We start from the raw sequence: 71,427 nt of genomic DNA on the forward strand, positions 1-71,427 counted from the left end.
TTCTCCGGGTTTCCATGAATTTCAACCGTTCTTGAGTATTGAAGACTCAACTCCAAACTACCAACTTCCCCTCCTCTTCTCTGTTTTCGGTTCTTGGAGTTGGGGATTTGGCAATTGTGTGTGTGTGTGTGATTGGGCCTACTTCCACGAAATCGTATAAGTTGGGTGTTACATGCTATGGGCCAAGTCAATCCACTTACGGTTAGGCTAGTTGGTTACTGTGTTTCAGGAGTGTGTGAGAAACACTCAGTTGGGTAATCCCCCAACTCTCTCTCTCAATTAAGTTATCAAGAACATAGGCTATCAATTGCAATGGTTACTTGTCTGTACTTGAACAAAGAATTCTTTTCTAATTATTTACAAAAAAAAAAGAAGAAAGAAAGAAAAACAACAAGGTCTTTTGGCGAAAATTGAAGTAGTAGCATTTCAAACAAAAATTTGCACCTTGTGATGCAATAAGTTGGAGACATATGTAGGAGACTAGATCCCGAAAATTTATCTTTAGCTTGTGGGTAAAAAAAGAACTTGAAGTTAAGTTGAACTTGAAAGTGAATTTTCCAAATGTAAAAAATTGTGGTGAAAGCCTCTCTCTCTCTTCCGGCAATGATAATATTTGTATAACCTAATATATTCTATTCTGCAGGAATGGGGAGTCTAAAGAGACTGTATAAGGGGCTAATAAATATACAAATTTAACTAGCTCAAATGAGTGTTCTGACACCTTTTTTGGATTTTTTTCATTGGAAGTAGTGTTCGAATCCTTGATACAATCCAAAGAAGGATTTGATCCTTTTTTTTATAGCTTTGGCTCGGTGGTTTGGTGAAAGCCTCTCATTTGCTCTGGAAGGTGACATTAGATGATATGATATCAGAAGTGTAAGGTTGCGTTTGGTGCAAATTTTCAAAGAAAAATTGCGACGTTTTCGTGGACACATTTTTTAATTACCTTTTTACCTCATATATATCAAATCGCTACGGTATTTTTCCTACAAGAAGTCCAGAAAAATGCAATCCAAACTTATCTTTTGAATTTGTGGAGCACAAGAAATGATTAAATAAGTTGGTGGATTACGTGCTGCCGGAGTAGTTTGCTTCTGTAGTCTGTACCAACTAAACTAAACTGGCCAACCTCCACTCGAGTTGGCTGAAACTCATTTAGACAACTAACTCAAACAGGAAGGATCTTTATTGGCCAAGTAGCAAGAATACGCTCAAAATCCACATCTGTTTCTAATAAACAAAAAAGTTTTATACTAAAGAAAAACTAAGCCCCAGAGAAGAAAAGGTAAAAATTCACATAAAAGGACAATTTATGAAGACCTGGTCAAAAAAACCCATTGACAGGCTTTCTTTTGGGGCACAACTTTCTTCTATGAGATGTTAGGCCCAATGGATCAATTTGCAATACCTCAATATTCATGTCCTGCATGTTAGGTTGGAGATTTATTGAAGCAAAAAGCTAGTTGAATTAGTCGAATCAAGAATTTACACGCAAGAGCAAAATGTCACTAACGCATTAAGATAAGGGTCTAATGAGTGCCCGTTGGGTTAGATTAAGATGGAGTTCCGGTGTTTATATTTTGAAAAAGTAATTTTAATTAAAGAAAGTATATAAATATAAAATAATAATTATTAATATATACATTCACATGACAGATTATACGAAATTTATAAGTATATTGATCAGCCTCCATTAAGCACTTGTTAGAGTTCGTTGGCATCTGTTAATAAAATCTTAAAATAAATAGTTAATGTACTTTTGGGTTTCGTGGGCCATTTATTACTAGTTGCAGTTTTGACTGCGTGTAGTCAAAGAAGCACCTATGGTGAACAGAAATATAATGGTCACCTATTCTCATATATTTATAATGGAATGAAAAGGCTTTTTTCTTTGTGTTTTTTTTTTTGTTTGGGGGGGGGGGGGGGGGAAAGGGTTATGTCTGGGTCTACAAAAATACAGGATCACTTTTCTTTCTCTTTAAAGGTTATTTTTAATATGTAGGTTATTTTTAATAACCTACATAAACACTAAAATGAAAGAATATCATTAACATAAACATAGACAAAAATGCTTTGAGAGGTAGGCGGTATATGTTATTTGACGACGACATTGCAGTTCACCAAACAACAAATTGTTTTTGGTAAATCTCTCTCTCTCTCTCGTCGACACAGTCAAGCTCTTTGTTGTTGTTGTTGTCTTTTTTTTTTTTTTTTTTTAATTCCCCTCTGGCTCTGGAGCAGGGATGGTGAAAATTTTCTGTTTTACTTAATTGTTCGGGTTAAAAGAACTTATATTTGTTCACATATTCCGCGCCTCTTCTTTCACCATATCTGGCACCTCAAATAATATACAAAACATCCATTATGGCCTTTTACAAATTTAAAACGTAGAGATGAACAAAATTTTTTGACATATTGGATTCGACTGTAAAACAAAAAAAATTGTAAGTAAGAGATCATGATTTCAAAATCACCAACCTTTAGGCCGGTGGTCACCACCAAGTCCTTGGGAGGTCAAGGGTTCAAGAGTTCAACCCTTGCTTCCTATCAATTGCCACAATATGTGGTTTCTCTAAAAAATTCAGATAGATATGTAGTGCACCCGTCTGGTACGATGGTGGTTTAATCCCTATCGACCTCCAGAGGTCCAGTTGGACATTTTCCCTAAGTTAGAATAGAATAACATTATATAGATAAAGTGACGATTGACCAAAAAAAAAAAAAAAGAGATCATGATTTCAAAACTTCTCATTTACCAAAAAAATTATTTAAAAAAATAAAAGTTTTTAACATGCCATATTACAAGACAATTAGACAAAATACTCCTCCCTAATGAAGGCAGAGTGCTGGGCATGCATGGGTCTGTTAAACAATTTTAAACTTTAAAAAAAGTACTACTAGGATGAGCAAAAGGGCAACGATCAAAGGACAAAGAGCAGCAGAGCTGGTAACTGGTAAGTAGCACCAAGACTAAACAAAGAACTCTTATTGGGAACAAGTAAAACTCCACTTGGAGCAATCAAATTCAATCATTCAAATTTTAAACAGGAAAGCCGGCGCCTCACTGCCGATCCGAGATGCTGACTTCAAACTTTTTTTGAATATGAACAGTCTCCCACACTCTACATTCAAGTCCAAAACCATTATTATCTATGCCTGATGATCCCAAGATTAAAACTGCATTTTCTAACTTGGAAATTCCGACATCTCAAGTCTTACCAAATGTGATTCAGACCAAACACATCCTTCTCACCACTCTTCCTTGAATTTGTCAACCCCTACATACATCCCACCTCATATCTGCCACCAAGTGTCCATTTTTCTACTATCATAAATTTCTTCTTGTTACATATGCACTCTTCACTTTATTTGAAGATAGATTAGGTGTTACTTTGGGTGCGTCATGAATTAGTTGAACACTATTGTTAATCCAATATATTATCTATCAAGAGTCTAATCCAAGCAAGAATATGTCTTCCATTCTAGGCAGCAACGGTGGGAATATGGGGTCACCCTTTTTTAATGAATTCAAGAAACAGGCGTCTTTTTTCCTCAAGGAGAAGATCAAGACTGCCAGATTGGCCCTGACTGATGTTACACCGGCTCAACTGTAAGCTTCCTACTTTTTGATGCACTTTGTTGTACGATCTGGGTCTGATATGTAACTATTGAGAGGCATATTTGCCTTTTCAACTTTCAAGTACTTTGAGAGTTTTTTTGATTCTTTTCCTCTTTAAAAGATTGGTAGAGGAAGCTACAAATGGAAATCCAGGAGCTCCAGACACTTGTACTCTTAAATTGATATCAAGGGCTGCTTTTGAAGTAGACGATTATTGGAGAATTGTGGAGATCCTGCATAAGAGGTTTCTTGGATTATTTAGCCTGTGATTCATAAAATAGTACTAGTATTTTATATCAACTATTGATGGCTTGATGTGTGCCTTACACTTGCTGTGATTCTGTTTGTTCCATATTTCTGTGGTTCAGATTAGTGAGTTTTGATAGAAGAAATTGGAGGGCTTCATACCAAGCTTTAATTGTGCTAGAACACTTGTTAACTCATGGGCCTGAGAGGGTATCGGAGGAGTTTCAGAACGACAGAGATGTTGTTGAAGAAACTGGAAGCTTTCTGTATGTTGATGAGAAAGGGTACTAAGTTCATTTTTTTCAAGTTATTTTCCAAAAAATTTTGTCTCTCTATCTTAATTTAAGGTAGATTCTCACAAATCCTGCGCTTACGAAACAGATTCAACTGGGGCCTGAATGTTAGAAAGAAATCTGAGAGGATATTGAAGCTGCTTGATGATAGATCATTTCTGAAAGAAGAGAGAAACAAGGCTCGGACAGTAACTAAAGGAATTGAAGGGTTTGGCAGCTTCTGCAATAGGCGTTCTTCGGACCAAGAAGTTCCGCAGGAATCATCTCTGAAATCATTTGAGAAATGCAATTCTCAGTTTAATGAACATGGAAATAAGGAAAATGGCATTTCGTTGTTTGATGATCAGTATTTTACCAATGGAAAGCTGGAAAATTCAAAGCAGGCCAACAGCGATAATTCAAACTTGGCATTGAATACAAAACTAGAAAATTCAACCGCCTGGAAAAATTCTGATAATCAAAGGATGCTTGAGAAGGATAGTGCACGAACAAGTTTCAAAGAAAATACGGCCCCAAAACAGAAAGTATATGCAGAGGACTTGGACGATTGGGATACAGCAGAAGAGTCAAATGCTCTTTTGAGTAATCAAGAAGCTGATTCCAGGATGAACATCTCCATGGAAGATGATCATCCCTTTAACCTCAACCAGCTCCGACATGCTGTCTCCCTGCTTCCTTCAAGAGATCAAGTCCTGCGGGCATTTTGAAGATTGAAGTAAAGTTGATGCAAGTAGCTTCTGTTAAAACCATCCCTCGTGGTTTCTAAGGTTATGTTTCTCTATCATGTATATTTTTATGGATGGGAACAAGCCAATGCTTGTTCTTAGAGGATCTGATTTCTTCTTCCAGCCTGCTCTATAGCAGTCAGTCATTGTGAGATTGTTTATTATCTATGTTGGTCGTGCTTGGTTAGGCAGAAACGAACTATGCCACCAACTAGTTCACTTTTCTGGTGTGAATCCCGGCACACTAATTGCTTGTTTTGTTTATTTGCCTCGTATTCCTTCTGATATTTGTCTTTTTTTTTTCCATCTTTTTGAGCAAGTTGAGAGAAAATCAGAGGATATCTAGCTTAACATCGCAGATATGTACGTGTTCCTGGCGAGACTGATTTTTTCAATTGACTGTATTCAGCTGTTTTATACAAGAAATGTGTAACAATGAGAGGTTGCTCCCTATCTAGTTGTCCCTGATTGGCCTAACCTGAACAGAATGTATTCTGTCACACTCCGAACTATGAAAGGGAAACAAAAAGGGAAACTGCTGCTAATTACATGATTTATGTACTCTACTCAAACATCAAGCTAGATCTAGATATACGCTTCTATACATGTACAAGAATATAAATGTCACATAAATTTCAGAACCTTAAGATTTGCAGAGCCACTCCTGAATGGCAAGCCGCAGTGCATGATTAGGAGTAAGAGTCAAGTGACTTAATTTCAAATTGGTCATGGGAGATGTCTCACGGCCATTTTCCAACCAGCCACGCAAGGCCTCTCCTTCATAGGTGAATCCATCTGCTGCCACCTGGGGGTCATGCATTATCTCCTGAAAGTTACCCAGTAAAACGTTACCTTACATGCGCTAGTAGAAACTGATGTATTAGTCATCATAAAATAAATGAAACCGGTTCATCATCACACCTGTAGAGGTTACAGAAATCATAGTCTTCCAAGAAAACAAGGCTGTCATTTTTATTGTTTTAGTCAAGAGAGGTCTAGCACATAACTAAATTTCAAGCAGAATGGCATCTTGTTTCAACTTGCGATTGCTAATGGTCGAGAATGAAGAGTAAGCTTATGTTTCAGGAAAATGATAATAGAAAACTGGACAGCTATTGCCATCTAGCTATTGAAGATTTTGACATTACTGACCTGAAGAATGGGGCACAAGAAGAAAGAGGGCACCAGTCTCTCCTCCAAGACATGTAAATGCTCCAGTTCCCTAACCAGAGTTGGCGTGATGGAAGGCCTATCCCTTCCATTCAATTCACAGCATTGCAACCCCAACTCCACCAATCTCCTTGCAACAAATGTAGACCACTCCCCTGCAGATGAATCCAAGATTGCTGTTATTTTTCCACAGCAGACCATTTTTCGTACTTCGCAGGCCAGTCCAGCTGGAGGTTTCCCAGTGAGTAACTGAAGTATGATCAGCCCGAATGAGAAAACATCAGATTTAGGTGTCAGGATTCCAGTCCTATGAAATTCTGGATCTGTGTAGGGAAAAGCACCTCTTGTCTCAGTGATGCGACGGAAACTTGGGCAGCGAAGGGTTTGTTCTGGTACTAATCTGAAAATTCCAAAGTCACCAACTTTGCAGCAGTTCTCAGAGTCTAGTAGGACATTATTAGGTTTCAAATCGCCATGAGTTATTCCTTCAGGACCAGAAGAGTGCAAAAACAGAAGGCCACTAGCAATTTCAGAAATAATCCGTACTCGGGTCTTCCAGTTTAAGGGACAAACATTACTTCCGTGGAAGAGGCGATCTTGGAGGCTGCCACCAGGTAAGTAGTCAAAAACAAGGGACCAGGCTTCAGGACATACGCCAATTAATGTCACCAGATGAGGATGGTGCACTCTTCCAAGAATTTGAGCCTGCAACAAGAAAAGCTTATGTCAGTCATCACTACAATCACAAAGCTCAAACAAAACCTGAGCATCAATAGAGACAAATCAAGCATTTGAGAATTTGAGTTATGCAAGAAAATTGGACTAAAAAGTTGTTACAAGTTGAAAACGAGTTTTACAAACAACTAAAAAAGCACATGCCCATATAGAGTAATCAACCTCTTGACAAAATTCAGGTTGCTTTTGTGTAGAATGCGGATGCAGCATCTTTATGGCGACTGTTCTGTTCAACATCTCCCCTTTGTACACTGCACCATTTCCTCCCCGTCCAATCTTAAAACTCTCTGAAAAATTGCATGTTGCGGCCTGCAAATCCAACAGTGAAAATTCTGCCAATTCCAATGATTCTCCACTAAATTGTACAAGACCATTGATATTTTCACCATTGACTTGTGAGCCACTTTTCCAGTGATCAAGCCACTGCACAGCTTCAATTTTCTGCTGCTGAATTTTCCGCCTTTCCCGCTGTAATCTTGCCAGTGAAGATTGAATAAGCTTCAGTTCTCCAGCAACATCTTCACACCGGCAGTTTGCTTCCTGTGCACGACTATCTAGAACGGCTATATTTCTCATGGCCTTTTGGAACTCACGAGTTAAAACCTCTCTTTCTTCTAAGAGCTTCTCTTGCTCCTGTATTGTAGTTCTAAGCTCTTCTTCAGCTTCTTTCCTAATTTTGACTTCCCGTTCATAAGCAGATTCAAAAGCTTTGGCCTATATAACAGCAAATTAGCCATGAATCTCACACATGGACATAAAATACATAAACAATCAGTTTCAGTTAAAAGTGTGTACAAACTATTTCAGACTATGTGAATCAAACAAGTGAATTGATATTCATTAAATGAAAGGATAGAGTTTGCACTTGCAACAATTCATAGAGACCCCATAGCAACATGGCTGTATTTATAGAGTAATGCAAATCCCGGATGGAGGATGGAAAAGTGAATACTGCAAGTCCTAACTAAGTTGGAAAAGAATTTTGCAAGATATTGACATCTATAGTATCTAGAACTTGTAGCAAGAAGAAAAATGCTAAAGCTGTACCAACACAAATTGTACGGAAGACCAGTTAAAGCTGTACTAAGATAAGTTGTTGATGACCTGAAGTAGAACACGTTAATAAGAATAGACAGGTAAATGCCTTCATGACTGAATCATTAAAATTCCATTTTGTTAACATCAGTTTTAAGTGCATTGTGAAGCATGAAAAAAATGTTCACGCACTTAACTGGCCACTCTTATGGTGCATACTCAAGCTCAAAACAGAAATAGCTTACATTGCTGATGGCTTCTACAGCTTCAGCTTCCAATTTTTGACACATCAAGAGCTCTGAATCTGCTTCATCCCTTGATTCTTCAGCTTCTTTCTTAAGTTCTTTAAGCCAACCATATAAGCCCTCTTTCTCGACTTTTGAATTAGAATCTGAAGACACTCTTGATACAGCAGATGAAGCATATCCTGAGCTAGAGCTCAAAGTTGCAGGACTGAAGAATTGAAAAGTGCTTGGATAGCATCTAGTTGGCAGAGTAAGAGAAGATGGTTCCACCTTAGCTCCTTCCTTCTGAAAACAATTTCTTGTTCCTGAACAAGCTGGATATTGAGCAGATCTAGATCGAATACATTCTGGGTGATAATTATCATTGCTCTTAGAAGAGGGTGCAGATTGAGATCTTAAGTTCGATGCTGCTGCAAGTTCTTGTTGACTGATTAATGCAAAAGAACTTGAGCTTTGAGAATCTTGTCTCGTCCAGACCAATTTCCCTTTGTTGACGAACCATATCTTGCAGAAGGGAGGAGCCATTTTGGCTGCATAACTTGCTTTACTGGAGCATTTCTTCAACTTCGAACAACTGAAGGATACAACTTTTAGAATTCTATATAGAAGAATTATACAAATGATGCCAATGATATTATCAATTGTGCAAATAACATATTCTAAACCTTAACAAATTCTCAATAAAATATTGAAGCAAAAACCAAGCTTCTTCCTACTTATGGTCATAAACATGCATGCACGGCAGCTGAAAGTATTGTCTCTACATCAACAAGTGTAAGTTTAAAAGGGGAGGGGGGGTGTTGAGGGAACAAGTGACGTACTCTGGAATAGCTCCAATGACTAGCTTCTTAATGTCATGTCTGCTTACAAGATTCACAATCTCCAATTGAACTTGGTCAGCTTCACTGGTAACAATGCTTGCCTTAACCTGAAAAAGCAATTTCTAGCAAGTATAACCAAGTAGGCCAAGCCAGGTCTGTGAGACTGAAGAAGATGAGGTAAACATTATGCCCTACAGAGATGCCAGAAGTAACATGTAATTGCCTTGTGTCAGTTATCTACGCATGGAGTTTACTGTTTGAAACATGGTCTAATAGCAGACATCTAATAATCAGAGTAAGCCGCCAATATTAATGAATTTTAAGGTGATATTCTTAAAGAAACATCCACTTATTTTGGAAAAGGAAAAGAAGTTTGAAGTTGCAACCAAAATCATATGCTCACCACAAAACCTACAATTTTGCTCCAAACAATGTCGGCATTAGAATTTTTGGGTTTCCTCTTGTTGATTTTAGTTTAACAAAAAAAGGCACAAACTGGTTTACAAATAAAGAATTTGAAAGAGATTATAGCGATTTGCATGAACAGTAAACATGCCAAAGAATGCTTAACAAGATTGATCCAATAACATCAAATGGTTAATATCCACAGGAATTCTACAAATCAGGTAATTAAAAAGAAAGAAAACCTTGGAAGTGCTGCAAATTTTGAAGTAATTCTGCAGAAGTTTTCCCGTCGTTTCCCACTCCTCATTCCTAAATGCAGTCACCACTTCAGGATTTGCTTGACTTGCTGGTAGTTTCCCCACTGCATTAAACAATAACAAATATAGCAATTAAGCTCCAATTGATTCGCGCACTAACTTTGTGACTAAGTAATCCAAGCGAACAACCCGGAGTCTAAGAAAAATCTTTCATCCTTTCCCATAACACTGCTAGTTTATCCAACTTCAGCTTTGCCAGCTTTTACTTTCGATTTAACTCTTCCTGCCATAACTATAGAGCAAATACAGAAAAATTAAAGGAAAAAAAAAAACATTTAAGCCACTACAAAGCCTGGTAGTGCAGCAGACTAATATCGATGATTGTTATGAAAAAGATTCAACAAGCAAAACATTGACAGCATTTGAGCCCAAAAACACACAATACACGTAAAAAGAAATCATAGATGTCCACATAAAATGTGTACATTTTTACTAAAATACACATATGAAAGAAGTATATCCGAGCATCGATTATGCCCAAGTGGATTAGATTCTATATTTCTTCGTCCTAGGATAATGATTTGATTATCAACGTTGCTTCCCCTATCCTCCTGTAAATTATAGAGAAAGAGAGAGACTCACGCAGAGTGGGAATCAAAGGAGAAGGTTTGTGAACATGAAGAATGCAAATTTCCGAACCGACGAACGTCCTAAAACACCACTGAAGCAAAGCAACAGCTTTAGCCACTGATTTTCCAACGGCCACGTACACTTTTTCACCACCTTCTTCCACAATTTCTGATGACTGAGTGGTGGCCATGCTTTCGCTCCTCCGTGCAAACCCAGCTCGGAATGTGCCCGGCGGGGACAACCCCGAAAAGAGATCTTCAGTCCTGGCCGGTGGGTGCGTTGGGCTGAGCACCTTCATTGGTTATAAAAACTCGCCGGAAAATAAAGAAAATGTTGAGATTCCGGTGAGCTGGTTAAAAAAATTTTTTTGGGGTGAATTATCTGAGTTTTCCTTTGACTTGCAGTTGGCAATAGAAGAAGTTTTTGAGGGAGATTTCGTGGAATGTTTTGAATTATTATTTTAAATAAATTGTAGTATCCTCCTTGTACTTTTAAATAAATATCTCCCCTAATTTTTCTACTAGTTCATCTATTTAAGCAATAATAATAATAAGCCGCTTAGGCTTTCGGAGAGTTTATTTGCCAATTGCCATATTAGCTGCTTTGACGAAAAGTCCAACATTATTTAAGTTTTCAGACGTTAAATTACTTTATTTTTAAGTTGATAAATTTCAATTAAGTGATGTTGCTGCCTTTTATCTATTGAGACAAAGCAAAAGAAAAGTATTTTAGAACTTTATCATTTGGAATAGATTAAGAAAATTTATCTATTTCTTTATTTTGCAAATGATGTGGTTTACAAAAGAAAATTCTGAATTAAAGTAGACAACGATATTCTCTAGAGTTTTAGGATACTAAAGACCAACTTACTTATTATTTTTCTTTGACAAGGATATTCTCTAGATTTTTGGAATATGAGAGACCTACTTTCACAGGATTGAGGTAGACAGCCTGACGTCTTTCTCCTTTCTTTCTTATCCATTTATGAAGAAAATTTGCTTATGGAATTTCAATTAAGTTTCTTTTCTAGGAGACAAAATAGAAAGATTGTACAGCAAATTGAGATTGCATTCTTCTTGCCACCAATTTTTTTTTTAGACAATAAAGTGTTGTATAATCTAATATATTCTACGTTAAGGGGAGGGGGCGGACCTAAGTAGGCCCGGGGATAACCTGAAAATGACTGAACCACCATCGAACCAAACGAGTGCATTATACATCCGTCTGAATTTTTTTAAACAAAGTCACTTTAAATGTGGCAATTGATGGGAGACAAGATTTGAACCCTTATCTCCTACCTACTCCTGTCAAGCTTTAATGCTTTGGTGGTTTCTTATCACCAATCAATTGGGCCAACCACATATTATTCTACTCCAACAAATTAGACCAATTACATGACTGCTACTATTTCTTTTTGGGTCCACAAAAGGGTCACTAGATGCGACATTGTTGACCTATACTATAAACGTGTATCTGTAAGGGATGTTGTGTTATTTGAGGATCTGAGTTCATATTGATAAATTGAGGTTTTTTCATTTAATAACAAATTTTAAAGATGCTAACAAGTAAAACCTACTCCATTAAACTATTGTCTATGGAAGACTTTCCTGCTGAGAAATGCCAGAGAAGGAGAAAGTGGGATATGCTGATGCTGTCCTAAGATAATTTGTTTAAGGCGATGATGTCATGGTGAGTGGTTGAGATATTAGGTATACACTTTGAATCATTAACCAAGATAATCAGCAAATTCACAATAAAGAATTAACTAAACGAGGAACCCGTTTGAATTGCTATTTTTAAAAATTTTTATAGTAAAAGAAATACACTGCAGTGATTTAATGCAGGTAAGATAAAAAGATTTAAAAAATGTGTTTACAAAAAATGTAAGAATTTTTTTTGTGGAAAATAGCCATCCAAGTTTACTCTAACTATATACTATTAGTCTTCATCACACCATTTGTAGATGTTAATAGTAATTTATTGTTCTGTACACTTTGCGCGTATAGATTCCACCAATATATGTCACTTGTAACGAGTACTTCTAATCATATCAGATAGCTTAAAGGCTAAAATTCCTAAAAGCTACTCACTTAACCTGTGTCTTTACTACCATTTTATATTAGTACCGTCAAATATGCTTTTTTTTAATATTGTAAATGAGAGAATTTGAATTCGGAATCTCTCGTTTATACTCACTCCTTCCCTACTTCTGAATCAATCAACTCATCCCTACCCTCTACTCTCAAATATATAACTACATGGAAAATTTTATACATGATTGCATGGAATACTTTAGTATGTTACGGTTATAGTGGAGAAGACAAATCCCAAAGACAACTTTATCATTAAATTCAATTGTTTTTAGCGGATGTTTAACTAACAAATTAGAAAAAAAAACGCCTTCTTACATGTTTTGAATTTAAGCATGTAAATATCACTACATTGCGAATAACAATTCCTTAAATAATACTGACACGTAGGAAAACAATTTCATTAATACAACATAAATTGTAGTTTAGTAATTGATTGTGAATCTTATCGATATGGTTGTCGCTTCCTTGCTCTTAAGATGTTCAAAAGTCGACCTATGAAAATAGGGCATGAATTTGATTTTCCAGGAATTGGCTAGTTTTCTCTGGTAAAAATCGACTTTTGAAAATTCCATGGCTTCTCATACTACTATTATTTGAAAACCCACAAAGGTTTTTGCCCAGCAAATATACATGCACGCGAAGATCGTGAGGAGTTAGGCAGCAGCCAATTTGGACCTCTTTTAGTTTTACGTTGAAATCACGAGAGCCTATCCTCAATAATTTAAGAAGAAAGCAAAACCGACAAAAAGCCTTTTCGTGCTTCCGTAATTCCTGTGCGTCCTTTGTTTTGATAAGTTTATTTATTTTTTTTATTAGATCTAAGTTATTTCAGATTTGATTATCAGATCTGAAATTCTCTTAGATCTGTTCGTCAGATCTCACCATAATATCTGGACTTGAAACAGTTAATGAAACGATTGAAATCATGCACAAATATCTGTAGAGTTACAATTATTTTATCTTATTTTCTGAATTTGCAGTTTTATAATATAATTTTTATTGTTCTTTAGATCTGGAGTATCCTTTCTTCAAATTTGTTCTTTGATATCTGTGTATGTTTGATAATGTAATTTCTGCCATTAGAACAAATTTTAATGAAATTATGATATTTTATCCAAAAAAAAAAGATTAGAGTTATACAAATAGTACTTTGGAAAATGGTGCTTGATTTAGGCTGTAAACATTATTGTTCAACACAATAATGTACGGATATATCTCATTTACAAATTGAGAGAACATAAAGGAAAAAAAATTGTCAAATTGCGTTGGAGAGAGAGAGAGGGAGAGGGGATAAAACCAGTTTGATCTTGACTCTTGAGTCCGGTCTACTTCGTCGCAGAGAGCATTCTAACGTGCTCAAGTCTTGATGAGGGCACAAGCCCGTTAGAATACTCTTCGCGGGAAGACTAGATTAATTGTTCAATCAATTTTATTTGCTTTACTTCTGGGCCACTCGTGAATGAATGATTTTAGCTCAATATTCGGATATCAAGAAACCACAAATTTCCCGGTCAGGTTTAGTTATTAAAGGATTTTGAGCAACTCAGAGAATTGTTGGCCTTCAAGCACGCACATCTTATACACAGTATGTGCTAATCTCTGCAAGTTGAAAGGCATCAAAATTTGTGGCCATTGAATTGCATTTGTTACTCTCGCCATGTGGTTTATCACTCGTTAGTCCGACTACAATAAGGTGTCGAAAGAAATGCAGATCAATTACAGGCCAGTGAATTCATAATTAACAGAAAAGATATAAGCGGTTTATATTAGCATCAAGGAAAATGTGTACACAAGCCACGCGAAAAAGCAACATTACAAGATCTTTATTTTCTGCACTTTTCTACACTAGTTTCTTACTTATTGCTCTTGAAACAAAATGACAGTGGAATTGACAAGAGCTTGCAGGCAGCAAGTTCATGTTCAAAACAACGAATGTCAGAAATCTTGCACTTTTCAATTCCAACTTATTAGAAGCATTTCCTGTGCACGATGGAAGGACCAGCTTCATCATACTCGGATTTTGCTATCCACATCTGCATTCCAAAACAGAAACAGTTCACCAGTGTTATACCCAATCTTCATTTAAAGCACGCACACATGCATGCACTTAATGGACAAAAATTTAGAAAATCATTTGACTCAACAAGGTATTGCGAATCCAGTTTGGAAGCAGCATATAAATAACGATTGTTTTCTTTTGAAACTAAAACAAAATGATGATTTGCAAAATAAATTGAAAAATCAGTTCCAAGAGAAGTGTATGAAAGTTGGTACAAGCGGTTAATTATTAAGCTCGCGCAACATGTTCAGTCCTCTACGCCGAATATGCTACCACATGAGTTTACTAATGAAACTGACAGGGTTTCATGTCTATTTTACTTTCATATATCTAAGTCAATAACCCCTGCAGTTCATAATACACAATGGATGCACTGGGCAGTAGAAGTTAACTGTATTGTTTCTTTTCTTGTTCAACTCAAATGCAGGTAGGAAAAACTTTTACTGAATGCTATGGCTAACATTTATGCCTCTCAACAGTCGAATAGAGAACAACTTACCTGCTGGAAGGTGCTTAGAGATGCCAAAATGGAGCCTCCGATCCACACACTATACTTCCTCTCAGGTGGAGCCACCACTTTAATTTTCATGCTACTTGGGGCCAGAGCAGTGATTTCCTTGCTCATTCTGTCAGCAATACCCGGGAACATTGTTGTACCACCACTGAGTACAATGTTCCCATAGAGATCCTTCCTAATATCGACATCACATTTCATGATTGAATTATATGTGGTTTCATGGATGCCTGCAGCTTCCATTCCAATCAATGAAGGCTGGAAAAGGACTTCTGGGCATCGGAAACGCTCATTCCCAATGGTGATCACCTGTCCATCTGGCAACTCATAGTTTTTCTCAATAGAAGAGCTGGTCTTTGCAGCTTCTAACTCCTGCTCAAAATCAAGAGCAATGTATGACAGTTTCTCCTTCACATCCCTAACAATTTCACGCTCAGCTGAGGTAGTGAAGGAGTAGCCACGCTCTGTCAAGATTTTGACAAGATACTCAGTGAGGTCACGACCAGCTAAGTCAAGACGTAAAATGGCATGAGGGAGAGCATATCCTTCATAGATAGGAACAGTGTGACTGACACCGTCTCCAGAATCCAAGACAATTCCTGCAGCAAACAGACAGCACTATGTTCATATCAGCATTTACTTGAAAACCACCCCAAGGCATTTTCAAATGACATATGTGAAACAAAGTGGATGTTTAAATCAATATACTACAAATCCAAAGGATGAATATCTTCTGAAATTAAGAATTTAGAAAGATGTTAAAATGCTACTCCTAAAATTTCTAAATTGAGAATAATCAACAAAAATGCAAGACCTAATAAATTTTAGCAAGAAGTAATTCACAACTCTAAATTATGGTTCTATCTCTCACTTCTAGACAATTTTCTTATTCATATAATTGGACATAAAACTAATGCATAGATGGCGGCAACTGACTCCAGATGATAAAAACTGAAACTCAAACCATGTCAATGCTAATTTATTTGGTTTATTGGTGATTATTTAAGAGAAAACAGAATCACAGGAGGAAAAAGGCAAAATGAATAATGATAAACTCCAGATGTCCTCTAACATACACTGCCATCGGCTACATATATTCCATCGATTGCCACCCTAATAATGCAATATTTGACACATGTACTTACCAGTTGTACGACCACTGGCGTAGAGAGACAGGACAGCTTGAATGGCAACATACATGGCAGGAGCATTAAATGTCTCAAACATGATTTGGGTCATCTTCTCACGGTTAGCTTTTGGGTTGAGAGGTGCTTCAGTGAGTAGAACTGGGTGCTCCTCTGGGGCAACACGAAGCTCATTATAGAAAGTGTGATGCCAAATCTTCTCCATGTCATCCCAATTGCTCACAATACCATGCTCAATTGGGTATTTCAGTGATAAGATACCACGCTTTGATTGAGCTTCATCCCCAACATATGCATCCTTCTGGCCCATGCCAACCATAACACCTGTGTGACGTGGGCGGCCAACAATACTAGGGAAAACAGCCCTGGGAGCATCATCTCCAGCAAACCCTGCCTGAAAAAAGGCATCGCACAGGAAGAAAGATCAAGGAGAGGCTCGCTTACAGCAATGAATAATACTCAGGATCAACTTAGAAATAAATCACTGTTTGAAGTTCAAACACTAATGTCGTGATTGGTACCTTAACCATTCCTGTTCCATTGTCACAGACGAGCGGTTGAATATCCTCTGGTTCTGCCATCTTTTATTCACAGCTGGGAAAGACAGACTCAAAGTTAGAAAACACTCCCAGGAAAATTACAAAAGGAGAAAACCTCAACCTAGAGTGTAAGGCTACCAGCAAGACCTAAACTCTCCATTACAAAACAAAGCAAGCCCCTCTCCTGCTCTGAGGCTTGCCCTTTTACGATATGTAAAGCTTCAGGTACCAAATGCGCAAATCATGGTAAATTATTAGAAGTTCATTCCTCAAATTATGATCTTTCTATTACCAGTAATCTATTTATAAGAATAATGATATTTCTCGCCTGCATATCCCCGTGGCCCTGCTTCATGACTGAAAAAGGGCTGATCACACATTATCACAAGTAAGTTCAGCATATTTTTTAGTTATACAAATACGTCGTATGTACCCTTCCCAGACCGTATTCCACTCTCATTGCTACTATTGGCAGTAATTGTTTCCCTCCCCTCTGACGCAAAAGAAAAACTGTTCAGACCCTCGATACAATAGAATACCAACCATCAAAACCGAAACCGAAACTGAAACTGAAACCAAAATAAATAAAATAAATAATACGCGTAAAATCGGATACACATTGCATCACTATGCCTGGCAACCAAAAAATGTTCGCTAGATTGTCTCTGAGAGTATGAGTTCATAAAAAAGGCAAAGGGAAAAGGAGAGGGGGGGCTACCTTAGAAGGAAAAAATTCCTTTTTCTGGTTGGTTTTGCTGGCCGGGAGGGCCTCAGAAATGGGAATTTCCAATCGAAATACTGTCTGTAAAACAGATAGGGAGAGATATAAGAGGAGAAAAATAGAAGGGAAATAAAACTGAAACCAACCTCCGAATCGAGATGAAATTGGGTTATAAATGCGTGCAGGCCTGCTAGTGAGCATCCGCATTTGTTGCTGTCGACAGCCTCGCCCATCCGCTCAGTCTTTTCTTTCTTTCCGCGGGTGGAAAATGTTCGGCCTCTTCGAGTCTTAACAAGTGTTGCGTTACTCTCAGCTTTCCGAGGTTGCGGCTGGTATTCTTTTGAATTTACTCCTTACTCGGGGAAGAACTAAGAAGGAAGAGCGACATCACAACAAACATGAAACATAATCTCAGACACCTCCCCTGAGATTCGTAAAATTACAGAATCCTCCTAAAAAAAAATGTATGTATCGGTAACAATTGGTAATGTAAGTAGAAAAAGTCTAGTGTATCCTATATACATACTGCCCTTATTTGAGTTGTATATAAACTATTAAACAATAAAAGAAGTTGAATATCATCATTATTAAGGTAATTCTTTACAGGAAAATTTAAGGTAGACACTTTTGATGCGCAATGAGTGTATACATGAGGGGTAGCGGATGAATGTCACATAATCTAATTTTAAATTTGAAACTCAAATTAGTATGCATGAGGGGTAGCGGATAAATTAGTAACAGTGTACAAAAATTAATTCAAAAATTTAATCCGTGTTTTGAAGGCATCCTCTTTTTGGTGTTTGATTTTTTTTTTTTTTTAATTAAGTAAATTGTGAAGATTCTCGTGGGACGTCTCTGAAAGTGTCCCAAATCCTCCATATAAACATCATAATATGGATTTATGTATAGGAATGATAAAATTATAATTAAGAAAATATGAGAATGCAAGATCACAACAATTAAACATTGAGGGTTTTATAGTGTAAACACATTCATATTTATTATTTTCCTACATATATAGTTGGGGAGATTATATTTTCTCTTGTTACCTACTCTTATTGTTATTGATATATTATGCTAATTAAAAGAGTAGATGTCGGTGTACTATAGGAAAGTTATAAAGAAAATAAGTGTCAAAGATAACGGGTAGTATTTAACTGATAACAACATTTGGGAGGGATAAAATGAGTAAATTTTTTTAAAGTTGTTATAAATAAATACATATAATTAGAACTAGGTTTCGAAAATTTTTGAAAAAATATAGTGGAGAAATCGCCCCAGATCAAATTTGGAATTTAGACAAAAGAATTGCTATAATTAGTAGAGCCTGCAGGAATCTAATCAAGGGCAGTAACATACAGAATTTGTAAAACAGTTGGAATTTGATATTTGCAGCAAGTAATTAAGGCTGGTTTCTAAAGCTTTGGCCTTTGGGGAGATGATTATTGCAGGAGGTTATGGGACATTGGGAAGCAAAATGATTGAAGCTTTTAAGCATGAGAGTGGGTGCAATTATATGTGTAGCATGAGAGTGTGCGTCAATTTTTGCTTCTAACCATCATTCATTTTTCATAGTATTTCATAGCCCCACCTTCTCATTATTCCTTGCATTACGCATTGTACTGCTGTTTCTCAAAAGCCCAAGTTTCATTTATAAAAACAAACATCAGTACTATGAAAAGAGTGCTATGAACACTGCTTCCTGAATATAAAAGAGGAATGTGTTACAACTTTCTTCCTCTCTCGTTTGGTTTGGTCCTGATTTTTTTTTTTTTGTTAAAAAAAAATAGTGGCAGAGTATAATTAACGGTACCGTATTACATTTTTTATACTCATCTTTATCTAGTTTTTCCTTTTGATTTTTGAGTGCTATTATGATCATTGTATGGGGTCAATTATTTAATAGTGGTGTCAGTGCTTTTTTTTTTTTTTTCCCTTTTGTCTAAATGATATTAAATTGGAAAAGTGCGTACCACACAAAACATAAATATGAATATTTGAAGACTTTAAATGACAAGTGCCTGTTGAAAATTCATTAGAAAAATTCTTAATGCAATAATAACTTCACACCATTTTATTATCTGAAATAATTACTGTAGTACTTTTCCTGATGTGATGTATGTGAGATAAAACAATAGTTTAGAATATAAAAAGATAAATTGACAAATGTATTTATGGTGCAGGCGATATATTATTTGAAAAAAATGTAGTTATCCAAACACGCTAACTATTATTTCCATAAAAGTCCTGAAATGAAAACATCAAAAGTTAGATGGATCTCAGTCCTGTGAGAACATAACAAAAACCGTACGTGATATTGGTGATGAACTCCGGAAATTTTTTTTTTTTTTTCCCTTGACCAAATTGAAAATTTGTTAACGAAGATGGTCCCCGTTACGCCACTCTCCCGGTACTGACTTTATACAACATGAGAACACGAGATAAAAAGTCCTTCAACATCTGGGCCGGAAGGAAAAGTGTATTTAGAAAGCGAGGGATTAACACGTGAATCTCTGAAAGAAGTATTCGCAAAATGGAGGAGAAAAGGAAAAGAGAAGAAGAAAAAGGTTTTCTACTTTTTGTAGTCAGTGTACATGGATATTAAATGCGATTATCACAGTTTTAACCGCGAGTTTGCTGTTAACACATGATCATCAGCAAAAGCAAGGGCCAAATGGAGACATCTTGAATCTGAGCAGTAGTTATGGCCTCATAGACTCATAGGAACATCCTGAGAGGACATTTTATATACACCTTGTTATTTATTGGTCCGGAGGAATTTATGTATTTTGCTTTCATTTGTTAGATTAGAAGCAATTAATTCAAGAAGAATGAGTACTACAACATCACTCACTCGTGCCATATATGACAAAATTGTCGAGGAGTTTTATGTTAATTCGAAACAACTGTTAAGATACACGTTGAATGAAATCAAGTGAGATGTTTATATATTTACGTGTAACTTTTTCATTGATGTTATATTGACGTGGAACTCTTTTATAGTGCTCCATTGATTAGGAAACGAAAACAATTACTAGACATATCTATCTAGCTAGTAGCTGCTTCGACATAAAATTTTCCCAAAATTATAAATCTATGTAGCCGGGTACTATTTGCCAATTATTCCGCGGAACCATGGAATGAAGGGATTACGCATTTAAAAAAAAAAAAGAGTAAGCCACAGTTCTCTCATGAGTCATCATGTGGATGATGGTGAAATCCAAGCAATCCCTTTGGGTCCCGCCAACCTTACATTCTTCACATACAATTCATCAAATCTTTATTTCCTCGAGAGATGATGGAGGAAATCATGAGACTCTGCAACACTTCCCAGCGGCCAGCAGCATACTCTCAATGGTCCACCATCCAGTGGGGGAGAAAATGGAAAAAAAAAAAAGGGGTTTAATAATGAAGACAAATGTGGGGGCATTATGTTCACAAATGGTGTGAACAGTATATATGCAGCAGATGCAGATAGTTTAGTATTAGTAATTAACAATGTTTTAAAACCCGGACCGTCAATTGAACCGGTGAGGTGAAAGGGTCGAGGTTCAACCGGTCGAACCGGTTCAACCTCGGTTCAATGAATTTTTTTTAAAATAATTTATATAAATATATATATATGCACAAAATAAGACATGCAATGGACTAATTTAAAACTTTATATGATGAAAAGTTAACTATTTTTGAATAATTTGGATTTTCAAAAATAAATTTTTTAAATTATAAGTTAAAACAAATAAATTTCATCTTAATTTCAATTATATCTACCAAAAAAATCTTAAATCCAACCAAAAAATATCACAATATTTTGAAATTATACAAAATTCACGTCTATGAGAATTTGACATTGTGAACTTAAATTTTAATTTACGTCTTTGAGATTTAAAGATTGTAATTTAAAAAAGGAAGTTTGGAGTTCGAAAGAAGTCAAGAGAATCGAAAATAGAAATGCAAACTTGATAAGAAACAAAAAATGAGATAAAAGTGAGTGGTTGTGGCATTAAATAGTTTGGGTTAAAGAAAAATAATTCTTTTTTAACTTTTTCAATTTAATGGATAAAAACAAAATTAAAAGATAGAAGAAAACATCAATATATTAAAACTAAAGAGGTTTGATTAAAAAGGAAGTGACAAAAGAAAAGATGAGAGAGAAAGAGAGAGTTGAAGATTAAAAAGAAAGAGTCATGAGAGGATGGAATTTTGTAAGAAAAATGGAAAAATGAAATATAGATGTTTGTTTTATATAAATAAGTTATCAAATGAAGCAAATAAGATGTGATGGTGCAATGGTTACTACATTGGTCTTCTATTGCAAAAGTCTTGAGTTCGAATTTTGATAGAAGCATTTTGCAAAAAGTAAAAAAAGAAAAAAAAAAAAAAAGGAAAACTCGAAAACCGGTTCAAACCGGTTCGATACGGTTCAACGGTTCACACGGTTTTTACCGGGTTTGACCGGGTTTCTGGCAAAGTCAACACAAGCATAGAACCGGCCGGTGCAATGGCCGGTTCGCGGTTCAACCGGTCGAACCGGCCGGTCCGGTCTGGTTTTCAAAACACTGGTAATTAAAGATACTACTACTAATTAAACAAGTTAGTACTATACACATTAAAATTGTAAACAATTATAATAAGTAATGTTTAATCTATCTGAATCTACTAAATTTCCAACATTTTTCCAAGCTTCTTAATATTCGTCCCACCTAAGGGTGCAAACTAGTCGAATCAAGTCGAGTTGAGTTTCGATCTAATCGAGTCGAGACTCAACATGATTTTACAAAACTCGAACTCAAGCTTAAGCTTGACGAACTCAAAATGAGCTCGACTCAAATTCAAATTCAAGCTCGATTCAAATTCGAGTCGAGCTCGACCTTTAAAAATATTAAAAAATAATTATTTTATTTTTAAAAATAAATAAAATAATAATTTTTCTTAATGAATAATAAAAATATTAGGAAAATATATATAATTTTACTATTAAAATAAAAATAAAAAAAATATATATAATCGAGTTCGAGTCGACTCGCGAACAACAAATTTAGTATTTTTGAACTCAAATTCGAGCTCGACTTCGACTTGGTCAGTTCGACTTCGACTCAAACTCGACTCGAACTCGCGAACAGTTCAATTTGTTTGCACCTCTAGTCCCACCCACGAAATGCAGATAAGAAAATCTTAGTTCTTTATTCTCTTCTACGATTTGCTATTGTGAATTCTTGATTTTTTTTTTCGTAAATTCTTGATAAATTAATGTCGATGGTAAACAAAGTCCAAGTCCCAATTCCCAACTTTCCCCGCCACATTTGAAGGAGGGAATCCAAAGCAGAATGAAGTACAAATGACAGTGGGGAATAATGCATGTTGGCCACTCTGCAAAACGTAAACATGATCATCTTCCTCTCTCACCGGGTAGATTAGTGGGGCCATGTGGCGGCATATGATCCAAGGCTATGCTCAGTGGATATCCCATGCTCTACAGTCTAGATGCTTGTTTGTTTTCCTTTCTTTCTTTAAACTATTAGGATAGATTATGGATCTGGTGGTGGTGGTGGGGAGATCTGAGTGAGGTTTCGGTTGTCAATGGATTGGGTGTCAACTAATCTATAATTATTATCACTCCACCTAAAGTTCTTTGAAGAACATTTCCTAACTCATGTGAATCAAAAATTTGTCCAACCTCACCCAATTCTATTTAATAATAATGCAACTGATCTGTGCTTTCCTGATGGGTTCATGTGATTATTGCCTAACTAGGTGGTAACAAATTCAAGGATGTACTACTATATTAAGATGATGATGAATGAGAAGGGAAAAATATTTAGACAAACCTAATATGTACGGTTTGTCATTTTTACATGCTGCACTAGTACTAGTAATTCATTATTAATTGATGATGATGGATAGTCATACCTTATCTAATAGTAGTATTTACGTCAATCACCTTCATGTATATGGGGCATGCAATACCTTTTCGACTGAGAGTTAGCTAGGGTTGGTTAAATACATGAAAGCCACTTCTTCTTGTAGTTGATATGCCAAATTTTGTCCTCTTTTCTTTTGTTGCCAATGTAGTCTTTATTAGATGAAAATACGGATGAACCAAGTTTGGGCAACCTATACTTACTTTAGGCTGCCTTTAGATTGAAAGATTTGAAGTCTACTCGAATTCCTCTAATTGTTTAGATTACTTGGGAGGTATTTGAATTTGTAAATCATCACTAATTGTTCTAGTGTTTAAAATACATTTTTGACAATTGGCGAATGACAAATCCAAATAACTCTTAAGTAGTCCAAACTATTAAAGCGATTTGGGTGTATTTCAAATCATTCATCAAATTCCTGAACGCAAACGAAGCTCTATATAATTTAATCAAGATTGCCATGATGCATTCCATTTTCTCTAGTGTGCAAATTTTTAATGTTTCTGTGGGTAAATTTTGATGCATGTTCTGCCATCGTTTGGGTATATCAGAGCCAATTCTTTGGAAATGTTGTACATGGGACATTTCTGGTATGGGTTGTACTGCTGCCGATTTATCAAGTTTGGACATTATGTTCAACAATATGAATGATGAAACATTCGCGGGTAGAGATGGTACTAATTTTTGCATATCAGCAAAACCACAAAATGTGAACGTTGCAGCTAGCGCTTCCGAGTATATATATTCATTCATACTTTCGTAATAATGATACTAAGATTTTTCGTTCTGGCCATATTCTGACTGAACCATAATCGTATTTTTACTTCTTCACATTCAATTAGAAATACCAAACATGAATGTGGCTTGAAAAGGACACTGAAAGATTAGTTTGACATAATAAAGTCAAATAGATTAGGATGATGGAGAAGAAATGTGATCAGGACGGTTAAGCTTACCTTTCTCAATAATATAGGCAGAGTCAAAGGGTATCCTATGTTTAATCCCACTTTCCTCGTGAGGAAGTAATTGAACCTTACTCGTAAAATCCCACTTTCTAGAAGGACAAGAAATCTCTAAGGTAGCAGAGAGCAGACTAAAATCTCAACTCAGATTTGAAGAGGCATTGCACCTATTATTCTTACACGTCCTCTATCAATCCTGCATATGGTACTTGTTTGTTAGATGTGCTGCTTTAGCCGTGTTTGGCAATCAGAATAGATCTTGCTTTAAAGTTTGCAGGAATTAAGCAACCAATACTGTTCTGCATGGTTTTGCTTCAAACAGCTTTTCATAGGTCCCAGAAATTATTTGCGAAGTATAAAACAGAAATGCAAAGACAAACATGCCCACCAAATAATAGTTAATCTCAACGAAACCTCCAACAAATGCAGATTGTTTTGTCGACAGAATAGAGCATAACTTGGAAATTAAGGAAGATGAATTGCAGAAGAAGAAATGCAACTGCAGCAATATAACTAAACAACCCAGTCTATATACCAAATGATGAATTGTCTAACGTAAATAATTATGTAGCCCTTCGACAACCTAACATGTTGAATGGATAATTTTACGCAGGCAACTCAGTTGTAGACTTAAAAAAGACTAAGTTCTAGTACTGTGAACATTAAATCTTGTACAAACATATACAAGTATTTTTTAAAACATAAAAAGAAAAATACAAAACTACACTCTCTTAAGACAATTTTTCATGTTGAGTGTATCATTTTGCAGATCTTAATTTGATGCATAAAATTTTCATTTTTCATTTTATCATGAGAAGGTGGACGACTGGCTAGGTTGACCTCAGATGGTTTCCATGCATCCAAGCACGTGCCAAGATGCATCAAAGTTCATACAACTTAGCAGCATCAGAAAAAGATTATGTACGCTTGAAAATCTTTTAATTTACTAGCTAATGTCTGACTGATAACTGACCATTTTTAACTAAAAGAAAGGGGACAAAAAGGCCAAAAAAAGAAAAAAGAAAAAAAAAAAGAAACCAAGTCTACCCGGAGAGAGAAGTGATGCATTGGATCCTTCGCCGAAGAAGTATGAATACCTCCACCTTCTCTATCTCTCCTCCGAAACATAGGAAAAGCTAAAATCCAAACAAGTCCACTAAACAAATGAAAAGGTGGATGCTTTTATGATTATAATCTTGAATACAATTTCTATATCAACCATCTTTTCCTCTCTTAGCATCCCAAGCTCTTGCCTTTTTCGAGTACTTCTTGTTCTTAGTTTCTGTTTCTTCCAGGGTTCTCTTTATTCCAATATTTACTCGGTACTCAGCCTCTAAGCATCATTTTGATTTCTTCTCCACTTCTTTTCCATAACTATTCATGTTCTTGAAATTCAGTTCATGCTCCTTCATGGGTTTTCCTGATTCCCTTGAGAAAGATTTACACACCATGGAGTGCAACTTCTTGCCTCGGCCGACCTTGGAAATTCAAGATGTATCTCAAGTTACTCCATCAGTTGAGGTTAATGAAGAAGTTCCTCAAAAGAATCAAAGAGTTGCTGAATTCTATCAGGACGAAAAACAAGGGAAAGAAGATAGAAGTGGAGACATAGTTTCTTCTTTGGAGGTGAGATTGCCAGAGGTAAGACAAGTACTAACGGTGGATGAAGAAGGAGAAGGAGAAGAAGGCTGCACAACTCCAACATCAGCGGATCATAAAATCCCACAAGTTTGCCCCCCGGCTCCAAGAAAGCCCAAGTCTCTTCCATCATCTACTAACCAAAAAGCTTCTCGCAGAAGGGTTTTACTTGATCTGTCAAATGAAATCGAATCACTTTTTCCTCCAGCCCTACTTGCAGATTTCGGGAAGAAGATCAAGAAAGTCAGGAAAGAAATTTAAAGATGTCACTATATATGAGATTCATTGATTAACCAAGGCAAGATGCTGAGCTACTGATCAGCTAAGAAACTTGTGTTGAATTGAGAGAGGAATGAGTGTTCCACTTACAGCTGATTCATGTATTAAACTGTTAATCTGTTGACAACAATTTCCTAGCTAAAAATATATGCTAACAAATTCATCTCATTTTAATTTGTCCTTACCATCTTATATTTCCATTCTCTTCATCATGTCTTCTTTAGACTCAAATGTTGTGGTGCTCTACTTCTTCCTGAAAAATCAGATCCATCTCATATTTTTTTGGTTGCAAGAACTTCAGATTTGAAGCACCCTTAAAAGATGTTATACTGCAGTTTAAATAATTAGTACAAATTTGCATCGCCCTTTATTTTCCAGATAGAAATGGATGGTTCAATAAATTTTTTTTGATAGCTCAGATTCTAAAGCGATCTCTGTGTGTGCTGTGTTTTCCTGTATTTGATGGCATTGACTTGGGTCGTTGGGACAGTAACAGGTTGCACTGATTTTAAGAAGATGCAAATATCCTCCGTTGTTTCTACCAATGAATTGAGCCGATGAACAGAACAATGAGGGATGAGGGATATTCTCTCTTTTCTCGTGTATATGCATGAAATTCATCAAACAGTAAATGATAGGGCGTCCCTAACTTCAAGGTTACCTTCTTTTCTTTTTCCTTCTTTTTTGAGCAAAGGTTCGACCAACGTACTAATTTAATGGGATAGCAAATATTTTATCTTGCAACCCACTCACTCGTATCTTTTCATGTTTCTTTCTGCCTTTTATCACATGAGACGACTCACGCTACGGGGGATGTTCAGCCAAAAAGAACTTGCAAAAGAAAATTTTCTTCTAACAAAAAATTTTCTTCTAACCAAAAGGGAGAGAAGAAAAAGCTCTGGCGTAAAAAATTAAAAAAGAAAACAAAAAAGAATAATTTTTACAATAAATTTTACTAATGGGGATTCAGATTTGTAATCATGCATGTCCTCTATTATGTATCCAACTAATTACGCATCTGCATAACGTAAAAAATAAAAAAGAAAATGACATGATACATTTGTTTATTACCATCTCGGACATCAAAAATTTTTTTGAAAGTTAATAAATAAGGGATAATTTCAGAAACCTCCCCTAAGGTTTTTGACTATTTCACTTAGTTTCCTTAAAGTTTTAAAAATTACACTTATCTCCCTTGATTTGACACTTTGGTAACCAAACCTTAAAATAAGGTCAAAAATTTAATGAATATCCTAAAATGTCCTTATCTTATAAAATTCAATTCAGTCTTCTAAACAATTATAAAGTAATTTGACACAAAGGAGACTCAAGTTTTTCATGCCAATATTTGTTATTTAATAATCAACTATAACAATAAATCTTTTGCTATGATAAGTTATTTTTTATAGAGCTTTATTGGAAATATAGATTCTTTTTAAAATAGAGAAGAAAGTTTTACCTTGTGTTTTTTAAGTTTATGGACTATTTTTTTTTAAATAAAAGTTTATGGACTAGTTTAGTGATGGAACTACCATAGTTGGTAGTGATTTTGGGCCATTTATTTTTAATTATTCTTGATTTTGATAAAAAAAAAAAAAAGAGCTACAAAAAAATTGGATGATATTAAAGGTCATCAAAAAAATTACTAATTTAACATTTGATCTGGATAGATATTAGCGACAAAATTGATAGTTCTTCTATACTTCTGATAAAATATAAGAGAAATGAATAAGACGAAAAAAGGAAAAAAAATTATAAAATCCATCCTTTATATAAATATGACAACAAGACAGTTTTATTAAAATATTAAGGTTAGTATTATCATTTTAAATGAATAAGGGAAGTAGGTGTAATTTTTGAAACCTTAAAGGAGTCACATGAAATTATCAAAAATCTCAAGGGAGGTTTCTGAAATTATCCCAATAAATAATGCAAGGACTGTAAAGGGGTGACCCCAGCAGGTGGCCGGCCGATCAAATTCTTTTCATTTTGTCTGGCCGTTGACTTCTTGGGGTTCAAGTTACCATAAGATGAAGCAAAGGTGTCATGGAATCATCAAACACGCGAAATCCTATGTGATGATTTTACCTTTGAAATTCCCCATAGCAAGAAAGATTTTTTAGCTTCCATTACTTTTTGTATTCTTCTTTTTCCTTTTTTTTTTTTTGGGTGCCATGTGTGGGGGGTCGGGGAGGGGGGGGGGGAGGCTCATTAGTTGCTAATTAAGGACTTAAATTTTCATAACCATATCGCTTAAAAGATGTCCTCGACTAAGGCATCTGATGACATAAAGAGTAGTAGTTCAGAAGAAAATTTGACATTTGGCGAATTGGACGCTCAAAGAGTTCTTTTTTCTTTTGGGTAAAAGGGCTCAAAAAGATTTGTTGAATGCCTAAAAGTTTATGGATAAAATTTCCTACAATGTCACTTACTTAAATACTAACAAATTTAGTTGCATGTCATCGATGCAAAACTTAAAATTTAAATTCAAATTTGATACATATGTCATACATCCAAACTCGCTAATATATGTACTCCACTAATTTATTGTCACAGAAGTCTTTTTGTTGCGCAGAATTTCTATCTCACTAACAGTCATTCAAATCATCAACGCATCGAAAATGTAGATTTAGGATGGTGGAGTATGAGTTTAGTCTCTACCATTCTTTTATTTTTTAAAAAATGCTTGACTGTAGCATTTAAGGATGGTGGTATATTCTATAACTATATATACATGTGTATCTTAACTTCATTTTTTTTTTCCAATTATGTGCAATTTATGTTGAATAGTTTGGGGACAAATGGACGCTACAAATTAACCAAAGGCAGAGGAAGATCTTCAAATCATCAAACTACTAGTTTGACTTGTAAGTGTGACGTCGTTCATAGATGTCCTCTACTTCATATATCGGCAAGAAATGAAAATAAAACATTCTTCTCACTTTTGCTTCTTATTCTTGGATTAACATATATAAAAAGCAGCATTAGTGGTTAATAAGTTGGCTAGCCGCAGACTAACCGCTAACTACTACAGCGTTGATATTAATATTATAGAACCAGTGGCATGCAATTTGTAAGATTTCTGGTTAGTGGGACCGGAGGAGGGAGAATAAGCCAGTTATACCCACGAAAATCTCTATTTCTATTCAAAGAACTTTTTCTTTTCCTTTTTGCATGAAAAGTGAAAAAAAAAAAAGGGAACATGCGAAAGGGTGCTACGACAAAGAAGCGTAGTCTAGTTAATAACATGCTTCACCTGTAATTAAAAGATCGCAAATTTGTGTTATTAAAGTTTAAAGAATAAGTGAAGAATCACCAATGATCCTTTTAAAAAAAAAATAAAGAAAAGTGAATAGGATGCTTGATAAGGTTAACAACAATGTTTTAAAAATCGGACCGTTAATTGAACTGGTGAAGTGAAAGGGTCGAAGTTCAACCGGTCGGACCGGTTCAACTTTGGTTCAATGAATTTTTTTAAAAATAATTTATATAAATATATATGCACAAAATAAGACATGTAATGGACTAATTTAATACTTTACATGATGAAAAGTTTACTATTTTTGAATAACTTGGATTTTTAAAAATAAATTATTTATTTTTGAATTATAAGTTAAAACAAATAAATTTCATCTCAATTTCAATTATATCTACCAAAAAATCTTAAATCCAACCCAAAAATATCACAATATTTTGAAATTATACAAAATTCACGTCCATGAGAATTTAGACATTGTGAACTTAAATTTTAATTTACGTTTTGGGATTTAGAGATTGCAATTTAAAAAAGAAAGTTTGGAATTCGAAAGAAGTCAAGAGAATCAAAAATAGAAATGCAAACTTGATAAGAAACAAAAAATGAGATAAAAGTAAGTGGTTATGGCACTAAATAATTTGGGTTAAAAAAATAATTCTTTTTTAACTTTTTTAATTTAATGGACAAAAATAAAATTAAAAGATGTAAGAAAATATCAATAAATTAAAAATAAAGATGTTTGATTAAAAATGGAGTGACAAAAGAAAAGAGGATAGAGAGAGAGAGTTGAAAATTAAAAAAAAAGAGTCATGAGAGGATGAGATTTTATAAGAAAAATGGAAAAAAGAAATATGAATGTTTGTTTTATATAAATAAGTTATAAAAAAAAATTAATAAGATGTGATAGTGCAACGGTTACTATATTGGTCTTCTATTATAAAGGTCATGAGTTCGAATCTTGAAAGATATATTTTGCAAAACGAAAAAAAAAAAAAAAGGAAAACTCGAAAACCGGTTTCGACGGTTTCATGGTTGGACCGATTTTTGACCGGTTTTCTAGCATGGTCAAACCTAACATAGAACCGGACCGGTGCCATTGCCGGTTCGCGGTTCAACAGGTCGAACCGGCCGGTCCGATTCGATTTTCAAAACATTGGTTAACAGTAAAGAGCATTTCAGAGAAAAGGAAGTATGGAAGGAATTCAGTATACCATTGAATAAGAAATATTTAGGCTATAAATAGCCGTACAAAGCAAACAGAAACTACAATAAAAAAGGAGTCTACTGCTAACAGTCTTCTAAACAGAAAGACCTATTCTAAAGCAAAGAATCCCAAATAAAATGAGATTTTACTTACTAGCTAATATTGACTAAATCTAACAATTCCTCCCTTAAACTAATGCTGAAAGAATTTAGTTTATACTGTTCTCTGCACAAACCCCAAGCATAGTACGCAGCTTCAGAAAATCATCCAACTTAAGAGGCTTTGTCATCACATCAGCTATTTGTTCCAACGTATTGCAATGAACTAGCTCTATTATACCTCCCTGTGCGAGTTCTCGAAGGAAATGGAAACGAACATCTATATGCTTGCTACGACCATGCATAAGTGGGTTTCTTGAGAGCTTGATTGCAGAACTATTGTCACAATGGATAGTATTTTTCTCTTGCTGAGTCTGATCCAGCGTTTTGAGCACCCTTTTTAACCAAATTGCTTGACAAGGACAAGCAGCAACAGCAATAAATTCAGCTTCGGTGGTAGACAAACTCACAATAGGTTGTTTCTTAGAAGACCATGATATAGCTCCTGAACCGAACGGAAAAACATAGCCTAATGTACTTTTTCTATCATCCAAGTCACCCGCATAATCACTATCAGTGTATGCTATAAGATCATCATTTCCTCCCTTCTTATAGAAAATTCCAAACTTAGTTGTTCCTTGCAAGTACCTCAGCACTCTCTTTGCCAGTTGCAAATGAAGCTGAGTAGGATTCTCCATATATCTGCTCAAAAGACTTACTGCAAACATCATATATGGACGAGTCGCAGTAAGATACATAAGACAGCCTACAAGTTGTTTGAAGTGAGTCTTGTCCACCTTAATTCCTTCTTCATCCTTACAAAGCTTGAAACCAGGAACCATTGGAGTTTGAACAGAATTGCTTTGATTCATTTGAAAACGTTGCAACACCTCCTAAGCATATTTTATTTGACCGATAAAAATTTCACTTGATTTCTGCATGACTTCGAGACCCAAAAAATATTTCATTTTACCAAGATCAGTCATATCAAACTCATTCTTCATCGAGTTCTTAAACTCAGTAAACATCAGCTCATCATTTCCTGTGAAAAGAAGATCGTCAACATATAAACTTACAATGAGTATGCTGCCCTCCATGTTTCGTTTAACAAAAAGGGTATGCTCATAATCACATTTTTGAAAACCTTTCTTCATGAAATATGTTTCAATACGGCTGCACCAAGCACGCGGAGCTTGTTTAAGCCCATAAAGAGCTTTCTTTAGCTTGTACACTTTTTCCTCCTTTCTCTTTTGAATGTAACTACACGGCTGCTCAACAAAAACATCTTCAACTAGTTCTCCATGTAAAAAGACAGACTTCACATCTAATTGATGGATAGCCCACCCTTTTTATATTGCTAAAGTGATCACCAATCGAACAGTCTCCATACGAGCCACCGGAACAAACACTTATGTGTAATCTATACCATATTGCTGTGCATATCATTTTACAATCAGCCTCGCTTTAAACTTGTCGACTTCTCCCTTTTCATTAAGTTTAGTCTTGTAGATTCACTTGACTCCAACTATTTTGACTCCTTTTGGTCGATTGATTAGTTCTTATGTGTCATTTTTCTCAATCGCCGCAATCTTAGCATCCATGGCATTTCTTCATTTTTCATTCTTCACAGCTTCTTCATAATTAAGTGGATCGACAGCCGCTGTATATGAGGCAAAAAATGCTGCTGCCTTTTCATCAAACAAACTTTCACCTGAAACATAATCTTTCAACTAAGTTGATTGCTTCCTACTCCTCCCTTCCACGGGATCTGGAGAAGTTTCTTGATTAGTGGCAAGAGACTCCTCTGACTGTGTGTCAGCAGCATCTTCTTCTACAGGAGATTATTCAGTCACTGTCTTTTCATCATCTTCCCATTCCAGCTCGCAAGTAACAGCTGATTCATGTTGCTTGTCCCATTCCCATTCTTCACATTCTTCAAAAACTACATCTCTGCTCACCACAATCCTTTGTGAGATAGGATCATAGAGCTTGTACGCCTTTGATTCCTCGCTAATTCCTAGTAAAACACATTTCAAGCTTTTCTTATATAGTTTAGTTCTCGAACCGTCAAGCACGTGAGCATAGGAGACACAACCAAAAATTCTGAAATGTTGAACTGATGGCTTGATTCCGCTCCAGGCTTCTTCAGGTGTTTTGTCCTTTACAGCCAGCGTTGGACTTCGATTTAAAACGTGCACAGCCCAATTTACTACTTCTAGCCAGAGAGTTTTGGGCACGTTCTTTTCAGATAGCATGCTACGAACCAAATTCATGATAGTTCGATTTTTCCGTTCTGCAACACCATTTTGTTGTGGTGAATATGCAGCTGTCAATTGTCTTTGCACTCCATGTTCCTTGCAGAAATTGTTGAATTCTCGAGATGTAAACTCTCCACCATGATCCGTATGCAACACTTTTAGAGACATATCTGTTGCTTTCTCAACATGTATCTTGTAGCGCTTAAAAATGGCAAAAGCTTCTGATTTTTCTGCCAAAAAATACACCTATGTTTTTGGGTTAAAATCATCAATAAAAGTAATCAAATACCTTTTCTTGCTATTCGAGGCTGGCTTAATTAGTCTGCAAATGTCGGCATGAACTAGCTGCAGAATCTAAGATGCTCTCCAAGAACTTTTCGTTGAAAATGAATCTCGATGTTGCTTCCCCACCAGACAATCTTTGCACAGCTTCGAGGGCGGCTTAAGTAATGGTAGACCTTTCACCATTTATTTTTGCTGTAATGTTTGTAAACCTTTGAAACTTAAATGCCCAAACCTGCAATGCCACAGCTGCGCTACATCTTCTGTGACTGTGTTAAAACAAGTGGGTGCTATAGGCAAAGAGATGGCATGCAAGATGAACATTCGATTTGCAGACATATTAGCTTTCATGATCAAACCTTTGTCAGGATGATATATTTTGCATTGCCCTTATTGGAATAAAATGCTAAGCCCCTTCTCTTGCAATTGTCCCCGACTCAGCAGATTATTCTTCAATTCCGGAACATAAAAAACTCCTGAGATGATACTAACAACTCCACCAATTTCCAACCTGATGTTGCCCTTCCCATTGACCGCCATGTTTGAATTATTTTCCAGCTTCACTGAATCTGTGAATTTTTCATCAAAATCTAAAAAATGTTCTCTTTTTCCACTCATGTGATTGCTGCACCCAGAGTCAAGAAACCACATGTCTGTTTTGTGTTGCTCCATTTCTTCAACATAAGCCATCAGAAGCATGTGTTCTTCACTCTCCACTTGACTCTCTGCAAAATTGGCCTTTCCTTTTTTGCATTCCCACTGAAAATGACCAAGCTTGTGACAAGCATAACACTCCGCAGTTGCTTTGTCAAAGCTTTGTCTGCTTCTTCCACGGCCTCTGCCTCCAAAGCTCCCACACCCTTTTCCTCGTCCTGCATTGGTTTCCATGAGTCACCTTCAGTGTATGTTCTTCATGTACAGTGTTACTCATGCGTTGTTCGTGCACGAGCAAACTGCTTTGCAGCTCATCAATTGACAAAGTACTTGTATCCTTGGATTCTTCAATTGAACAGACGGCATAATTAAACTTAGGTGTGATTGACCTCAGAATCTTTTCCACAATAGCAACATCTTTCAACTTTTCACCATTTGCTTTCATCTTGTTGGTGATGACAAGAACACGAGCAATGTACTCATTCACAGATTCTCCTTCCTTCATGTGAGCAATTTCATACTCATTTCGCAAAGCCTGTAGATGAGCACGTTTTACTCGCGTTGTTCCTTGATATTTCTGCTTCATAGAGTCCCAAATACTCTTTGACATATCTTTGTTAACGATAGTCTCCAAAATGGAACGATCTAACGCCTGAAACAGATAGTTCTTAGCTTTGAGATCCTTCAACTTCTGCTCTTCACAAATTTTCTTTTGTGCCTCAGTTAAAGTCACACCCTCTGCTGCTGCAGAAACTCCATTTTTTGCCACATTCCAGTACTTCTTTGATCGAAGAAAATTTTCCATAAGTATCGCCTAATGATCGTAGTGACCATCGAACCTCGGCACTACTGGTTGAATAAAGGCACCCTCTGTTGCCATTTTCGTTGCCGAAACTCCCTTTGAAGATTGCTGCTTCTACCTACCGAGCCTCTTGCGAGGCTTTGATACCGGATGATAAGGTTAACAGTAAAGAGTATTTCAGAGAAAAGGAAGTATGGAAGGAATTCAGTGAACCATTGAATGAGAAATATTTAGACTATAAATAGCCGTACAAAGCAAACAGAAACTACAATAAAAAAGGAGTATACTGCTAACAGTTTTCTAAACAGAAAGACCTATTTTAAAGCAAAGAATCCCAAATAAAATGGGATTTTATTTACTAGCTAATATTGACTAAATCTAACAATGCTGCAATTGCAACTATGAACACAGCTCCAAAGTTTAGGCGACTATCCCGCACTCCCACCACCTCCCTCATCCCCTCTCTCTCCCTCTCTTTTTTACAATTGTTTAGGGTGGCTCTATATCTTTTTTGATAAGCAAAATCGATTACAATGAGGTGACTTCTTGTGTTTGCTTATTACCCATTTCAATTAAGCCACCACCGATACATTAAAAGTTTGATGGAGAGGGAGGCAAGGTTGCCTCTTATCAATTTGCCACATTAAAGTGGCTTAGCTTTAAAAAATTCAGGCGGATGGGTATTGCATCCGTCTGGTTCAATGGTGGTTCAGTCCCCTACGGGTTACCCTTGAATCTCTTTAAGTCCTCCTCCTCCTCTTTAGTGTAGGATCGTATCAATAAAAAAAATTTATTACCCATTTCAATTTTTCTCGTTAAGCAATTTGGATCGTCCTTTTATGGGAATTCATTCGTCTGTATCAGGCCTTTTCAAGTTCGTAGAACTCTTCAACCCAATGTCGCCATCAAGCCGGGAGCCCAATTCCTTTGAGGGCCCATGATGGGAAATCGGTTGGTACCTGGACCCAATTGCTTGTAAGAGCTTGATAAATGAATAGATGAAGCCCGATCTGAATGTTTTAAAATAATGATAAAGGCGCCCACGGCCACATTCTTGCATTTTCAAATAGAAGTTCTATTTGTAAATCAATGAGGCTTGAGTAGCTCGCCAACTTGTCTTTCTTTTTTTAAAAATAAAAAAAAAAATTTCTCAGCCTTCAAGATTCAAATACTATATACATCAAAAGCAAGGATGTAAAAAATCTCAAGCAAAATACTCCATATAAAATTGGAAATTTGATACTAAATATATCAATTATCACATTCTGTTATTAGCATGGATACGAGTAACTCTATTAGGCAGCATATGAAGATGAATAGAGCACTCAAATAGTATGTAGGAGTGAAAGTTTTCATCATTCATTGAGGGAGTTATAAGCTAAAACCACAGTTGTATTAAGAAATTTGAGAGAAAACCTAAGCGATGGGCCCTCCAGCTTTCACTAGATCCATATCTTTGAAAAATCATTCGAACACTCAAGTGGAGAAAGCAATCCAGTGGAGCCAGCTGCGAAAGCTTTAAAACGTTGGGCCCAAATCCGGGAAAACGACAGCAGGCCCTTTGGACTAATGGATAAAGGTGTAGCTTTATTTTCCCCCAGGATCATAATAATTTACCCTACTCCTATACCAGCCTACGTTATTGAAGAGGCCGAAACTCAAATCAAAGAGACTTGTGTGGGAGTTGGGAGGCGAATCACGCAATTAATTAACTATTTTTTTAAAAGACAAAAGAGCAATGAAGCACTCAAGAAGGAGAAGACTTTCTTCCCCTTGCCCTCTTGACAGTACAGCAAAGCAAAAGTGCACCTTCTGCTTTGCTTTATTGTTGTCGCTGGTGGATGTGGATGCACATCAAAATTTCAGGACACCTTTTTAAATTTTAAGCACTAATATTTTTCCAGTGCATTTTCTATAACTGGAACCTTATTGAAGGCTAAAAATCTTCACCATAATCTAGATTCAAATGTTCCCATTATAGGAAAGCATTAGCATTTATTCTGTCCCTTCGGGGACGTCCGATTAAATTGGAACATTGGCGTTTATTCTGGACATTACTCATTGGCATTTATTTCGAAGAGTCCTAATATGTAAAATCCACATAAATTAATAAACATACAAACTTTATTAATTTAAAAGAGAAATTAATTGATCGATAAATTAATAATTTATCAGTGTACTTATAATTCAAAGAAATACGCACCTTGGAACCATGCAATCAATCTTGTAGTTTCAGCTTGGACAAAGATATTCACGCAAAGACATTAGTGAATTGTTTTCAACACTGCAAAATTCGTTCTAATGGAAGAAATGGCTTCAGGAAACATATAAATGATCCCTTAGATGAAGAAGATATTGTTGATGAACTTAAAACGATAGTCAATGATTAGACTACCGTAAAAATAGATGTAAAAATATGATATGTAACTTTAGTGAATTATTAATTTATGATATGAATGGGATAAAAAAAAGATTTTTATTTATTTTTTAGCAAGATTGTAGCTTTTATTGAGATGGGACATATAAGTTTGCATGCACAAGAGATAGAATATGTCAATAAGCACGTTAAACTAATTACGTAAGGAGCCTATATGGAACCATTAATGGGATTAAAAGATTATGTAAGTCTTTTTTTTTGGTAAAAAAATATTATCTTATTATTTTATCAAAATAGTTCAAGCCGAACAGAAAATAATTATTACTGGATAAAGATTATTAATTTATGAAGATTTTTAAGTGTATTTACTAATCTCGTGGAGACTATAAACAGTGGAAAATACTTTTCTTCGCGAAAAGTTCCTCCCTCGGCCACCAATGTTGACCACGTGTGGTGTGGCCCTTAATCCTTCCTTGAGCTCCTCCGTTTGTCAAGTATTGGTAGGGCCATAGAATTTGCATTTGTCCGGAAGGACAAAACGTTACAGCACTTGAATACAATTTCTAAGCTATTTCTTTTGAATCTTTATACTATTTAATTCTGCACTGTTTTCTTCATGGAAACTACTAACACAGCTGATATTAGTGTTCATGCGGAAGGATAATGTCAAAAGTGTGATCATTTCAGAAAACCAAAAATCTATCCGAAGTTTTAACATCTCAAATTTAGTTACAGGTTTTTTCTACTTAGAAGCGTCTGTGACAAATTGTTGAAAGTCTAACAACTAAAGGCGTCATCATCTTTTACTGAAAACTAAAAAATCATTTTTGTTTGTAGCACCAAGTTTTGCACCTTTGCGTGGTGTTTGGATTGCATTTTTCTAGATTTTTTTTGTAAAAAAATTACTGTAGCGATTTGATATATGTGAAGTAAAAAGGTGATTGGAAAATGTGTTCATGGAAAACGTAGCAATTTTTCTTTGAAAAATGGCTGTCTAATGAGACATTTGCAATCCAAAATAATTCTCTAATGCTTCATATTCATATTTCTTTACGTAATAAAATAAAATATTAGATTAGAGTGTCAAGAACTATTCTTGATATCACTGTCCTACATTTACTAGTGTTACAACTTTCTCTTTTTTTTTTTTTTTTATTGCTTCGGTTTTATGGTCGGGGATGACCTAAAAGTAATAAGTGATTTCCAATCAATGGGGGCACTGCACTGCTGCAGCAACTCAGTAGTAATATTTTACCCTTCGCACGAATACAAACAGTCGAAACAGTTAGTAGAATCTTTTATCATCTTTTATAGCAGTAGTAAAATTACAGGGGGTGTCATTTTCTTTTCAAAGCAGTAGTAGTAAATAAATAAAAAGACAGCCTCTGCAGCACCTGCGGGACTTAGCTTTTGTTTGCTTTAATATTATAGAGATCCGTAATTATTCTGTTTCACATTTTCTGCCAAGATAAAGCAGAGAAATACAAACAGGAGTGCCTAGGAATGATAAGAACTCCCATGATTGGTCACCGTTTTTTGACTCCATCTCACTTGTTTTTATACCCCCTTTTCTCCTCTCTCTCTTCTGTCGCTTAAAGCATGCCATGTTCTATGACCTGCATGTAAAGTTGCTCTCTCTGTTTAGTGTTTACATGAACATGAACTTCCCCTTATTTCATCAAAATCTTCACTGCTAGCTTTTTTGCTGCTTTAATGAACACAAACTGAAGACATGACGTCTACTATTTTTTTTTTCTTTCCTGTTGTTTTTCATGGCCTAACACCTTGAGATATACCTCTGAGGTTTTGAGGTTGCCTCATTAAACTTCTTTTCTTCAATTCTGTCAAAGACCAAGTGGCCAGCTAGCCAACACACCAGTATACAAGTACTGGTTGCTATGGCTCAACAGGTACATTTTTGTCTTTCCCTCATTGTTTTGGATTTTTATGCTTAATCAGGGGCCTAGCTAGCTATGTATGAAACAATCATCTGAAGTGGGATGCCATTAGATTCTTTTCTTATCAGTTATCTGCTGATGGGTCGATATTCTTTTCCATTCTTCAGTACATTGTCCTCGAAAAAGATTCTTAAACTCTTCTGACTGATAAGAAATTAATTGCAGGAAGAAGGATGGCCGCTGGGATTGCAGCCTCTGAATGTAAGAGTAGGGTTAGCTAGGAGCCGTAATTTTTCTGGATCAACATCATTCAATACCATACTGAGTGGTTCTCCTAGTTCCTCAACAAATTCTTCATCAGATTTGGACACAGAAGTAAGTGACTTAATTAAATTTGGAGAGTGAAAAAAAAAAAAGAAGAAAAAGAAATCACCATTCAGTTATTCGGCTAGTAATTGTTGGGCGTTTCCTCTTCTTCACTGGCAAAAAAGTTGCAATGGCATGTGGTAGAGTGTTCTTCTCTTTTCTTGTTCTTTTCAGGTTATTGCTGTCCGCCTGAATTCTGCATGTTGCTCTGCCTCCCTTCCCCCCCATGGCACTTGAATAGCTACCAAAATTGTTTTCTACTACTCACCCTGGGTTGCCATATTGTCTCTACTTTCTTCATGATTATACATAATTAACATCTGACTTTTCAATTGAAAGTAGCAACATGTTGGTCAAATATCCTATTATGGCTGCTCCAGAGCAATAATTACATAGGTTTACTCTGATTACTGTTCAAAGATATTACTATGTTACATTGAAATTTTACCACCTTCCAGTTAGCCTGCCTATCCTTTCAAGCTTTGTCCAACTGAGAACCTGAGTGCAGTTATACTAGCTTCTCCTTACACATATTGTCCTTAGCCTTTTAAATTCGTACTGGAGCATTTAAGTTGCTGACACCAGTAACATGTTCTTGCATCAAATTCTTGTGATGCTATTATGACTCAGCATTTAGGTCGCACACTAATTCACAACATTGCTGTCTTCTTGATGTGGTCATCAGCAAAAGTCTCACGCATTTGAAGTTGATAGGATTGCAGAGTTATGATCATTTATCGTTGTTGTTACCAGGGCTTCAAGGCCGTAATTAAGACAATACGCTTCGCTTTAAGGTGGTCTAGATGCGAAACAAGTGAGGGCCGAGGGTTGAGAATCTTTAAAATGCAGTTAACAATTCATCTTTACCCAGTTCGCCACTACAATGTAATAATCCACGTTTAGGACTGGATTTGAAAGAAATTAGAGCCCTATTTGGCATAATTCCCAGATTGTCTAATAGAGTGTTATGTTAAAATGCAAAGAACACCACTCTTGAAAGTGTGTTGAAAAGCTTGAGCAATTCCAATATTTCCCTGTTTCCAAGTCTAAACATTGGGCGAGCAAGAGAAAGGGTTGAAGTGTGAGAGTTGCATTGAAGCATTTGTCTCGAGAGGAAGAATGATCATTAGCTTATAATCCCTAGGCTAATCTGCTATTAAGAGTTAGATATTTCCTCCCAAGACAAGACACAATTAACTTGGTACATAGATGTCCTGTGAAATTCTAACACCAAAGTAGAAGTTCTACTAAAAACTACTCAAGCCTTTGATTCCACGTATCTTGAATTTGCTTTATATACTTCTCCTCTTGGAGAATCGAGGACCTTAGATAACTCCTGTGATGTAATTACAACGTCCCAGACGGGGAGTACTTAAATTGTGCTCAAGTTTCGCAACTGGTTTACTAGTAATGCTGCGGTTTCTGCAGTCAACAGGGTCATTCTTCCACGACAGAAGCACTACGCTTGGAAGCCTAATTGGCGTAGCAAGAATAGTGAATCTCTCAAGAAGATCTACCAGGGGAACCTCAAATCCAGAAGCCATCAATGGAGGCCACAAGAGCTATAGGACGAAAACATGGTGTTTCTCTCTGTGTCCAACGGATACTACGGATGCTGAGACTGTAGCAAGAAACACCCCATCACTCGGCCATTTTCTTGCGGTGGAGAGAAGGGCAGCTGCTAATGAACATCATAGAAGCAGCCATAGCTCAGTATTTTGTGGTCCTGATGAACTTGCCATGGCTCAGCCTGATCGGGAACCGAATACATTGTTTGTGAATGGCCAAATTGCCCCACCTCCTCATGAGTCAAGTTCAAGTCCATGGTCTGGTTCAGATGTTCACAGGAGAAACACCAGTGGTGGATTAGGACAGGGCAGCGGACAGGGGGTTCCGGTGCTGCTGTTTCCTTGCATGTGCGGGTGCGGGTAGGGTGGATGACAACATTTGGTACTTCAAAAGTTGGACTTCAAGAACATTTTACTTTCTCAGATTAAAATCATCAAATTTTGTTGTTTAGGTTCTATTTTCTAAATTGTTTTAGAATTTATTATTGTTATCCTTTAATGATAAGAAGGGATTTCATTTCCGTGGGCCCTTATAGGCTTTTATAAGATCGAATTTTATTCTCATAAATGATGGACTAAGGCTACCCGAGAGATTAAATCGATATTCTTATTTTGGTAATCTAATTATGGTATAAGGCTGTTGTTAACGCATGTCCATGATGAAAATTGAGGGTGTGTTTTGGTAATCTAAATCTAATTCAGATGTGTTTGGATTAAGAAGATTTGAAGTAAAATAACATAAATTTCAACCATATTTTTATCTTCTCAATTATCTTTTTATCTCACATACATTGCATCACAAAAAGTGCTACACTAATTATTTCAAATAAATCATCCAAACAAACTCTTATCCAAATAAATTAGCTCCGTAAAGTTTGGCACTCATATCGGAAGGAACCGTGGTGAGTGAGTGTTGCGATATAGACATTTTTCTAGTGCAATTTTTGTTATATATTAGAAAAAAAGAAAAGAAAGAAAGAAAAGAAAGCAGTATCTGAGTGATTTCATTACCCACACGCAGATTTGGCAAAATTAAAAATTGGACCCTCACTTTTTCGAAATTACAATTTCCCGCCGCAAACCAACTTCCACTTAGTGAAAAGATAGCAACATTAATACCTGCCTAAATAACACTACTTAATCACTTTTTATTCTTTTCCCTGATTCTCTTTTTCTTTTCCCCCTTTCTCACGTTTATGTGTCCCTACGAGGGAAGGTAAATCTTGGAAGCAAATCATGCTTACTTTATTTGACGTAATCTAATCACATAGTGGTAGTGGTAGTGGCTGATCATCGAATCCTCAGTGTCACTTTTTTTACTGATAATTAACTCAGTATCACTTCTATATTCATATCAAGTATCATATTTATTTAACTTATCACAGGTTGTTTATTTAACTTATTTTCTTCTATTTTCACATGATAAGTAAGATTGATACTAAAGAGTGACACAAAAGATTTTAACTGTAGCTGATTGCCATTTTTTTTTCCTGTCATCATCACTTTATCTATATTATCTCCTACTCTATTCTAATATAGCTGCTAGATTGCCGGATTACCACCGTAAGTTTTCATACAAGAAGCCGAGGTTTGCGAGCAAAAGTGCGCTACGTCTTTACAGGTGACATATGCTTCCAATCGACAGCTGACCGACGTTGCTTCCAATCGTGTGGTTACCTCTAAGTAAATTCCAAACTCAAAGGAAAAAAAAAAATGTAATCCCTGTTTGCTTTGTCCTATGTCACAGCTCGCAGTCTTTAATAGGGAAAAAGAGTCCTCCTCTAATATGAATTCTCAAGAGTTTCGTTTATTGGTAAGGGGCAAGGGTAGCTCTCAAAAATGTGTTGATTGAATACGACCTCTGGTGCCTGCACTGGAGGGAAGATATTTCTCCAGGATTCAACTGTAAAAATAAATGATTACAAGTATTCGGTTCAATCAAATTGTGGTTAATCATTTGATTAAGGACCTCGAGCCCTCCCTTATCATAATAACACGTAACTGCAGGTGATAATGAGACCACTACGTGAAAATCGGATGTCAAATTACTGGACATCATGACTTGCATCTTTTCCTTTTTTTTATTATTATTTTGACTTGGAACATATTTAACTTAAGTGGTCGTCCCACCAAAAATGAAAATTTAAAAAAAAAAAATTATTGTTTTAATCGAGCCTACTATTTGAAGGAATCTGATGACTTCACTCTAGTATTTCAGTCTCTAATAATACATACATTTGGCAAGATATATATTGTGGATAGATAATCTGCTGAACCCCGCAATGTGTCGAGTCCATTTGATAGCGATACGGTACGAGACAGTAGATGAAGAACTGACTAGCGATAAAAAGATGATGAGGTAGTAAGGGTAGTTTACTGAGTGTCGTGAGGGGTCTTTTACTTCTTAGCAGCAGCGGCCTTACTGGCTTGCCCTTGTGGGGTTTGCCATCCCACATCGGTTCTGGGGGGGGGGTTTGGGTTTGGTTTATAAGTCCCTGGGAGGACCTCAAGAGTTGCCGGCTTTTGAGGTTTCTTCTGGAATTAGGTTTATAAAAGCCGAATTTCTAGACTTCAGTTTAGAAAAGGTCAAGAGTAGTTCAGAAGTTTGACCAAAGATATTTTTTGTCTATTCATGAAGGAAAAAAACTCCATGCCAATCATCCTTTTGATGGTCAAAAGGATGTTAAGAAAAAATTATCTCAAGGAGCTACTCAGTTAGCTAGTCAATCACTCAACTACGTACAAGTAAAAAAATAGAAGGCAATACCAACCCCAACCCAAAAAAAAAAAAAAAACAAGAAGGAGATTGCAATTTTATTTTTCGTGGACTTCCCTTATGTAAAAGCAAATTGTACAAGTCGCCGGGTCACGGGGAGCGCCTCTTCCTTCCTTCTTGGATAACGTGATCGAAAGTCAACGACCTCTCAGCATCAAGAATTCAAGATTCAAGAAAAGGAGCTTAAATTACACATCCCACCATAAAGTTTTTTGAAAAAAAACAAAAAAACAAAAAAAAGGGGATAGATCAAATTAGTCCAAGAGAGAGATGCGGTGATGGAACCTGTTGCTTTTGATCTTCGTTTTTTGATTTTACTCCTTTACTTTGATGGGCATACTTCATCAATTGAGACTTTTGAGCAAAAACTATACAGCTTACAAGGGAGGCAAGTCAGCTGGCACACCAGTGACTGATGGCATTGGTACCCTCTTGCATCAGAAACCAATTGAAAAATCCATATATAACATACAAAAAACAAACTGCTTGGGGACCCTTAAATCAATAATCATGTCGGGGTGGCCTATGTTTCAGAAGCCTTTTTAACATCTCCTAGCAACATACTAATTCATTCTGAAAATTCCTTATTTTCTGTGCTAATAAATGGTAGTAATTTGTTCGCTTAAACTTCCAACTCTCGAAACCTTTAATTAATAAAGCTCAAATCCTCCTATCCCTGGGGCCATTTCTTGTTTATTTTTTCCACCATACATTGTACCTATCTCAGTCCGGGAATCTGAAATCATCTACTCCACATGGCAGCGTCAGAGCAGAATCACGTATAATGGGACCATGGTGGGTTTCTTTATCTAACTTGTCTTTTTTTTTATTTTTAACCACAATAGAATTTATTCTAAATTTACTCCTACCCGAATGTGCATTAAGGGGAAAAGGATCTGAAGTAGTTCAAGAAGAATTCAAAAGGGACCCAACCCAAACGAGCACCCACTTTGAAATCTTCGGGAAAAGCTGAATTTTTCCTGGATTTTTAGAATGATTGCTGGGTTCCTTATCTAACTTGTCTTGGTGTATAAAAGATCTAATAACAGTACCAAGAATGATTGCTACTATCAAAAGATATAGTACACAAATTAAGTTACCCATTCAGACTTCAGAGACATGGTCACATGACATGCAGCACCAGATCATGCCTTTTCCTTCATAGTCATTGCCTTCTTGCGTTTGTTTCTACGCATAAAATAAAAAGGGCAAGGATACATCACACTTCAAAACAAGAAAAAGGCTTGCTATCTTATAATGGCAAAGGACAGAGTGACGTAGGATCAACTCTCCTGCTCGCTTGCTTGGCTATTTCCATTGATCCTGTATATTACAACCTAAACTTGGTGGTAGGCAGTGAAGAATGTGGAAGAATGTTGAATTTAAATTAAAAAAAAAAAAAAAAAAAAGGTAAAAGAATTCTTTCTATGCAGGTCACTAATAGGCCCCAAAAGCACAACCTTCTTCAAGCCGAAGTGAAACCAAATATTACAATAATCTGACCCACAAACGATAGATTCACCAACCCAAAGCTGCAAAACCACTTTGCTTTGCTTATTTCCCAATTCTACACAGCAGATGGAGAGCTATGTATCTATACCAATGTGGATGCGGGACCCATCGCTTCGATCCTTTTTCACCAAGTCGGGACTTCTTTGATTCTTGAATCTTGATACCAAGCTTTATCATGTATCAAGACCTACTGGCTTATCAATCCATTCATTCTCAATGGCGATCCTGCCTGAACCCCGTCCAACAATTTTACTTATTGACCCTACTGCTCCTAAGCCTTTGAAACTGCTGCTGCCTTCATTGAGGTTCCAAGACCTCCTAGACTTTCTCAGCTTCGGAGAGTTGACATCAAGTTCAATGCTGTTCTCGGTTTTAACCTTTGCAACAATCAATTGGACAATGCTGCTTCGGCAGAACGGGCAGGCTGGTATTGCAACGGTTGCAGTCATTGGGTTCGGTTTGTTATGGCAACACAAGGCCAATGTGCATTGAGCACACATCTGGTGTCCGCAGGGTTGGACCTCAATTGTGCAAACTTGATCAAAGCATATCCCGCACAGCTCCGTGTCACTAATCTGCATGACATCAGTATTGTTGCAGTGATTAAAGTCACACAATGAGCTGATGATTGGATATGATGTCTTCTAAAAGCATAGCAATTTAGCGCTACCGTTTCATATTTTCTTATAAAGGCTATATCGTAAGAGTCCAAAGCAAATCGAGTTCCAAACGATGATATGATCATCGCAATATTAGAGGGATGCCATAATATAAGTTCAAATTATGGCTGGCACTTGGATTTGGTTCAGCTACAACAAAAACTCCGGCGCAAATGCAGAACCTAGTTAACTTCTATTATCAGTGAATACAACAAAGAAGCTTCATAACTAGGAGTTCAACATCACGCGAAGTCTATGTTCAGCGCAGAGCAGACACTAAACTATGCAGTTAAAAAGTGAAAGATTCTAATTTGGAAACATTCCAGAAGGAAGAAAACATACCTCAGATACGTTATCATCAGTTCCTGTATCAGAATGAGATGGAGAAGCTACAGAGAATGAAGTGCCCTTTAGAATGCTCTTTTCTCTTTCCCTGTTTGCCTCCATCAATGCACGTTCCAACAGAACTTTGGCCTCCTGATTAAGCTCACTAATCAACTTTAAAGGTGATGGCCAGACAAGAGGCTCAGCAGACGATGGATTCAGTAACGCCGCACAAGCTCCATGATTATGCCTCAGAGCAACCGTATACGGTATTCTCCTGTAAGATACCAATTTTTTACAGAAAGTGAGAAATGTGCTATTCTCCTACAAAAGGATTTAACACTAAAAATGATCCATATGTTAACAGTTTATTCTTTCCACACCGAATTCCATCAGAACAATATAAAAATGCTCAAGGAAGCAAGTGAATTGGTCCAGTTGTCAAGAAATGAAATCTCCACTCGGTGCATTGTTAATATCAATTAAACTTAATAAGACCACAAAAGATTGGACACACTGAAGAAAAAAATTAAATTTATGGGACGTATTAACTTCCAATTAGTGAATTAAGATCTGGAGGAAGTATTAGTCATGCAATCAACGGAATAGAGCGCACATACTTCCACAAAGATAAAGGGTCGTCATTGGCCATATGAAATTTAATTCCAACCAATTAAGCTATAAATGAACAAGAGCCAATTAAGCTATAAATGAACAAGAGTACTTGGAAACATGGATTTTCAGAATCAAAAGATGGCTCTAATATGCTCCAGTTTTTGCCGATTAGAAGATAGTTAACCAAAAAGAGAGATACCCTGATGCATCTCTGTTAAGTCGATCTGCACCCCAGGCTAAGAGTTCGCGAACGCAATCAAGAGAACCTCCTCTTGCTGCCAAATGAAGCGGAGTGCTCCCTGGAAAGCTGCAAGGGAGAAAAATACCATTGTAAAGACAGGCTTATTAGAAATAAGTATGAGACTTTAGGTATAAAACATTACCCATATCCACCCGTTGAAGCACAAACTAGAGCTCCACTGTCCAGCAATGCATGAACACATTCAGGCCGTCTTTGACGAGCGGCCAAGTGCAATGGAGTTGCTCCTTTACCATCTCTAATATTCACAAACCGAGAATATCCCCTGCAATTCCAAAAAAATAAGTCAAACACAAGGAATTAATGAATCAACCAGGTCAAGAAACAAAGACATCAGATGCAATAGAACCTAAAAAACTGCAGAGAGGGCTACCAGGAAACAGCAACATGATTGGTGCGTGCAGCAGAAAGAATTACTTTCAGGCAATCAGAATGACCATAATAGGCAGCATAGTGCAAGCATGTCCGTCCATTAACCGAATCAAACTTCAAAATCTGTCACGATTTAGGAGTTAGCCTAACGAATTTTCATATCATACTTCATCCAGGCGGAGAACAGAGCAAGCCTCGATGAATACAAACAGAAAGACAGATAGAAAAAAGACAAAATAAAAGATAAAGAACATTGCTTACGTTAGCCCCAGCTTCTATGAGCTTCTGCACACAGTTGATCTTTCCATGCATTGCAGCCAACATCAATGGAGTCTGCACAATTCACAAACACATCAAACAAAACATAATCACACAAAAATCACGAGCTACACAAGCAGAAAGATCAATCTTTGATAATCTAAACATTTTCACATTGGCAAGTAAAAGCAGAAAAACAGATTAAAAATCCAAACTTTAGCTAAAAAAAAAGCAAAAAAAGAAGATGTTTCTTACTTGCTTGTGGCGATTCGACAAATCTGGATTAACAGATCGACTCAAAAGCATGGAAAGAATCTGAAAACCCACAGAAACCCATCAATTAAATCACAAAGGCACACACAAATTCAACCAAAATCCAAGAAAGTTCCAATATCCCACCTCGATCTGGCCATTGGCAGCAGCAACATGCAAAACAGAGTATCGATCATAAACTGTATGATGGATAAGACTTGGGTTTTTGTCTAAAACTGCCTCCACAGTTTCCAAATCCCCATGCTGGACAGCACTGAATAGCCCATGTTCATCATTAGTCCCGCAACTTAGCCCCTGACCCATTTTCTCCTTATCTTTTCCACTACAAGAAATCCTATCTTTTCATGTATGATCCGCGGGGCGTTTCTGGTAGTGGTGGTGGCTGAGTTTAGAGCTCCTCCACCGGCAGTCATGCACCACCGCACAGGGTGGTGGGAGGATGGTGGGTAGAGGTAGCTGTTAGCATAAAGTGTTTACATATTTATGCAAGGGGGGAAGAGTGTTGTGAGTATGGAGCTGCCCGAAGTGTAGAAAGTGGGGATCGAGCGGGCAGCTGACCGTGTCAGCGAAGAGTGTAATAAGAGGCTGAATACGGGCAGCAGTCAGATATTTTGCGGGCAGCTAGATTCCCAGATGAAATCAATACAATAATACGAATGCCTGATAGTTTGGTTTACGGGTGAAACAGGGGGGAGTCAGCAGTCTTTTTAATGTTTACTGATTGGTCTTTCTCTTAAAATTCTTCTTAGTTTTCACACCCTTTCTTATAATTGTCAAAGTGGGGGCATTTGAGGGAGATCTTGGCCCTTGAAAGATGAGGATCTTGTTTCTCTGCCGTTGGATTACCTAAGACCTCATTTATCCCGAGAAACTAAACGAAATTTATGCAATTAATGCAATGGAAATGCAATGAAAGTAGTACTCACTCCGTCCCACTTTGATAGTTCTGATTTCTTTTTCACACGAATTAAGAAAAAGTAGTTAACTTTGTTGAAACAATCAATTTAGGTAATTATTTTCCTAAAATACCCTCACATTAATTAGAGTACAACTTTATGGAAACTTGAATTGAAGGTAAAAAAAAGAATCAACTCTCATTAAATGGGGTAGGTTTATAATAACAACAACTTACATTGAATAAGGGTATTTTAAGAAAATTAAAATACAATTACATTTTTCAATTAGAAAGTGGACTATAATTTGGAATAGACGAAAAAGAAAAACAGGAATATCAAAGTGGAACGGAGGGAGTAAATGTTTACTGGGCTGTATGGCTGTCAGTTGCCACTGCTCAAACTTCAAACGTCGTTACGGTAGTTGAGCTTCCAGAGGAGTAATTGAACCTAGAGTTCCTCAACATCCAAAAATGGCCCAATATAAGATTCATATTGGCACGAAGGTGAAGAGTTGCCCAGTTTTAGTGCAGCTCTGAAATTGGATGATAAAATATAGGAGAGATTATAAGCATCGAGACGTCTCGCTTATTAAGCACGTTAACCTTGTACGACCAAAGAAAGAATTCCGTCGGGGAAATTCAATTTCCAACCCGGAACAGTTTGCACTTTTATTCAAAGGCCACTTCAAGAAATGGTGGTCACGACTAGAATCAATGAATCTCTGAATAATTTTCTAAAAACCACTATACAATTATCCGTTTACCAGTCTGTGACAAACAATTTACGTTATGGTAATATGGTAATTGGGATTTGAACTCCGGACACCATTTCGCTTTGAAAAAAATAAAATAAAATAAAAACTCTGGACACCATCGTTACGGACATATCGGCCGCGTAATCATACTTGACAGTTTCAACTCGTTATCTTACGGTCTCACGTGAGGCTTATTATAATTTGATTGAACCAAGTAAATGGCTCAAGATTTTTTGTTGTTAGTTGACGTTAACTTCTGTATGTTTACACTTACGTACATGTGATTGCAAATAAAGATGCCCTTGCTTTATCAAAGATTTCAAAAAGCTACAACTTCACCCAAAAATAAAAACAATGGAAAATGAAAAGGCGATATTTGTTTTAACCATCTTTTTATCTCGCATATATCATATAAAAAAAATGTTACTATATTTTTTTAAAAAAAATTATCACAAATAATCTACTATCCAAACATACTAGTAATTGTAATTTAAAATCCATATTTATGTTCTCGAGAAAATGCTAGTAGAGAACTTTGTCAAGAAGAAGTTTTGGTAAAATAATTAGCAACTTTAGATTTTAAAAATCAAGGCAAGCAATGAAAAGAGGTCCTAAGACCAAAGGTTCATGTAGACCGAGAGAGAAGTATTCCCTCCGTCCCACTTTAATAGGTATGATTTTGTTTTCACACATTTTAAGAAAAGTTAGTTAATTTTATTGAAAAAATAAATCTAGCTTACTATTTTCTTAAAATACCCATACATTAAATAAGTTACGTTGTACTACTCAATAACAACCTACATTAAATAAGAATATTTTAGAAAAATTATAAATTAACTGCATTATTCAATTGGAACGTGAACTATAATTTGGAGTGGATGAAAAAACCTATCAAAATAGGACATAAAAAGTATGTAGTATGAAGTTTCTGTGTCCATTATTATACGTAATAGCTAGGGTTGCTGATTTTATTTTGGAGGATGGATTCAAATTTCAATAAAATATGATAAAGCCAAGTAAAACATACCCACAATTTTTCCTCAAAAATCAAAAGAAAATCCGCACGTTTATGATTATTTAATTACGAAGTCTAGTTCAAACACCTAGCTGGTTAATGAAGACAAGTTGTTAGATAGGAGTACTAATTATCCATCTTATAGTAGTAGTAAACAGTTTGATTTGGAAATCGGAGCAGCAACGACGTAAGATCTATGTTCATATTGACCGACCGCTTATTAGTATGGTACTGGTAAACTCTACATTCTTGGAGAATTACTTATTGGTAATATCAAATAAGATGACATATAATATGTTGGATGGCTTTGGGTATTAGAAGACCAGTATAGGATTGGATGCCACTTACTCTTGGAATTAGAAGACGTCCGCAACTTCAACCTCTAATTCAACAAACAACAATTTTGATATTCGAGATATGTCTCTGTCTTAGATCTCCTGTTACTCTCTCGACATTGCCTGTTGCCTGTTGCCTGTTGGGAAGTAGAAACTTTTTGTTGAACTCCTTGCATCCTGAAATTCTATCAAGTAATTTGTTGTCTTTTTATTATTCAAGTTGCACCTTTTTTTTCTTTTATTTATTTATTTTTTTTTTTGGAGAATTTGATCAGGGTAAAAGACCATTTCGCAGTGTGGACAAAAATATATGCTAGTCTTTTTTTGTTTTTTTTTTTTGGGGAGTACGAAAGAATGGTGAGGAAGGCGGAATGGAATTCAATTGAACCCTCGTATTAGAACAGGAAAAGAGAGATCGTTTTATCACAAATGTTTTTTTCGATTTTTTAGGTCTCGTGGATTGTTGTTAGCCAACCATAAGCAGCAACACACACACATATATATATATATACTCCCTCCCTTTTTTTATAACTGACGTTTAAGGTTTTGCACACCAATTAAAAAAAGTTTTTCATTGCTTAAATCTGTATACTACTTTCCTTTTGTACCCTCATTAATTGTCCAATTTACCAATATTTTCTCTCACTAGAGTAATAAATGGTGCTGTTTTACTAGGCCAAAAGTAGTAATTAAGAACCCTGTATTGGAAAAGAGAGATAAAAGGGTAAAATTGTGAAAAAATAATTAATGCTGTATGGGGATAATAAAACGACAGATAAAAGTACACTAGAGCAAATTTCTTAAACGTCAGTTATAAAAAAAGGGAGTGAGTATATATATATTATTTGCTTAGCATGGATAAGGCAGCAATAAGTTGAGAATTGATTCGGAAACAGTTATTGTCTCCTTTTATTGATAACAATAACATATGTCGGAAAATATTGTCGAGGGCTGGCTAGGTAACGAGTGGGTGTGTCGGTGCAAGAAGTTTGTTCCACATTTACAACGTAATTTATAATTTAAATATACCAACCCAAAGCAATACCGGAATAAAATGGTTCCCAGACCATAAATTTAACCTCATAATTGTCACCAACTCACGCGGTTTTGCACTTTTGCTGACGACTAATGGAAGAAGATCAGCCGACACGTACTTAAGCTCTGTTTCATTGCATTACATCCGATGGATCGAGGCTGTATTTGACTATTTGTTCTATGTGCATAAATTTATTTATTTTTATTTTTTTTTGTAAGCATCATTTTGTGTTTGCATGACTACCACTTTTTGCAAGCTCTCTTTTTAACATCACTAATAATGCAATTTAATGAAAATTTTACAAGGCCGCAGTGAGGTGTGATCGTGCCTTTTATTTGAACCTCTGTTTGGAATTAGCGGTGGACGACGATTGTGTATTGCGGGAAAATTTTTATTCCAACCTTCTAATGAATGTTCAAAATCTTCAAATATCTGTATTAAGCTGAGATGCCCAGTTGAGTTTGTTCCCTTCTCCGTAGTATACAAGTAAATGTAAGTGTAGACTGTTGACATTATTTTTTAAAAAAAAAAAAAAGAAAAAAGAAAAAAAAGAGCTGAGATGCTACATCAGGGCCCATTACTTCCAAGGGCGGCGATCTACTATCTTTCTCGTCCCATGTACATAATTCTAGTATATTACTATATTTGAGTTGTTGATCCTTTTGATTACTTTTCTTTCCCAAACCAAAAAAAAAAAATGCTTCTGATTACCTTTAACTCTGTGCATCCTTTTTTTTTTTGTGGGAAACTGATTATTGTTGGATAGTACTATCATGAACTTTTTTTGACTCTTGAGAGCGTCTAGGATTCTAGCTTTTTTTTATTGGTTATGTCTGTTTTCCATATTCGTTTTTTGGTCAGGAAATTAGATGCTCCTCCTTTGCAGCTATCCAACCGTCCAAGTTTTTTTGTTTCTCCACTACATCTTTTCCTTAATTCATACTGCCACTATTTTGGCATACTCAGACCACAAATCATCTATCTGTTAATGGGCAAAGTATTTCTTGATGAGTTGAGATATGAAACTTTTTTCCGTTTTCTTTCTGTACTTTTTGGCCCTTTAATACGAGTTAGGGAGACTCTAAATCTACACAAGAAGAGGATTTTTTTTTTTTTAAAAAAAAAAAAGGTGAAGGTCGAAGTTAAATTGGGTTTCGTGGACCGGTTTAATTAGCAGGATTTCCAAAAAAGAAAGGAAAATGACTATACAACGTACCATCCATCCGACAAATCCTCCACCTCGAACTTTTTTGTTTGTTTGTTTTGTCCCCCATTTTCGCATGAACATGTCTCCCTCCTCTCCCTTTTGCTATGCGTAGATTTTGTGGATTTTGGCGACTGGCAACATTTCTCCTTTTTGAATTCCATCCATACCGCTCATCGTTCGATGCAAGGAATAGAAACGAAGGGAAGATAGATGGCGAAAAAAAGAAAACCAAGTTTTTCGTTGATGCTAATTAAGTATTAGTCTTGAAGGTAATCTTTATGTGGCTATAGAGGAAATTTCAACATTTTTGCTCTTTCTTTTAGCTTTATAGTCTACATTGGCTCCATGACACTTGGAAGCAACCTCATGATTCTGCAGTTTTGTCACCATAATGATTTGTGAAAGTGGCTCTCTCTTCCCCATCCCATGGGGATGGAACATACTTCTAAACTTCGTGTTATCAGCTCTTTAGATGAACTGCTAGTGTAATATACCTATTTGTTGTTAAGCCAACTTCCTGAATAACACCTTTTGGAATAGCCGAAAAGAAAGGAAAAAATGATGGGTGCTGGGAGACCTCTAGTATCTGGTACAACAAGTTTGTATCTTGCGTATGGCTGAAAAGGTTTGGGCCACAATGAAGCATATCTACTATTTCATCTAATTAACCTTAAAAGATTAGAATATTTCTTAGTTACTTGCCCAAGAAAGGAACAATAGATTTAAACCAAAGTTTACAATCGACAAAGGAACAAAGTACAAATCATGGGACTAATGGGCATAACATTATATGGTCAACATCCGATACTTAGCGCAGTTGTTCCATCTGAGTTATAGTTATATGTGAAAATCACATATATCTATCATTTTATAGTTATATTTGATGTTACAAGAAAGAGAGAGAGACGAGAGAGACAAGAGAGGACAACATCTAGAACTTGAAGTAGATTATGAGGGTCCTCGTAGACTTGCAGATACTTGAAGTAGTCAGATCAAAAAACTGATAGATACTTGAAGTAGTAAGCAAAGCCTAGCATCTAATTAACCTCAGATAGTGACACAACTATTCTTTTCAATTAAATTATAAAAAAAACAAAACAAAAATTAAGAACACAGTACTTGCAGTGGTGTCTTAATTCTTTCGTGCTTCTTTTGCTTGTCTTTAGCCTTAAAGAAAGCAGCAAATCTACCTGATGACCCATGTTCTTTATTCTTTAACCTTCACTGATTATGGTCCTAAATAGGTCCCCTTTCATTTCTGTTCTGATCATAGAATCATTTCGTCCCGCAATAAAATGGATATTTCTCAGCATGCTTAGTAACCTTAGAAAACGACATTTCTGATTCGTAAGAGCGCTGCTGCCAAACAGATCGATTCTTTTTCGTTTCTGCAAGCAAGATGGTTTCTTCTGGACCATAGCTTAATTGTAGATATTAGAGTATATACCGCTGAAAACGAAATGTTAGGCCATTATCAGGAGCCCATAAGATTCCTAAAAGATATATATGAGTTGATAAAGTAGAATCTTGAGTTTTAGACGTTATTATAGCCGGGCAGTGGGACATGAATTGGTACAGGTTGAAGAAAGAAGTTGTAGAATCGTGACAACTTCCACCAGATTTCCACATCAGTTTTCTGATTATGCCCGTCAGCTTATGGCAAATTAATCATAGGCAACCACTGGGGATCAACTCCAGAATGCAGGATGGTTGCTCGTTGAGTACTACATGCCTATATTTGACACGGCACACAACTTTGTATTACTTTACACAATCCTGCTAATAAAGTTCTTTAATTGGTTGTTCTTAACAACTGAACCATGATCAGAGATCAAGTTTGAACATGGGCGATCGGTGAAGAAATTTTCAATTTTTACTCATAGAAATTATTTTACATGAGATATTCTACTTTGATTTATAGTTGAATGCCATATTTGGTGATGAAATGACACCGCATCAAGCAACTTTATCTAATCGTCCCAAGAATTATGTCTGCAAGGCCGGGGATGGAAGTTACACTACTAGTCTGAAACGCCAAATATACAGCGTAAAGACTCTGTCTGGGAAGTGAAGTGAGGAAAAGTTTACTACCATGATAGTACTCTCCATAGTAGCCCTATTTGGAATGCTATTTTTTGTGAATACATTTCCTAATTATTTTTTTACTTTACATGTATTAAATCGCTATATACATGTAATGTAAAGGCTAGCTGAAGCATCAGCAAGACAACTAATTAATTTTCTTTTTTACTATTATTGGTTAATGCTGTGTGTATCATATGTGGTTCCTACAATTTTTTCTGCTGTTGCTCTAAAAAAAATAAGTAAGTAAATAAGAGGCAAAGAACTTGCAGGAGCAAAAATTACCATGTCAAAGTGTTATAGACTCGTTGATAAATCAAAGGGATAATTTCAGAAACCTCCCCTGAGGTTTCTGACAGTTTCACTCACCTCCCCTGAACTTTGCAAAATATCAGATACCTCCCTTGTCAGATTATTTGGCCCTATTTGTGATATCATTAATGATGAATTGACAGATATACCCTCATAACTTATGATATATTTTGAAGCTATTTTGACAGAATTAGTTAAATGAGTAATAGAGATATAACTTTTGATATAACTTATGATATACCTTCTATTCCACTTTACACTTTTTATTCGTAGTACAATCACCAATGAAGAGTTTAGCACTAGTGTTACCTTTCTCTAAAGTCATGTATTTCATGCTTTTTTTTTGTAAGACAATTATCTAGTGTAACTCATTACTTATATTTGGGTAAATTTGGTTTTCAAAAATTCAATGACGTAAATTGTATATTACATCATCTCATAAAGTGATGCGACACAATTTGGGTTATTGAATTTTTTGAAAATCGGGTCTACCTAAGTTCTAGTATTCAAACGAAGCTTGTTGAATAAATTCGACTAACTACAGTGTGAATTAAATTTTTTTTTAAAAAAAAATCTCAACTAAAGTATCTTGCTACTTCATTTCATTTTCCACAGAGAAAATCGCAAAAAGAGTTATTAAACTATTGAGAATTTGGTTATTTGATCGTTACACTATTTATTTAACTGCAATTGCCATTCACTCAATTAACCAAATAGTGAAAATTCTTTTGTGACTTAACTAGTAAAAATTTATACTTTTAATCACTCAAATTATAAAACTATACATTTTTTTTATATCACCAGAAGTATGTTTCAATTAATTGAATGATCATATTAGCTAAATAAATGTCTAATAGCTAAAACAAAAAAATATAAATAGAATTGTAACATTGCTTAAAGAAGCCATCTGCATTTGTCTCTATCTGGTTCAACTTATTACTTCTTTTTTTTGCTTTTGCTTTAGCTCAAGTTGTGGATAAGCAAAAAGGGCATATGTGGAACACAAATATCATCTCACTCCTCAAAATATTTTTTTAATGCTCATTTTTCTGACATGGGCTGATCTTGTTACTCCAACTATAAGTTCAGGGGCGGTATCTGATTATTTTGCAAAGTTTAGGGGAGGTGAGTGAGACTGTCAGAAACCTCAGGGAAGATTTCTGAAATTATCCCTAAATCAAAATGAAACCATACAAGAGCACCGTATCTCTTCAAACATCCTCTACTTTGATAACAGAGTGGTGGGACATTAATTAATTGACTTGTTTATCGTTTTCCTGTCTTGATTATGTAGGACGACTCTTAGTCGTCCAAAGACATCTTCCACTCTAATACTACTTTGCAAAAAAGGACAAAGATCACTAGTGCAATTTTGATTACGACAAACAAATTAAATGATAGGAACACTAGAAAAATGGAAAAGCAGATCCCACGCCAAGTCCGGGAACACATGGCACTGGATCTGTAGAAACTAGAAATCTCTTGGATTATTCTTGCTCTGGTAGAAATTAGTAATTAAGTGTTCTGTAATCCGTTTAAGATTTATATAAACAAACAAGATGAAAGCAGGCGGGCCGGACTTTTGATTAGGAGAGAACAAGCCTCTTACCAGATTGGGCTTTCTTAAACGAACTTGTAGATTCAGTAAAAACTACCATCATTACTCACTGCCCAATCTCAGTAGGTTTAACTTGATAACCAAATATGTTGGTCTTGTGCTAATAGACAGATATAAGATTTTTTATGATTCAGATTAGAACTCCGCAAAAGCATCTAATGGTCTTCAGATATGTCAAAGAAAAATATGCTTACGCTTAGCAATTACACTTATGTGACAGAGAACTCATTACTTGGGCCTCAAATGGGATACTTTGCTATTCTTCATTGACCCAATAGACACATTTTGAAGATTATTCAGGCTTGAACGTTGCTTTGGGCATTAATGTTGGAATACCCGCCTAAATAATAACATGACACTTGGCGCAACACTATTGGTGGCATTGGGTTGGCATAGAAAACATGTCACCGAGGATCCCAAGTGTGAAAGGAACACCCTTCGATTGGGAACCAAAAGGTTCAGTTTCATTCATCGACTGTGAAAATAGAAAAGAAAATCTATTTTGGAAAAGTGAATAACAAGAAGGTGAGATTTGGACTGCGAATGAGATGCAATAGAAAAAATTTCGATTGAGCCGTATAAGTGAGACGCAAACCTTGGATGGAAATCTTAAGGAACAGAATCCATAAATTAAGAATTACGTATCCAAATATTCCATAAAAAAAAAAATGAGAGTTTTCTGCATGGACACACAACTCTGCTTGATAGAAATAAAATTAAAAAATTTTAGAATTGTGCTCATATCTATATGATAGAATTTCATTTCTGTCTATCGTTTAAGCATGTTGTGATTTTTAATCGCTTCTTTTTCTTTTAGCAAGTACATACTCCTAGCCAGGTTCCCACCATTAGAATGAGCATGGATGATTTTATGAATTCCCTCAATGAAATACTGACAAGGCAACTGTGAATTTCCTTTTTATCTGCCGTTGTGTGGCTTTGTGTATGAACCAGGCTCTCAAATTGGTGAAGGCATCTTTCCAGTCTACCACAGCTGTTTTCTTTCTCGAAGTAGTTGATACCGACTCCAAAGAAGGCGGCACAACCAAGAGACGGAGATTCAAATGAAGTCCATAATTAGACTAATCTCATGTTGGGCACTACATATGCAAATCTTCATTTTAATTTAGCGTAACAGTTTTTGGCACCTTTTCGTTTTTCTTCATCTCATAAGTGCAACTTCGTGAATTAGTAGTTCAGATTAATTGCTGCCATAAAGACATTGAGTTCCATTTGCCTCATATGCGGATATTGGACTTCTCATTTTTCTCCCGCTCACCTATGGTTGTGGTTTCATTTATCTTATATTCAATTAATCTTTCTTATACTACAACAATGAAACACACTATTATCTTCGTTGCATTTAAACACACTTTCTATAAGTACAGTATTAGCTAAGATCGTTTTGTTTTGTTTGCACCTTATTTACACACACTGACTTACTTGTATCATCAGTACATTTTTCAACCACTTTTTTATTTCACGTACATCTTTACTACGGTATTTTTAAAAAAAAAAAATTATCCCATTTAATCTCCTATCCAAATACTAGTGTTTACTTTGCAGAAAGATGCAAAAATACTATGTATGAAGCTTAAAACATTATTGACAAATGACGCATAATTACTATAAAATCTATGGAATATGGTAGAAGATTAGAGAAGTTGAAGCAATCAATCTGCTGTGGACCTTCATGGGGGCTGTCAACTAAAGGCGATGAAGGGGAAAGTGAAGTAGACCATATCCTTTTTTATTTTTATTATTTTTTTCCCCAATCAGAGCGTCCATGAGAATACCAGAACCATCTTCATCTCAATTTTTTTAATCGGATTTCTCATTTTGGCGCTTTCCATTAATGATTACACTAGTCATGTTCATACTCTGGACATCTCTTCTGTCTGACTATAAATATCAAAGCTTGAACCCTCCATTTTCATCAACCAGCAACAGAAAGCGATATCAGTTCCTTCCTGTGCAACTTATACTTGCGTTTGAATTAAGTCTTCTTGGTCATATACTGCATACAACAAAGATGTCCCTGATTCCAAGTTTCTTCGGAGGCCGAAAAACCAATGTGTTTGATCCCTTCTCCCTCGATATATGGGATCCATTTGACGGATTCTTCGTCACCTCTCCTAGTGTAGCCAATTGGCCTTCATCAGCTCGTGAAACCGCCGCATTTGCCACTGCAAGGATTGACTGGAAAGAGACCCCAGAAGCCCATGTATTCAAGGCTGATGTTCCAGGGCTGAAAAAGGAGGAATTGAAAGTTGAGGTCGAGGAGGGAAGGATTCTCCAGATCAGCGGAGAGAGGAGCAAGGAGCAAGAGGAGAAGAACGACAAGTGGTACCGTTCGGAGAGAAGCAGCGGCAAGTTCCTCCGCCGGTTCCGTTTACCGGAAAATGCTAAGGTGGAGGAGGTAAAAGCCAGCTTGGAAGATGGAGTTCTGACTGTGACCGTGCCTAAAGTGGAGGAGAAGAAGCCAGAGGTCAAGTCCATTGAGATCTCTGCTTGATTTCTTCTGCTCAATTACTCCTCCCTCGTATGCAAATGCAACTGCTCCTGATAAACAAATCATATCCACAATGTTGAACTTGAGACTTTCTTTATGCTATGATCTTCTCCTACTTGTGTTGTAATCTCCCATTGAAAATAAAAGGGTCATGTGTCCTCTATCAACTGCGTATTGTTCTAAGTTGTTTGTGAGTTTGAAATGAATGCGTGGATTGAAGCCTCGAGTCTTCTAGTTACATCTTCAGCTGTAGCTTAAACTTCAGATGTTTCTTTTTCTTTTTCTTTTTCCTTTCTTTTTTTGGGATGATCAAATTCGTAAGACATCTATCACCATCTAATCTAGTCTGAGCAACGCCAACAGACATGCCTTTTCCATTAAAAATGCTAAAGGTGCACAAAGCAAACTGAGATAGTAAATATTTTTTCTTCTTTGGTACTCAGGAAGCAAGACCCTGTCCCAGTCGCCGAGTGGAGCGACATGGACGCTCAATACGGTTCAGAAACAGTAGATCAAAGGTATCGGTTTCTTACTTGGATTTTCTTGGAATCCTGATGCTGCATTAGGCTCTGCATGAGGGGATGACTTTTGATATTAACGTGGGTTGGGTTGGGTTGAAAAATGAATATCAAGTCCTTTAAAAAGATGGGGCTGATTAAGGCATGACCGAGGACAGGACCATATAAATTCTGCTTATTAATTGAGAATTGTAATATAAAATCGATGGAATTTGCTAAAAAATATAATCTTGTACGTTTATTATAGATTATTAGACTTTTTTGATAATTGAAAGGTAAACAATAGAGTAAATTTTATATACACTAAGGGTCTGTTTGGTTGGAAGTAAAATGTTTTCCTTGGAAAAATATTTTTCGTGGAAGCAATTTTCCATGAAAATAATTTCCTTTTCATCATTTTCAGGTGTTTGGTTAGCTTGTTGAAAATATTTGCTTACTTCATTTTTCTGGTGTTTGTTTAACTTTTGAAATATTTTCACTTTTATCTCTATCTTTACTTTCTACACATTATAACTACATACTTCTTCCCATACAAAATAAGAAAATTTATCTCATTGTTTAACTTTAAAAAATCTTGGAGAAATGTATATATGAATAAAAAATATCTCCTTAAGCAATAAACAAATTGCTGGTCATTTAGTGTCAAATATCAATCACATGCAATGCTTATTGTGACATACATCTTACACTCTCACTGCTGAAAGTTTCTCTAGAAAAGAATGTCTCTATTGTACATAATTAATTACTAGCATAGGATGAGCAGGATGAGATTTTTTTTTTTATTTTGAATATACTAAGGGGAGGGTTGGGTTGGGTTGGGTGGTACGCGGGAGGGAGTGTAAGGAAGAGGTCTTGGGTTTGAGTCCTCCTGTTTTCACTAAAAAAAAAAAAAAAGAACATACTACAAGATGTTTTCAGTAAGTTTGGAACATACTACAGGCGGGATGCATGCATTTCGGAAAACAACTTCAGTAAGTTTGGAAGGGAAGTTGTTTTCCATAAGATGAGTGAAAATATTTTACATAGGAAAATGTTTTCAGCAACTTTTGTGCAACCAAACACGGGAAATTAGGAAAATATTTTCCTGGAAAACATTTTCACCCAAAACAAACGGACCCTAAAAGTGTATATACTATCACCGTTGGATCCATAACACATGTGTAAAAATTGAGTTTCAAATTTAAATTTTATATAGTTATCATTCATCCAATACTGACAATGTATAATGTATATACTGTTAATATAGGAAATATTAATCCAGAACAATATGTATATACTATCACCGTTGGATCCATAACACATGTGTAAAAATTGAGTTTCAAATTTAAATTTTATATAGTTATCATTCATCGAATACTGACAATGTATAATGTATATACTGTTAATATAGGAAATATTAATCCAGAACAATATACGTATGGGCTCGCTATATGCAGAGGCCTTAAACTGGGGATGCTAAAATGGCTGAGATTGGGTGATGTATTGTTATTTTGATCGTGACAGCTTGGACTGGGATTTGACCTTTTATATATAATAAGTAGGCGACACGCGGGCTTAAAAACCCAGGCTGCGTTTGGATTGAGTGTTTTTGCACCTGTTTTTGAAAAACTGTTTTTCACATTCCAAATGCTACAGTAATGTGTATTTCAAAAACAACTTCAAAAACACCATATCCAAACAATATATCAAAAACAACTCCAAATATATTTCAATTATGTATATTTAATTTGTATATTTTAATAAGTATATTTCAATTTGTATATTTTAATTATGTATTTTAATATGTATATTTCAATTATATTTTAATATATTTTAATATGTATATTTCAATTATGTATTTTAATATGTATATTTCAATTATGTATATTATATATATATTATATTAATATAAATATATTTATTTCAATTATGTATAATATTATATATATTATATCAATTGAAATAAATATTATATATTTATATAAATACATTTATTTATATATAAATTTATAAATATATTTATTCAATTTTGTTTTATAATATATATTAATATATATTAATATGTATATTTTAATTATGTATATTATACATAAATTATATTAATAATAATGTATATTATATATATTATACATTTCTAATATTATATATTTATACATACATATTATAAATATTTTATTTTATTTATAATATATTTTTATATATTTATAATATATTTACATAAATATTATATGTTATATAAATTATATATAATATAATATATAATATATTATACATTTATATAAATGTACATTTATACATAATATATAAATATTTATGTATATTTATAATATACATTTATATTATGTATAATATATAATATAATACATTTATATATTTATATTAATATACATAATATTAATTTTACATTTCTACATAATATTAATACATGTATATATTTATATTAATTATATTAATACATTTATACATAATATTAATATATATTTATTAATTTATACATTTATATAATATTAATTTATACATTTTTAATAATATACACTTATACATTTAAATATACATTTATATTATGTATTATATATAATATAATACATTTATACATTTATATTAATATACATAATATTAATTTTACATTTATACATAATATCAATACATATATACATTTATATTAATTATATAAATACATTTCTACATAATATTAATATATATTTATAATGTATTAATTTATACATTTATAATAATATACACTTATACATTTATAAATATATTTATATTATGTATTATATATAATATAATACATTTATATATTTTTATATGAATATATAAATATATTTATTTATAAATATCTATAAATGTATTATAAATGCATAAATGTATATTTATATAAAAATATAAAAATTATAATATTCTAAAAATACTCAAAAATATGTTTCAAAAATACCTCTAAAAATAATCCAAAAAAATCTACAGTAAAAGTTTTTCATATAGTTTTTGAAAAACAACCCAAAAAACAACTAATCCAAACGGACTTGTTTTTCAGATTCAAAATGCTACAGTGGCGTTTTTGAAAAACAAACCCAAAAACAGCTAATCCAAACGGAGCCCCAGTCTTGACAGCCCTATTTGTAGATGAAAGATATCAAACACTTAAAAAAGTGTACATAGCTATTTTAAAAAATTTTTACAATTAGAAAATGTAAAGGTGAAAAACATAGAGAGAGAGAGAGAGTAGATTATAACTCAGATTAACTTGCAGAGATTTTTTTTTTTTTTTGAAACATAACTTGCAGAGTTGTAGTCGATCATTATGTAGTATTACTCATATAATTAAAAAATACTGAGTAAGACATAGCTAGGGATGTCAATTAGACAATTATTCATCCGTTTCGGGTTTCCAATCTGTGTGTCTATAATTTAATTACTGCACAAAATTATCCCTAACCCAGGGCCCAACGTTACTAACCCAATAGGCCCAATATTCATCCCATTTACAAGTCCATGATACCACCCTTATTTTATTAACCAGCACACTATTACCAATAAAGTAGGAGTATATGAAATGGAAAAGTATAAACGCTCAAAAATCCTAATAAAGTCCCACCAAGTACGCTCTTTTTTTTTGCCCCACGGGTCAGCTCGGCTGGTGAGCCTCGGGGCTAATCCTCAGGGTGGCACAGGTTTGAGTCTGGCCTCATATATCGCCTGGGTGCTCTTAGGGGTGGGGTACTTCAGGTTTGAGTCTGGCCTCACATATCGCCTGGGTGCTCTTAGGGGGTGGGGTACTTCAGGCGCAGGGGATTAGTCGGGCCCCGTAAAAATTGATCCGGACACCCCTGCGTTGACAAAAAAAAAATAAAAAAAAATACTCTCTTTTTTTTTTTTTTTTAAGATGTCCCACCAAGTACTTGGTTCACTAGTTAAAAGTGAACACATTAGTACATTACTAGAAAATTTAACAAGGTCAAATCCCACCTACTGCATTATACGGAAGCATTATGCTTATTTTGTATCAGAGCGTGTGGTAGTGAGCTTATCTAATTTGGAGGTTTATCCCCCGCACCCATATAAGCATACAAGTTTAGTTGGGCTCTTCCTCTTCCATAATATAGGAGTAGTGTAGATTGTTGCCATCAAACATTTTTAAAAAAAAAAGAAGAAAAGACTTCCTAACATATTACTTCAAGCTACACTCGTTTAGAAGTGTTAAAATGAGTTATTTGGACGGATCATAATTGGATAAAGGTATAATTGAGTTAACTCATTTATATATATTTAAATAAATAGGTATTCATTTAATAAATAGGTATTATTGGTATACTCATTTACCTATTTATGAGTCACTTAAATTTTTTTATTTTTTTGCATGTTGTTTGATAAGAAATAGTACTATTTTATTATTATTAGATTGGTAAGAAATTCAAATTTATTTGCTTCACACTCACTAAAAATTCAGTTTAAATGTATAATTATTTTAAAATGAAAATAAATGGACAAGTCGAGTCAACCCACTATCCACTAATTAAATGGATTTAATTAGGTATCCATTTAGACTCATTCAAAATTAATGGGCAAATTTAAATGGATTATTGATGAACAAATTTGAGCGAATCAATATAATTGAGTGTTTTGATTGATATCTCTACGCTCATTACATTTTTTTTAATGTGATTTAGTCCCTTGATCGGGCTCAATCCCATTCAACACTTGGGCCATCCAAAAACAATCTTCAGTCGTTATCTAGTGGTTTAACATCAATAATAAGCCAACGGGCAATGTATACTGTGCTTCCATATGATTAAAAAGAAAAATACTTCAGTTACTAGTAAGATTTGTCGAGCATGAAGAAAAATGGGGCAGAAATCCGAATTAAGATTGTCAATGCTGAAGGAGACCAAAACAAGAAAAACCGAAAAAAAGAACAAAGGGACTAACCGATTGCATGGGAAACGTTACAATTGATAATTTTGTTTTATTTGAGGCTTTTGGTCCTATGAAAGTGTTGGAAAACAAGAGAAACGCGTAGAAGTGAGGAAGTAGTTCACGTGCAGGAGGAGGAAGAGGAAGTAGTTTAACGTTTGGCCATTGGCCGGTACGTTGAGGCGTCTGCCACGCCATGCCATGCCATTCTGACCTGTTCTTACGGCGGATCACATGCTCCTGCCATCTCCAACGGCCCTGCTTTTCCAAACCCCGGCCCCCCAACCGTCGGACCCACCCCTACCAACCATACCCGCATTTATGCTCACGCACCGCCTGTCACCCAGCCCCTCGCCTCTGCGTTTGTTTCCTTCCCTTGCTTATTATGCGATTAATTAGGACTGCCGTTACTCAAAGGTGATTAATTAGTGATTACCATCTAGAACAAAATATGCTTAACTTTTCCAGTTAATCAATACCAACAACTTATTAAAATTTTATTTCAGTGTGGCTCATGAAACGAAACTGACTCCTGAAACGAAACTGACTCCATACAAAGATTCCGTTTGAAAAAGGGCAAAAAAAAAATACAATTTTGGAAGTAGTTTAAACATGTTTTTCTTCTTCCTTTTTGTTTTACTATTGTTTCATTTCATGCACGTCGCGTCACATATTGTAAACTAAATTTTAATTCTTTCAAAAATAATCTTCATTTTACACAAATAATTCAATCTTTAACTCGGTAGCAATCAATATGATTGATATGCCAAGCGCATATAACAATTTATTGAATGCTAAAACAGATGTGTTTTTGGATAGGAGATTATTCAGAATTTGAAATAATTATCGTTGTACTTTTTGAGATATGATGTATATAAAATAAAAATATGATTGAGAAGATGAAAATATTGACTGAAAGAGTATGTTTGTGATGCAAACAAATATACATATATATATATATATTATAAATAATACCTATCCACATACATCTGTTAACGTTCTAACTTGTTTTAATTAATTGATTAACTATTTTTAAAGGATTTAACGACTTTGTATTTCTATAGTTGGGTAATGCAAATTCTCTCTCTTTAGCTTTTGCACGAGGAAGTTAGACCGTAGTGATTACTCTCGTTACGTTTTGTACCAAAAAGACAAAAAGATAGCTGTTCTAGCTGTTCTCCTTCCTTCCTTCCTTCCTTCCTTCATGTAAATGTAAGGTCCGTTAAACGTCCAAAATACGCATACCCAAAGAGAAGAAAACAAAATCGGGATGATGTATAGCACTGCAGTAGTACACTAAATACAACATGGTATTGTATTTTCTGGGTGCCGGGGCCCGGGGGAGCTTGTAGAGTGGGCTGAGGATTTGAACGGTGGTGATTTGGTCATTGCCCAAGATGGATCATCACTAACAATTGACACGTTTGTTTGTCTGCAAGTATGTTGGCAACGGCCCTTAATTGGTACGGGTCGACCTGACCACGTGCCGCGGTTTTCGTTTTATGTGGGCCACCGGCCATAGCCAAGCCCCAGTTTCTCTCCCATGGGAGGAGAGAAGCTGTAAACTTCTCTGACTAATCAACTGTCCACGTCGGACGGTCAGAAGCTGAAGTTTCCTAATCCTAATCAGGCACGGGGCTCGGCTTCGATACCTGCACAGCTTCCAGCCGACCCAATTACTAAATTGGCTGATAAACTTGATACTTACGTCATACTAGTTTGCAATGATATACGGCCAAGTACTAACCGGTCCTTGCTTGTGGGACCGGCTCTACTTGACTTTTCTTTTCTTTTCTTTTTTTATAGTAATGGATACTAAACCACCAGACAGATGCACCACACACCCATATGGATTTAAAACAAACCTCATATTGAGGCAACTTGATGGAAGGCAATATTTGAACCGGCAATATTTGAACCCTTGACCTCCCAAATCACAATTAATGTAGTGGCCAACTCCTCTAGAGGGAGTTGGTTCTCTACTTAGTTGACTTGCCTGTCTGTAATACAGAAAAATTGCTATATTTTTCATGAACACATTTTCTAATCACCTTTTTACCTTGTATATGTCAAATCACTATAGTAATTTTTTTACAAAAAAATTCAAAAAAATGCAATCCTAATAAGGCCTTAATTTCTTATGATTCCACTAGGGCTGCTGCTGTCGAACGGGGTCGATCTCGATTAGTTACTTGAATAAAAGTGTTTGAATTCAAACTAAAGTTGGAGCTCGTTGAATTCTTTGAAATTGAGATTAAACTCGAGTTCTTATTACTTTATTCGATGAACACTTGAGTTTTAATATTTTCTATTCAAATTCGACTCGATTATTTTATCAAATAATTCGAACTCGATTTGAACTTAATGAATACCAAAGTCGAGTCAAAACATTTAATCAAACTATTCGTGAGTTTGAATTAGGGGTGTAAACGAGTCGAGTCGAATCGAACATTGAATTTATCGAGTCAGGCTCGATTACTGTACACTCGAACTCGAGCTCGTCGAACTCAAGAAAATTGAGCTCGAGCTCGAGCTCGACTCGAATAAGTAAGAAGTTGGCTCGAGTTCGACTCAATAAGGCTCGATTTACTCAGATCGACAAGAGCTCGAAATGGCTCGAATTCAGATCGAAATTTTCTGTCACTAAACATAACCAACTTTATTTAATCAGACTCCAATAACACGTTTTAAGTTATTCAATGCCTTGCAAACTTGAATTTAACAATTCTAGACATGAATTAAAAGTAACAACAAACAATTTCTTCATTGTCCAATAATACATGCACGAAATTAGAAACAAATGTCCACAACTCCACATACATAATTGTTTCACAATTTTTCAATTCAAATGTCCAACACCTCAAACAAACTCAAAAAATAAGGAACAAATAGTTTGAAATCACTCTAGATTAAGTCCTCCAACAACCAATAGCCTTGAGTCTTGGATTCTTTCGCCCACAACCGTGCACTAAGTATCAATAGAAACAAAAACAAGTCATTTGACTTCAAGCAAAATAATCTAATATAGCTAACTCAAGATAATCAATCCCAATTTGACGCAAAATAGACTAACATAATCAACTCAAGATAACCGATGTCATTTTCTACATAAATGGATATATTACAAATATGTCAAAAGCTCAAAACTGGATATATAGATTACCTAAAAACATGTAGAGCCTCAAGGTATAGGTAATAAAATCCACTGTCTTGGTCCTTGGAGAAATTGTTATCTAGTTTCTAATTTAGTAATTAGTTATATAAGTAGGGGTATTTATGTAATTTTGTACGGCTCGCGAGCCGCTCGAGCTTGAGTCGCCGTTCGAGCTCGACTCTAGCTCGGTATTGACCGAGCTTGAGTCGAACGTTGACCGAGTTGCTCCCGAACAGTTCGATTCGTTTGCATCCCTAGTTTAAATCAAGTAACTTGGTTAATTTACACACCAATGATTTATGTTCACTCGACTGTTTGTCTTTAGATTTCTCGAAAAACAAAATCGATACAATGTTTAAATACGATGAGAGAGAGATCAAGAGTGTACGTGAATTTGTGCGGTGTTTTTTGGTGTAAATTATGCCGCGCATGAAAATAAGATAACAAGTTATGCGCATTAGGATAGCGCAATAAATTATGCAATTGGGGAGATAGTAAATTTTAGGTGTAGATTATGTTGGATTACAGAGGGGTAGGACAGAATGATAGTAAAGGTTTTGCCCATCTCGGTCGTAAATGAAGCTGTGGAATTTTCCGTTTTCCTAGGCATGGAAGCCACGAATTCATTGAAGTATATAGTAAATGACTTTAGGACAACACGTAAAGTCTCCAGTAAAATAAACGGGTAAAGCAATGCAGTCACGGACCAAAGCATTTATGATCCAATCATTGCTCCAAGCATTAAGTCTATTTACTTAGTACTGCTGAGGTCCCAATTTATATGGCCAATTTTGCACAAAGCTTAAAAAGAATAATACTCCAACATTTACTTTTACCAAAATAAGTTAGCTACTAAAACAACTCTTTCCATTATTACCGCCCATAAACAACTCTAATATTCCATTATTTACGCATTATGATTTTCATTATTAACAACTCTAATATTTAGTTTGTTGAGTTTGAAATCTTAGAAAAGACATAGCTACCAAAATAACAATATGGTTTGTAACATTATTTATTGGAGAATCATGACTCGAATGCTTTTTCTTTTTTCTGGAAAGTGTACAAAAGGTACAATAAGAAAATTTTTCTCTATTAGTTTCTATATTAAACTTGACAAACATTCTGAGACAAACAAAAATAGAGACCGAGACACATAACATGAGATAGAGAGAGCACTATTTTGAAGTAAAAGGAGGCTTGCAATTTTTTGTTTAAAAAAAAAAACTTCCAGCACCTCTCACACCCTTCCTGTCTTCAACTTAGGAAGCTTGCAAATGTATTTGTTTTCAACAGCCTTTGTTTGTGTTTAGAATCTCACTCCTGATATAAAGACTGTGTTAATAGATAATTCGTAAATAATCCTATAATTTTGAAGCTGTCTTGATTTGTGGTGGTGACTAGAACTAAAATCATCCAAATTTTTTATTACAATAATAATAATAAAGTTTCTTACTTGTGGCTTTTGGTGAACCAATAAACCTTTTTACCGTTCAGAAAATGCTATCTTACTAAAAAATTCATCTTTCCATTTTTATTTTTTGTTTTGCTCAAAAGTTGGAGAAAACTTTGAGTGGTAATTGATTTCTTCACTTTCATATGTGGAACAAGGATGCGTCACTTTTCAAACCATCTCCCGGAAGACAAATAAGTATACTTTAATCAGTCCAGACGACTGCACAAAATCGAAAAGCAGCAGCAGGGTTCAACTTAGTCGTCCATAGTCCATAACTGGACTTGAGAAATGAGAACTTGTCATCTGGACAGACCGAACTAGCTTAATACGGAATTCCTGCCCCGTCCGTCTTGCATGTGAGTGGGGTGAAGCTTCTTCTACATCTGGAAGCCTTTTACCTTTAGCGGTGCGTGACACATTACAATTTACAAGGACTGGAGGGCCGCTAAGCTGATACGAAAATCAACCCAAAATGATATTGAAAGTGAATTTTAAGAAAATGTTTGCATAAATCAGTGCATTGACTGCAGTCGTGGACTTCATGGATATGTTCCATTAGGATAGGATGGCCCACCTGTGGAGTTCATTTTGGTCCGGGCCCATTAGAATATATATTTTTTTGGGGGGTGGTTTTCTACTTTTCTCAGCTCAATTATCAGAGAGAGAGAGAGAGAGAGAGAGAGCCAATTGTGACTCATCATGGTTGCCATGCATGCTTGGTCAAAAGATTCAGGAGCCCTTTCTATCCATGCTTCTTTATTCAGCACTAACCAAGATTACAAAGAGAAGATGTTGAGCAGGGACGAGGGATTGTGGACTACGGCAAGGCTTCTTAATTACAAAAAAGACTCAACGATTTAATCAAGTCTTCTCTGAATATGCGCGTTCTTCATTTACACGATTTTTTTTTTTTTAAATAAGGGTCTGGAACTAATAACAAAACCGGTGGTCTGAAAAAAAAAGAAAGAAAAGGTTAATGGTTGCCTTTTCAAAGGGTCTTTCCCAAAATTCTGAGCAAGAATAGACTTGCATTGGAGATGGTCAATAATTCTCTGAACAGACCGATTTGTGGAGTGTTGAATTAAGGACTACGTACTTTTATATTATGCGTTACTAGAAAATAGTTATGCAGAGAATGTCAAGTCAAGTCTTTTGTGGCGGACAGCATTGCTAATTAGTTTGTCGATGACTTTTGGCTTGGAAATTTCTTGGGTGTGGTTAACTTATAATAATAATAATGATTAGACAGGATTTGTTGAGCTAATCGAATCTGTCATTTTTACACCCGAAAAAGAAGAAGAAGAAGAAGGCAAAGTATTACAAGCGCGAGAGAGTTGTGAACTATTGTGCATTACCGTATCCATCACCATTTTTGAAATAGAAAGAATCAACAAGCGATCGATTTGATTAAGGCACGCGTTTTGTAGGTTAATACATTGATAAGCATGGATTAGTGGGCAAGACATAATTAATTGTTTTTGTATAATTTCCCTGGAGGGAATTAATTAATCAATTTTCCTCTGTACAGATTGAGATTTTTCAGACTCCTCCGAATAGCCGTGGCTTATGTATCGAAAGTTAAACGACTTTTTCAGATTGAGACTTTCTAATTTCTTTCCCCATAGGAAGGGGCAGGTGAAAAGATACAATTTCCATCCACTTTTGACCCTTTCCCCATCTACCAAACTGCGTAACACCTGCTTTTTTCAAGCTTCCATCCACTTTTTACTAGAGGTTCGAGTTGCTACGCATTTGTCTTGCTAGCAAGCTTGTGTGAAC

General features: G+C 35.5%; 6 protein-coding genes across 7 annotated transcripts; 3 read left to right on the plus strand and 3 right to left on the minus strand.

Moving 5' to 3' along the window:
- The first annotated feature begins 3,158 nt into the window (after nucleotides 1-3,158).
- On the plus strand, nucleotides 3,159-5,147 carry LOC113708698 (uncharacterized). Its single transcript, XM_027231279.2, has 4 exons — nucleotides 3,159-3,610; nucleotides 3,741-3,863; nucleotides 3,988-4,149; nucleotides 4,247-5,147. Exons 1-4 carry the CDS (start codon nucleotides 3,471-3,473, stop codon nucleotides 4,863-4,865), a joined length of 1,044 nt encoding a protein of 347 aa, XP_027087080.1. The 5' UTR covers nucleotides 3,159-3,470; the 3' UTR covers nucleotides 4,866-5,147.
- A 77-nt stretch (nucleotides 5,148-5,224) lies between these two features.
- On the minus strand, nucleotides 5,225-10,652 carry LOC113708689 (U-box domain-containing protein 33). Of its 2 annotated transcripts, XR_003452462.2 has the most exons (8): nucleotides 10,194-10,618; nucleotides 9,537-9,655; nucleotides 8,890-8,996; nucleotides 8,069-8,642; nucleotides 6,951-7,502; nucleotides 6,395-6,758; nucleotides 6,036-6,302; nucleotides 5,517-5,709 (listed from the first exon to the last, which is right to left on the minus strand). XR_003452462.2 is itself a non-coding variant. In XM_027231262.2 (7 exons), exons 1-7 carry the CDS (start codon nucleotides 10,477-10,479, stop codon nucleotides 5,527-5,529), a joined length of 2,544 nt encoding a protein of 847 aa, XP_027087063.1. In that variant the 5' UTR covers nucleotides 10,480-10,652; the 3' UTR covers nucleotides 5,225-5,526. The 2 variants fall into 2 exon arrangements, 1 of the variants encoding a protein (XP_027087063.1); XM_027231262.2 differs by having other exon boundaries at nucleotides 5,225-5,709; nucleotides 6,036-6,758; nucleotides 10,194-10,652.
- Nucleotides 10,653-14,012: 3,360 nt separating this feature from the next.
- Nucleotides 14,013-17,331, minus strand: LOC113708706 (actin-11). The gene is made up of 5 exons (XM_027231290.2): nucleotides 17,250-17,331; nucleotides 16,514-16,586; nucleotides 15,993-16,386; nucleotides 14,833-15,446; nucleotides 14,013-14,307 (listed from the first exon to the last, which is right to left on the minus strand). The coding sequence occupies exons 2-5, from the start codon at nucleotides 16,571-16,573 to the stop codon at nucleotides 14,242-14,244; spliced, it is 1,134 nt and encodes a 377-aa protein (XP_027087091.1). The 5' UTR covers nucleotides 16,574-16,586; nucleotides 17,250-17,331; the 3' UTR covers nucleotides 14,013-14,241.
- A 21,221-nt stretch (nucleotides 17,332-38,552) lies between these two features.
- On the plus strand, nucleotides 38,553-41,336 carry LOC113708723 (uncharacterized). Its single transcript, XM_027231305.2, has 3 exons — nucleotides 38,553-38,893; nucleotides 39,107-39,256; nucleotides 40,676-41,336. The coding sequence occupies exons 1-3, from the start codon at nucleotides 38,882-38,884 to the stop codon at nucleotides 41,177-41,179; spliced, it is 666 nt and encodes a 221-aa protein (XP_027087106.1). The 5' UTR covers nucleotides 38,553-38,881; the 3' UTR covers nucleotides 41,180-41,336.
- Nucleotides 41,337-45,032: 3,696 nt separating this feature from the next.
- On the minus strand, nucleotides 45,033-48,344 carry LOC113708731 (putative E3 ubiquitin-protein ligase XBAT31). Its single transcript, XM_027231314.2, has 8 exons — nucleotides 47,990-48,344; nucleotides 47,846-47,905; nucleotides 47,594-47,665; nucleotides 47,334-47,455; nucleotides 47,085-47,225; nucleotides 46,901-47,008; nucleotides 46,105-46,363; nucleotides 45,033-45,678 (listed from the first exon to the last, which is right to left on the minus strand). Exons 1-8 carry the CDS (start codon nucleotides 48,164-48,166, stop codon nucleotides 45,277-45,279), a joined length of 1,341 nt encoding a protein of 446 aa, XP_027087115.1. The 5' UTR covers nucleotides 48,167-48,344; the 3' UTR covers nucleotides 45,033-45,276.
- A 10,562-nt stretch (nucleotides 48,345-58,906) lies between these two features.
- Nucleotides 58,907-59,868, plus strand: LOC113689672 (17.4 kDa class I heat shock protein-like). Its single transcript, XM_027207410.2, has one exon. It carries the CDS (start codon nucleotides 58,974-58,976, stop codon nucleotides 59,631-59,633), a length of 660 nt encoding a protein of 219 aa, XP_027063211.1. The 5' UTR covers nucleotides 58,907-58,973; the 3' UTR covers nucleotides 59,634-59,868.
- The last annotated feature ends 11,559 nt before the right edge of the window (nucleotides 59,869-71,427 follow it).

The sequence above is a fragment of the Coffea arabica genome, chromosome 1e (genome assembly GCF_036785885.1).
Source record: "Coffea arabica cultivar ET-39 chromosome 1e, Coffea Arabica ET-39 HiFi, whole genome shotgun sequence".
Taxonomy (NCBI): domain Eukaryota; kingdom Viridiplantae; phylum Streptophyta; class Magnoliopsida; order Gentianales; family Rubiaceae; genus Coffea; species Coffea arabica.

What these genes read in the sequence shown, in the direction of transcription:
- LOC113689672 (XM_027207410.2), top strand. Translation starts at nt 58,974, where the DNA reads ATGATTACACTAGTCATGTTCATACTCTGGACATCTCTTCTGTCTGAC.
- LOC113708689 (XM_027231262.2), bottom strand. Translation starts at nt 10,479, where the DNA reads ATGAAGGTGCTCAGCCCAACGCACCCACCGGCCAGGACTGAAGATCTC. An exon ending in TCCTTTGATTCCCACTCTGC is followed by an intron (nt 9,656 to 10,193) that starts GTGAGTCTCTCT and finishes TGTTTAATGCAG; the next exon opens with TGGGGAAACTACCAGCAAGT. An exon ending in CTGTAGAAGCCATCAGCAAT is followed by an intron (nt 7,503 to 8,068) that starts GTAAGCTATTTC and finishes GCTGTTATATAG; the next exon opens with GCCAAAGCTTTTGAATCTGC.
- LOC113708698 (XM_027231279.2), top strand. Translation starts at nt 3,471, where the DNA reads ATGTCTTCCATTCTAGGCAGCAACGGTGGGAATATGGGGTCACCCTTT. An exon ending in GATGTTACACCGGCTCAACT is followed by an intron (nt 3,611 to 3,740) that starts GTAAGCTTCCTA and finishes CCTCTTTAAAAG; the next exon opens with ATTGGTAGAGGAAGCTACAA. An exon ending in CTGTATGTTGATGAGAAAGG is followed by an intron (nt 4,150 to 4,246) that starts GTACTAAGTTCA and finishes CTTACGAAACAG; the next exon opens with ATTCAACTGGGGCCTGAATG.
- LOC113708706 (XM_027231290.2), bottom strand. Translation starts at nt 16,573, where the DNA reads ATGGCAGAACCAGAGGATATTCAACCGCTCGTCTGTGACAATGGAACA. An exon ending in ATGGAACAGGAATGGTTAAG is followed by an intron (nt 16,387 to 16,513) that starts GTACCAATCACG and finishes GCCTTTTTTCAG; the next exon opens with GCAGGGTTTGCTGGAGATGA. An exon ending in CGCCAGTGGTCGTACAACTG is followed by an intron (nt 15,447 to 15,992) that starts GTAAGTACATGT and finishes TGTTTGCTGCAG; the next exon opens with GAATTGTCTTGGATTCTGGA.
- LOC113708723 (XM_027231305.2), top strand. An exon ending in CATCAGATTTGGACACAGAA is followed by an intron (nt 39,257 to 40,675) that starts GTAAGTGACTTA and finishes CGGTTTCTGCAG; the next exon opens with TCAACAGGGTCATTCTTCCA.
- LOC113708731 (XM_027231314.2), bottom strand. Translation starts at nt 48,166, where the DNA reads ATGGGTCAGGGGCTAAGTTGCGGGACTAATGATGAACATGGGCTATTC. An exon ending in CTGCCAATGGCCAGATCGAG is followed by an intron (nt 47,906 to 47,989) that starts GTGGGATATTGG and finishes GTGGGTTTTCAG; the next exon opens with ATTCTTTCCATGCTTTTGAG. An exon ending in AATCATGTTGCTGTTTCCTG is followed by an intron (nt 47,226 to 47,333) that starts GTAGCCCTCTCT and finishes TTGGAATTGCAG; the next exon opens with GGGATATTCTCGGTTTGTGA.